Source organism: Glycine max, chromosome 14, assembly GCF_000004515.6.
Source record: "Glycine max cultivar Williams 82 chromosome 14, Glycine_max_v4.0, whole genome shotgun sequence".
Taxonomy (NCBI): Eukaryota; Viridiplantae; Streptophyta; class Magnoliopsida; order Fabales; family Fabaceae; genus Glycine; species Glycine max.
Genome location: NC_038250.2, coordinates 41155376 through 41227464, shown reverse-complemented (window position 1 = coordinate 41227464; position 72089 = coordinate 41155376). Strand labels below are relative to the sequence as shown.

General features: G+C 34.3%; 2 protein-coding genes and 2 pseudogenes across 2 annotated transcripts; 2 read left to right on the top strand and 2 right to left on the bottom strand.

The window, feature by feature from the left end:
• Positions 1-14382: 14382 nt before the first annotated feature.
• On the bottom strand, positions 14383-19904 carry LOC100783200 (pathogenesis-related thaumatin-like protein 3.5; annotated as a pseudogene).
• Positions 19905-31225: 11321 nt separating this feature from the next.
• LOC100782658 (pathogenesis-related thaumatin-like protein 3.5) lies at positions 31226-33563 on the bottom strand. Its single transcript, XM_003544100.4, has 3 exons — positions 33459-33563; positions 31904-32567; positions 31226-31614 (listed from the first exon to the last, which is right to left on the bottom strand). The coding sequence occupies exons 1-3, from the start codon at positions 33517-33519 to the stop codon at positions 31476-31478; spliced, it is 864 nt and encodes a 287-aa protein (XP_003544148.2). The 5' UTR covers positions 33520-33563; the 3' UTR covers positions 31226-31475.
• Positions 33564-34184: 621 nt separating this feature from the next.
• On the top strand, positions 34185-34892 carry LOC102669767 (uncharacterized). The gene has a single exon (XM_006596788.2). It carries the CDS (start codon positions 34185-34187, stop codon positions 34890-34892), a length of 708 nt encoding a protein of 235 aa, XP_006596851.2.
• Positions 34893-49197: 14305 nt separating this feature from the next.
• LOC102669642 (uncharacterized) lies at positions 49198-56894 on the top strand (annotated as a pseudogene).
• The last annotated feature ends 15195 nt before the right edge of the window (positions 56895-72089 follow it).

The following is a 72089-nucleotide window of genomic DNA, read 5'->3' as shown; positions in this document are numbered from 1 at the left end:
CAAACCCTGCTTTTCTCCTCACGCTCGTCGAAAACCCTTTCTCCTCGCGACTTTGTCTTCCTTGTGCTCCTTACCTCGCGACTTTGTCTTTCTTGCGCTCGTTACCTCACGACCACTGAAGATTGCCACCGTCGTGTCTGCCATCCCATCGTCGTGTCCGCCATCGTCGTCATTGTTTGTGACACAATGCAACCCTAAGGTAAATAATAAGTATTGTATGTTCACAGTTGTATCTTGAATATTGTATCTTCACTGCTATTAATATTTCAGGTGGGTTTGTGAGTTCGTTGTTTCTTAGTTTTTAGACGCACTCTTAGCTCCTAGTGTGGGTTTGTGAGTTCATTGTTCCATTGGACACTTTTGATTCTATAAGTTTTGAATCATTTTCTCTTCAAATTTATTGATTTTTCCCCGACAATGTAACATTGATTCTATAAGTTTTGGAACTCTATGGATAGCCTATATATATATATATATATATATATATATATATATATATATATATATATATATATATATATATACACACACACACACACACCTTGTGTACTGTTTATCTCTCTTAAACCTTTGCAGATACGTACATATTTATGTTTGACATACCTTGTAGCAGTCTAGCAGTCTGTTGTTAAGAACTAGATTGTGCATATTACTAAACATGAGAAATTGTTAGGCCACCAAGCATTAGAGATATTCCAATTTAGCAATCCAACAAAAAAAACTGCATTATGCTTTTGCATGACTATAACAAACATGAGAATAGTGCAAGGAATAACTAAAGTGGTCTTGGCTTAGATAGAAGCTACAAAACCATAATGTAGATAACTAAGAAATTATGGCAGAGCTTCCTTGATGTACACGACCTTGAGTATCAAGATTCAAAGTTAGGTAAGTCCTCTGTTAGAATATAAGAAAACATAGGACCTAAAAGGCAATGTACAAAAGGACTTGATCGTGTATTATTGTACTTGAGAGTAGTTTGGACATCCTTATCCCTTCTGCATTGCAGTTAACCTTATTGGATTACCTTATTGGGATTTTAATCTTAGCAATGACTTCTCCCATATTGACCTTAGCTTCAATACTATTCAGGGTCAAATACCCAAGACTTTGTTAAATCTTCAAAATCTTAAATATTTAGGATTGGATAACAATGAATTTATCGGACCTATTCCAGATTGGTTGGGGAACATCAACATCTGCAACATCTTGGTCTAACCAGGAACATATTTTCCGATTCCATTCCTTCAAGTCTAGGAAATCTCACGTCCTTGAACCAATTAACTGTTAGCTCCAATTTGTTGAGTGGAAATCTTCCAAACACCATTGGCCAAGTCTTTAACTTGAGGAGACTATACATTGGAGGTTCCTTGTCTGGTGTTCTATCTGAAAAGCATTTTTCCAAACTCTTCAATTTAGAATCACTTGTCTTGAATTCAGATTTTGCACTTGTTTAAACTTTGAACCTAAGAAGTAAAGGCATGGAGTGCAAATCCTTAAGCATTAAAGTGGTGAGGCATAGTTCAGGTATATATTTCTAAAGCCTTACAACTCTCACTATAGAGCTTTCTCTCTGCAGTGTGTGTTTTTGTTTTAGCTTCCACTTCTTCCATCCTTGAAACAAAAGCTTTCATTTATAAGTTCCACGTTCCTTAGGGTATAAACCAAGAAAAGCTTCCAAGTTCCAAAGTCATATATAAAGAGAGAAGGAGAGGATGGTGTTAGGAGAGAAAGAGAAGGATAAGAAGAAGAAGAAAGCTAAGGTTCAATAGTAACAAAAAGGGGTGGTGAGGGGGTGGTGTTTGGTCAAGTGATGCGCTCAAGAGTCTATGCATTACAACAGACCCTCACAGCTGAGGTTGCTTTAGTGTTGAAGCAGTCTCTGGGGTTGGATCGGAGGAGGGGCCATGCACAAGTCACTCCTCTGCATGTGGCTGCCACTTTGCTAAGCCTTAGAGGCAGTTCCTTGAGAAGGGCTTGCCTCAAGTCTCAGCCTCACCAAACTTCTCATCATCCTCTTCAATGTAAGGCCTTTGAGGTGCTTCAATGTTGCCCTCAATAGTCTCCAAACAACACCTTCTCCTTTGATCCACAGTCAGCCTTCTCTCTCCAATGCTCTCATTGCTGCATTGAAGAGGGCTTAGGCTCACCAGAGAAGGGGCTGCATTGAGCAACAACAGCAACAACCTTTGCTCACCATCAAGAAGGATAAAGGGATAAAGGGAGACCAAGAAGGATAGTTGAAGATATTATTAAAATGGATCTCGTGATGAAAAATATCCTTAAAAATTTGTCTTTAACATAGCCCAATGACATTGTGTAATCCATGTAGCCAACCTCCCTAACAAGATAAGGCTATTGTTGTTGTGGTTTTCAAATAGGAAAGAAAATAGATGCTCCAATGTACTCTCCTAAGATGCATAACATGTAGAATATGTAGGTCAATAAATTCAATTAAGCATGTTAATGCCTCAAAAGCACTCCATGATGAATATTATTGAGCATACTTCTTTTGTACCTTGGCCAATTCTTATAAGCTTCCTCAACCCATGGGCATATCGCCTGACTGTAGGTCGATGTCCTTCAAGATTGATCCTTCCATAACGTAAAGAGTGATGATATATATTAATTTGTGTCAAATCATCTAATACAAGGACAACCTCTAAGACATAACAGAACACCTAATGGTGATTCCAACAACAATTGTGCAGGTATGTTGCTGTTATAAGCAGTATGTCTTGAAAGTATTTAAAAGTAAAATATTCTTCTTCTTGGATTTTATAAGAAAAAAAATAATGGGAAAAAAGAAGAAAAAGATAGATGATTTGAAGGACCAAAAGCATTGGAATCCCCTACTAATATGTATAATACAACACAACTAATCAGTATGGCCAACAAGACTATTCAAATAATGTTATTCAATCAGACTTTAATGTACATGTGCGTTAATTAAGTACTAGTATTATAAAACTATGGCTCCTTTCAATTTCTTTTGACTTTTTAACTGCAACTATGGTTCCATCTGGTAACATTCCTTTATACACTGTGCCATAGCCACCTTGACCAAGAAACCTGCTCCTATTGTAGTTTTTTTATTGCTCTTTGTAGCTCCTCAGCTGTAAAAAGCTTTGCCATTTCTCCATTTCCATAAGAAGAGAGCTTCTCCCGTAACAAGTAGGCACCATTTTGCCTAAATAACTTTTCCTTAAGGATACTTTCTCTCTTTTTTTGTATGTATTGATATGATTTATACCCCAAAAGAAAGAAGCACAAAAAGCCTGCACCAATTCCAACTCCTGCAAACTAAAAAAAAATTCAGGTGGAAGGGCTTGCAACAAACATCCTTGTATATTAGAGAAATTAGTAAATAACAAGTTGCAAGTTCAAGGTAATCCATCTATTTATTGAAAATTAAATCTTGCCATGATATTATGTTGATCATTTTGGGTTTACTTGATTTCCTCATCATTATTTGAATTTAAAAACTTTTTTCTAAAATATTTTCACACTACTTAGCTTTCAACTTCTCATACAGAAATACATTAAATTTTAAAAGTCATTTAAAAACTAAAAAATAGAAATAGTTGAATTTTTTTTCTCATTCTCTTCTGTTTTCTTTAAGTACTATGTTCAAGTGCTGATAGAAAAACTGTTAGAAAACAGAAATGTGCTAAGAGGACAAACACATTCAAATATGCTCAGGAACACAAATTTAAAAAAAGAAGCTATTTTCTAAAACTGGAAACAAACAACACCTTATTCTACTTTATTGTCTTCACTCTGCTATGGTGATACACAAAAACAACCAAACCATATCTCATTAGAGGTGTCATTTACAAACAAAAGCTATGCTATGTTAAAAATCAAAAACTAAAATTTCGGCCGGTCGAAACTAGTCTTGAAGCTTTCTTCATAAGCCAAACTTCAAAATTTGCGCAGAGCTTGCTTGAGTTCTTCATTAGTTGTTGCTTGTTTTCGACTGGCCTCTAAATTCATTGCTGATTGGGAGGGCCGACCTGACCTTTTTCGATGATTTGGATGACAACATCGTTAACCTGTTCGTCATCAGGATGTATCTCTTCTAGTTTGTCATGAACCTTGTAGGATCCCTTCTCTGCCTCTTCCTCATTGCAACCACCAACTTTAGTTTCTTCTACTGCAAGCTTAAGGTCTTCCTTCCCATTACCAATGCCTACAACTTCCACAAGAGCACTAAGTCCAACACTAGACTTCAAAGAAGAGACATATTCTTCTAGAGAAATTCTCACCTTCTAATACGACTTGGAAACCTGATTATAGACAGGAGAAAAGTAAGGAGGACTGAAGGGAATAAGAATTCATTGACAATAAAGGTCTAAATAATATCATTGGCCAATCATTAGAACAAAAATAACTGGTAATCAAATATTTTTCCCTTAATAACCATTGTATCTAACATACAAAGCATGTAATAATAAGTAAATAAAATCCTTGGTAACTTCGTGAAGTTTTTAAGTAATAATGATTAATCAGATTAGGGAAATTCAAACTAGATAACCCATATTAAAAGAATCAATTTGATGCCTAATGCATACCTATGATGATGAGGTTAAGAACTGATGTTCTTCCTGATCATGTCATACACATGTGAGCGCGTATATATACATTCATTTTATCCTTCAGTACACTCTTTATAAGAGTATCAATAGGATAACAAACATATAGGGGCCTGCAAAAGAGCCTTCCTCTCTTCTTTGCATTGGCCCACAACTACATACAAGAGCTTATGTCCAATCATCTTTCCATTCATTTCATTCAACTGAACAAACATAACAATAGCTCAAGTTGGATAACAAAATAAGGATATATTTAACTCAGCCAAGGCTTCTATTTTATGAACAAAAGAACTAAAGACTTATTGCTTTATTTCCTTCCTCGGGAGTAGAAAAGGCAACAAAACCATAGCCCTTTCTATGCCCATTTGATTCAAGCATCACCTAGAGAAGAAAAGCTAACAACAAATGTAACAAAGACTATCATTTATTAAAATAAAAAGGAAGTCATGTATGACATCAATACATAATCATGATAGTTAGTTCACATGCAAAATACCTAAGAAGCAAAGAAAGACAAAAAGACAAACAAGGAGAATATTTTAAAGCAGTAACCTTTCAATGGCAGCAACTGCTAAATCTGGACTTTCAAAATGCACAAAACCAAAACATGTAGACTTCCCATCTGTGTCATTCATGCTTAAGATCTTCATCAGTATATGTTTCAAAAAAGTTTTTCACATCTTTTAAACCTATTTATATATAACAGTGGCTTATAAGTTGATGATAGCAGGGGTCATTGACAACAACATAAGCCTTGGCAATTAGCCAAATTGTGCTTTCAACACCTTGGTCTGTGGGCAAGATGACTCTACTAATGGCACCAAACTCATTTCCCCTAGGATATGGCAGACTTAATTCAATGGCCAAGGGTAACATAAATTATACACTCATGCCCAAGTAGTCATCTCTACACATAGTGTTGTCATTTTACACTTTGTCTTCATTATCTCTACACATAGTGGTCCATTGCCAGTTTCATCATACTACCCAGTTTATGCCCCACCACAACCACAACAACTTCACCCTCCAATTGGTCAACAATAATACCCAATTTATGTGATGCCTGTTGGACCTACACAAGTAACATAACCCTACAACATGGCATAGTATCCCAATATAGCTGACCCTAATGTGGTAGCTTCAAGTAGGCCATTAATGCCATAAAGTATTGTTACATCAGCAGCATACAAAGATGGTAGTCCACCTATTTACCCCACCAAGTTAGTTAGCTCTACTATGGCATCAAATTCTGGATATGCTCCAATACCTACCAACCAATTTCAACCATAGTATGTGGGTTTACATCAGGTCCATCATCCACCACAGTCCATTGTTGTGGCTCCTTCTAGTACTACTATTAATAATAATTATGGTTATGAATATGGTGTCCATGTGCAAGACCAAGCTTACTACACTCAACAACAAACCACCACTGCTCCATTGCTTCCTCAGTACCAATCCATGACCCCAACTGCAATTGCTACAACATTATCAGATGCTTCAAAATAGTTTCCTGCAGACAACATTCAGCAGCCAACTAGAGCATCACAACCAATATGAATCAAAAAGTGGAGAAAAATGAATGAATGAAGGAATGAATGAGTTTGGTGGAGGCATGTTGGGGAAGGGTGGGGTGAGGGGTAATTAGACTTTACTTTCCTTTTTATGTATATGGAAATGAATGACATGTAAGAACATATTTTGCAAACTTAGATTTTTCTGGTCGTCACAATTTACTTAGTTGAATAAAGCAAGTTGTTGCCATTAGCTTTATTGAGGGACCTTTTTTTTTTTTTTGCTTTTCTATCCAAATGTTAATTTATTACTCTGTTGAATAAATTCTGCATTCTGACTGTCCATTATTTTATGAACCTTGATATTATTATTGGTAAATGCATGATTATCTAATATCTTAATATGCACAAAGGCATTAGTGTATCCTAACCCCAAAACCTTAAGGACTGAAAATCATGAGAAATACATTACCTTAAGGAAGTTGCTTAGAAAATTAAAGCAATAGACTAGTGAAATACAATGAAAAAAGTATACCTTAACTTTGAGTAGCTTGCAGCAATTCCATTGGTGTTACATGATGATTTAGCTACTTATTTTTCAGAGGAGCTGAACCAAAGCACTTGGCTTTGTCTGCTACTCTTGGTGTTACATTGGGACTATTTCAAAAGTCATAGTTTTATATATATGATGTAATTTTACTTGATATATCGAAGTTTGTGTTATATCTCACTTAGCATTGAAATATTTAAATTGTAGGCACTATTTCTCTAGTTGTTTGCATTGTGATCACGACATTCGTTGTTGGACACTATACTGATCAACATCACAGGTATGAAAGTTTTTCATAAACTTTTGATGCTTAATTTTGTTACGATTGTTTTTGTACGTTGTTGTATGTCGTTAATGTACTTTGCTTTAGATACAACTTTTGTTCATAATGAGTGAACCTTAGATTCCCGTTTGAGATTGAATACAATGATTCTTGCGGACAGTTTGCATTAATCATTGTATTGAATCTTGAATTGTCCACTTGGATAGTTTGGGGAGACTCATTTTTATGGTAGATTCATGCGTTAAGGTTAAGCTTATTTTGTTTAATTTGATAAAATTTCGGTACAATGCATTTTTAGTTGTTCTCTGAGTGCATACTTGATTATCGGGGAATTAATGTCACCGATTTCATGTCGTGTACTTTGAGACCAATGTGAAATGCTGCCAAAATTTCGTCAAATTTAACAAAATAAGATTAACCTTGACGCATGAATCTACCATAAAATATGTCTTCCTGAATGGGATATGGCCACACCTTAAATGAAAAAGTGAAATTTCATGCATTCAATGAGTTTCAGAGTATCATCGAGTTATTATTTAGATGGATCGAAGTTGGATGAATGAAAGTTGCTTGAGCGTTGTCTATGAGGAAGGCGTGGAATAGTTCCTACAATTTGCTTCAGAAAGAAGTCGACCGGATGAAAACGGGAAATTTTTTTATCTGTGCATAAATTGTTTGAACGGGAGCATCTGTTGTGTGATGGAATTAAGAAGAATTATACAATCTGGATATGGCATGGTGAATTGACAGACATGCAGAGTGGGTCCCAATCTGAACTGTTTGATGTAGAAATGAGAGATCGCTTGGAGGATATGATTCGAGACCTTGGACAAGAGTCTTTTTAGCAAGCACATGCCCCTATGTATGATACATTGCAAACTGATTCAAAGAAAGCTTTGTATCTGAGGTGCAAGAATTCCTTGACGTTGTTGTCAACGGTGTTAAGTCTGATTAATGTGAAGGCCAGATATGGGTGAAGTGACAAAAGTTTTAGTTCACTGCTTCAAGTAGTGCACGATATGCTTCCAGAGGAAAATATGTTGCCTAAAAGTTACTATCAGACAAAGCAGATACTGTGTCCGATGGGTATGGCGTATCAGAAGATTCATGCTTGCCCAAATGATTGCATATTGTACAGACATGAATTTCAAGAAATGTCGTGCCCTAGGTGTGGGGTATCACGGTTCAAAGTCAAGGATGATGAGGAGTGTAGTAGTGATGAAAACTCAAAGAAGGGCCCCCCAACGAAGGTGTTGTGGTATCTTCTGATCATTCCAAGGTTTAAGCGTTTGTTTGCTAATGGAGACGATGCAAAAGACCTTACATGACATGCAAATGGGAGAAACTATGATGGAATACTCCGTCATCCGACTGATTCCTCCCAGTGCAAGAAGATAGATCGTTTGTATCCGGATTTCGGCAAAGAGGCAAGAAATCTTAGGCTTGGACTAGCCATTGATGGAATGAATCCATATGGCAGTTTAAGCACTCAACAAAATTCATGGCCAGTTTTGCTAGTGATTTACAATTTGCCTCCTTGGTTGTGCATGAAGCAAAAATACATGATGTTGTCTATGATGATATTAGGCCCAAGACAGTCAGGAAATGACATCGATGTTTATCTCAGTCCCTTGATTGAATACTTGACAAAGTTGTATGACGAAGGGGGTTTTAGTGTTTGATGGGTTTCGAAATGAGACTTTTCATTTGCGTGCAATGCTTTTTTTTTTTTTACCATTAATGACTTTCCTGCATATGGAAATTTGAGCGGTTACAATGTTAAGGGCCATCGTGCATGTCCCATCTGTGAAGAAGACACAAGCTACATACAACTGAAACATGGTAGAAAAATAGTGTACACTAGGCATCAACGTTTTCTAAAACCTCATCACCCTTACCGGCGATTGAAAAAAGCATTTAATGGAAGTCAAGAGCATGAAAATGCACCGATACCGTTGACTGGTCACCAGGTCTTCCAGCGAGTTCAACACCTGAATACTATATTTGGAAAGGCCCAAAAGAAGGAAAAAAATAAGACTTGCATATGGAAGAAAAAGTCGATTTTGTTTGATCTTCTGTACTGGGCTGATCTAGATGTTAGACATTGTATTGATATTATGCATGTGGAGAGAAATGTATGTGATAGTGTCATTGAGAAGCTCCTTAACATTCAAGGAAAGACGAAAGATGGTTTGAATACTCGTCAAGATCTAGCTGAGATGGGTATACGAGCGTCATTACATCCAAGGTCTGATGGTAAAAAAATATACTTGCCTCCAGCTTGTCATACTTTGTCTAGAAAGGAGAAGATAAGTTTTTGTCAGTGTCTGCGTCGGGTCAAAGTCCCATAAGGATAGTCTTCAAATATAAAGAGCCTTGTGCACTTGAAGGATCTTAAGTTGGTAGGCTTAAAGTCTCACGATTGTCACGTCTTGATGCAACAATTGTTATCCGTGGCCATACGAGACATTTTGCCTAACAAAGTCAGGCTTACCATAACTCGGCTGTGCTTTGTCTTCAATGCCATATGTAGCAAAGTCCTTGATCCTATGAAGTTAGACGAGCTGGAAAACGAGGCTGCTATTATATTGTGTCAGTTGGAGATGTATTTTCCTCCTACTTTCTTTGACATCATGGTTCACTTAATTGTTCATCTGGTCAGAGAAATCAAATGTTGTGGTCTTGTTTATTTGCGGTGGATGTACCCGATTGAGTGATACATGAAGATCTTAAAAAGGTATACCAAGAATCTACACCGTCCAGAAGCATCTATTGTTGAAAGGTACATTGCAGAAGAAGCCATTGAATTTTGTTTAGAGTACATTGAAAAAGATAAACCTGTTGGGCTTCTCAAGTCTCGACATGACGAAAGAGTGGAAGGTAAGAGTTCAAGAGGACTGCATGTTATAACTCCAACTGTAGAAGATTTGCAACAAGCTCATTTGTATGTGTTGAATAACAGTAATGAAGTTTTGCCATACATACTTCGCCATGAAGGTTTAGTGAAAGAAAGTAATCCAAAAATGTCAAAGAACTGGGTCTTGAAAAAGCATAACAAGACTTTCCTAGATTGGTTTAAAGATACAATCTTTGCTGATGATAATGCTTCTGAAATGTTAAGAAAGGTAGCAGATGGGCCTAAAAGAAATGTTATAACTTGGCAAAGATATGATATAAAAAAGTATTTCTTCTATACAAAAGCACAAGACAACAAAAGTACAATGCAAAACAGTGGGGTTACCCTAAGGGCTGAATCTCAACACTTCGCTAGTGTGCATGATGACAATCCCTATGTAGTTTTCATCCCTTACTTTGGTTTCATTGAAGAAATTTGGGAGCTTAACTACGTCAAATTCACTGTCTGTGTTTTCAAATGTAAGTGGGTTGACAATAATACCGGTGTGTGGACTGATGATGTAGGATTTACGTTGGTGGATCATAAGAAACTCGCTTACCAGAATGATCCTTTCATCATGGCAGAACAAGTGAAACAAGTATTTTATGTTGAAGACCCTTGTGATGAAAGGTGGTCAGTGGTTCTACACGGGAAAACAATAAGTGTCAATGTTGAAGATGATGATTTATACATTGATACTTATGTTAGTCCTTTGTCCATACAAATGCCGCCTAATGTCGTCGGAGAAGAAGAAGCTGACGACGTTCATGCTAATCATAATGATCATGATGAAGGAGAATTAATTAACATTGTCTAATGTAATTTTTTAGTTTGTACTTAATTTCAGTCCATTGAATTACATTGATACTCATTTTTTGTTGATAACATCCTAAATTAATGTTTTTTTTTACAGGCAAATAGCTACACCGCCCAACTCTCCTCCTCCTCCCCCTCCTCCTCGTCCTACTGGTGCAGCATCGCATTCGCCATCTACATTGAAGCGGACAAGAAAGACCACATGCCTAAGATCATTGACGACTAGACTAGTTGGGGCAGAGAGACCCGTGGTCCATGTGGATCCTGTTACCGGGAAAGCGGACAGTCCCCACAGAAAGAAGTTAAGAACATATTTGGGGATCATTGTTCGTGATAAGGTGGATGCCACATACGAGAATTGGAAGCAAGTCCCTACTTCTCAGAAGGATTTGATAAGCGAGGATATTCAGGTATCATGGAGTATTTCATGTTGCATATTGTTTATTAGCCAAAAATTTGAATTTCGTAACAATAAAACCTAATTTTTTGTTTGTCAGACTGAGTTTGATATCCCTGAAGCATCTAATGTAAGGACAAAAAAGAAAATACTTCAGACTGTGGGGGAGCGGTGGAGACAGTTTAAGTCTGATTTGATGTCCAAATGGGAACTTGCAGCCGACAAGGACAATGTCGATGACACTGTATGCGAAAAGTACAACATTAGCAATGAGAAATGGGCCCAATTTTGTCAAAGCTGCAGAGACCCTTTGTGGGAGGTAAGTAATTTGTGATTTTCATTGTTTTCAACTTTAAATTCACTTATTATAATACATTGAAATCATGAAATTCATTAATGTTGAATTTTTGCAGGATGTGCGAAAAAAGGCGCAAGCCATCCAGAAGCAAAACACTGTCTCTCATGTGTTGTCTTGTGGGGGTTATGAATATTTAGAAAATAAGTTGATGGATGAGAAGAGAAAGAAAAAATTGGAGGAAGCTGCTCAATCTGGAAGCACTGACACCGTGATTGATCCTCCCTCTCCCATCAGACGACACGTGAAGTGAAAGATGGCCTGCACCAAGAAAACTGGCCAGATGACGTTTGAGGTGACAAAGGAAATTGCTGAGAAGATTGTAAGTCACTTTCAATTAATAATTGTAATTATTTATGTTTTTTTGTGTGATTGAGTAAACCAATAAATGTGTTCTTTACAGGATTCGTTGGAGGAGCAGGTGTCACAGGGTTCCTTTGTCGCCCATGGACGTCAGGATGTACTGACTGCTGCCATTGGGCTACCAGAACACCTTGGTCGTGTGCGTGCTGCTAGAGCTGGTGTGATGATCAAGCAATACTTTGGACCGGCTCCAAGGACCTCCCGCACGTCTTCCTCCATGGCTCCCGAAGACCTGGAGCAGCTGACGCAACAAATCAGGGACCAGCTGGAGGAGTTGATCATAGAAAAAGTGACTCGACAGCTAATGTTATCTTTCAGCTAGATGCAGTCCCAGTTTCAGTCGTAGATGCAATCACAGGGACTAGCACTGCCTCGTGAGCCTGAGGTTGGCCCTTCAGCTGCTCGTGTCACCACAAAGGAGAGTTGTGTTGATCCCTCATGGAACGATCCAGACGCGGGTGACTCAGACAAATGTGGGTTGTACATCGAAGAAAATCCTCCCCACCTGGTTGCTCGAAGAAGAGTTTATGAGGGATCCATAATTGTTCATAACATTCCTTTGTTTCATGATCAAGTTAAGGTTGGTGTTGAGGAGGTTAGAGATGCAATTGCTCCCATTCCTGTATCCACTAAAGAGGTTAAGTTAGTGGGGCAGACACTTAACACCTTCCTTGCTTGGCTGACACATCTTGTCAAGCGTTTATCAGAACAGGTATTTCAGTGTCATTAAATGATTCTTTTTTCAATTAAAGTGTTTACTGTAATTAAATTATGTTAATTAACTATGTTGGATAAATAGGGAGCTATTGGACCGGCAAAACCTGCAAATAGGTCAGATCATGATGTCGATGATCCCCTATATCTGATGACATTGACCATCCCATCGCTTTTTCTGAAGCCATTGCAGGTTATGTGGGATGCTACCGTGTTCGGGGTGTTTAATGAAGATTTCCCCTTGTACATAAAGCATGAAGATTTGTCTAAAATAGCACACGGTGGTCAATGTCTTAGCATCTCTGTTATACAGTATTGGATTCTGTAAGTCAATTTAGATTATTGTTAATTACCTAACTTATTGTTTTAAATTCATACGTAATTTACTTTGGGTTAACAACAATAGGCATATGACTGAAACAAGTATGCGAGCGGGGAATGCCGATGTGTATGGATTCCTCGAGCCACAGTCCATCCAAAGATCTCGGCAATCGCAATTTGAATCAGAAAGTTACATTAAGAACTGCATGCAGAATTCAAAACGGGGTGTGTACCTAGGAGCCTACCTGAATGGGTAAGTTAATCTGAACAAATGAATTTAAATAATGTATAATAGTATAATAGTATAATAACCTATATTTGTCTCCATTGCAGTGCATATTGGCAAATGGTTGTCATTTTGCCTAAGAAAAATGTTGTCATCTGGTTTTGTTCGTTGCATAATAGGCCAAACAACTACCTCAAAGGAATAATTAATAGGTCCGTGTTGTTTTTCAATACATTTGCATTAGCAGTAGTTGGGAACATCAATATTTTAATTGTACAATAAGCATCCATGTTTGTATTCAACAGTGCTTTGAAAGGACTTGATGATACTCCACAAAGTAAATCCAATGTTGGTACTAGGTGGATTGTTGTTAAAGTAAGTGATTTAAACAATGCTTCTACTTATATTTTAATATTGTGTAGACTAATTTGTAGTTAACGTTGAATATCTAAATTTCATAATGTATTTAGTGTAATAGAAAAAAGGAAGCACTGAGTATGAGTATTACGTCATACACTGGATGTCAACTATAATCTTTGGAAGTTTCAAGAATAATTGGGAAACGGTAATTGTTTAATTCAAACAAATTTGATTTTGTTATGATTGGTATTATATTATTAACTTATGTTTTATTTTATCATGCAGTATTTCAATGATGCTACACCATTGGAACAAGAGAGATTGAAGGCGCTTTGCATCCAGTGGGCAAAGTATTATTTGAAAGTTAGAAATGAAACTTAGGATGTTTAGACAATTTTGTAATTGAAGTATACTTGCTTTACATTTTTTACAATTCATGTCTCCTTAACATTAAATATTCTTTTAATTAATAGTTATTAATAAATTTCTCATGGAATTTTTCTGGTAAAAACTATTTCAAAAAAAAATGAAAATTATTTATGTTGTGTGGTCTGATTTAAAATTTGTAGGTTAATTTTTATGTTTATTGAAAAAATAGACAGTATATTAAAAAAAATTCCTAAAAACAACATCGGTTTTTTAAAAAAACCGATGTTAACTTCCACTAACAACATCGGTTTTTTAAAGAACTGATGTTGTTAATGGCAGTTAACATTGGTTTTTTAAAGCTTTTTTAAAAAACTGATGTCAACTGCCAACATTGGTATGAACATATATACCTTTTTTTGTGCAATTCTTATTATATAACATCTGTTATTTAAATAACCGATGTTGTAATTTTACGTTAGCATTGATTTTCAAAAACCGATGTTAATGATAATACTTTCAATGTCGTACTTTCAACATCGGTTAGTAACCGATGTTGAAAGTCCTAAATAACCGATGTTAAAAGCTTATTTTCTAGTAGTGTTTGGAGGCTAAAAGAAAAAAAAGAAAAGAAAAAAAAAGCTGGTTCCATTTACACAAACTCATAATCAAATTCATTAAACTTAAAATAAATTGGACTCTTCGTGGAATAAACATCGATCATGGTCTAGACTAGCTAGAATCCAATCCACAAACTATGCACTGAAAACACAGTTATCATCAAGATCCACCACCTTCCAGACAACGATTTCAACCCTTGTGATCCACTACAATGAAGCTTGTTATTATGATAAGAGCATACATGTTGTTTCCTGAAGTCCAAAAATACAAGACTTTTTGTCAATACTATTACCAAAAACTATCAAATTAACAAAATCATAACCTCCAAGGCTACCATAAATCATTGCATAAATTCACACCACCCCATGTTTATGATCTCGACTAGTCTCTACATAACACTTAGAGTGTGTTTATATAGAGAATTTTAACTGAGGAAAGTAATTTATCAGAGAATTTAAATTTTTGTAATCTAAATTTCATTGTTTGAATGGTTTTTATGAAGAATTTAAGTTTTTGGAATTTTAAAACACAATTTTAAACAACTAAAAATGTGAAATTTAATTTTCTTCTAAAAGGTGAGAAATTGAAATTCTCTTCTTTATAGAAAAATCTTTTAAAACGTTCGTGTATTTCCTTTATAACCTTCTCCTCTCTTCCTCTCGAAAGTTCCTGAAATCCTGTTCTCGAACTCGCGACTCTTCCCTCTTACTGAGTGTGGGCGTAGGGGGACATGTAGAACTGTATCCGCCAGTCAAGGGAGCAGTCTTTGCTATCCATCACGCGATGAAGGTGCTCACCGGCACAGAGGACCTGTGTCATGCCTTGCGCCATTGACTGAATGTTGTGGTGGAGTGTGGTGGTGTACGTCGTCGTGTCTCGGTTCCCCTGCGACTTCCCATGCTGCATCAATATTCTTCTCTTTAGGAGCACACCAACCATATTTCTTTCACCCTCATAATTTTTTTTATCCTAACACAATTTTGAAAATAAAAGAATTTCAATTGAAGTATTTAAAATTCTTAGAATTTAAAATTTCTCAGAATTTTAAATTCCCTCATCCAAGCACACTCTTAGTGGTTTTGATTTATAAAAAAGAACTAATACATTAATCATGTTGAGATTGGTTGAAACCATTATAATCTTATATCATATATATGTTTTAAGGAATCATCCCTAACCATGTAATAATTTTTGGTAAGATTTCAATGTATAACAAACCTGGAGGAGCAGAAGGCTACGACATAATCTGTCCCTGAACAAGTGAAAATACCGATTGGATCATCATAAGCATAGCTATAAGAAGTTGGGCACGCCTCTTTAAACTTCTTGGAATAAAACATGGGTTTTCAAATAGAGGGGTTCCCAAAATTCCCTCTGCAGCAATACTCATTAGTGTTGAACACATCACAGGCACTACAGCACCCAACGGTCTTGCCGCTAGCCTTAACGACAAGTTCTTTTGGGCAAGTGGCTTTGACGTTAGAGTCACACCCAACGGTGCTGCAGTTTCCCTTTCTTTTTATGGGCTTAACGACCATCAGCATGTTGAAGCCGTCAATGAGGCTAACATCATAGAAGTTTAGTGGCGCCAGTGTGAATTCTGCTAGTGATGCTGGCATTTTCCTTGAGGCTGAACATTTTAACGTTGTGCCGTATGATTAGGTTTGGCAATTTCCATTTTGTTTTGGTCGAACTTGCAACTGGTTCGGGCCCATATGCGGCCGCTCCAGCTGACCGAGAGGTGAACATGGCAGATTGGCCCAGTTTTAGGACGAAGCCACCGTCATTGAAGTTTTCTCCCAGTGTCACTGTGAATGCATGTATACATGATTTTGATGATGTCAAAAGAAGAATCAAACAAAGTTGCTTCAAAAGATAAGCATGGCTTCAAGATTAATACAAGATTGCTTCAACAAACAAAGCCTTGCTTCAAGATTAACTCAAGATCAAGCCTTGCATTAAAACGAAGTGTTTTCAAGACATGCAAGGCTCTGGTAATCGATTACCAGGCAGTGTAATCGATTACCAGAAGACAGGGTTGAGAAATAGCTGTTGAAAAAGGTTTTGAATTTGAATTTTCAACATATAATCGATTACCATATGTCTGTAATCGATTACCAGCAACGAAACTCCTGAAATTCAAATTCAAAAGTCATGACCCTTCAAATTATAACTGTGTAATCAATTACACAAACATTGTAATCGTTTACCAGTGGAGAATTTTCAAAAAATCTGCCAGCAGTCACATCTTTTCATTGGATTTATGAATGGCCATCAAAGGCCTATAAATAGGTGACTTGGGCACGAATTTTAACAGAGAGTTTTGCTTGGCAAAAATGTCTTATCCTCTCAAAAGACAATGAGAGAGATTCCAAAAGAACTTTATTGGCAAATGCCCTCTCAAAAGAAATCCTTGGCCAAACACTTGCAAAATCTATAAGGATTTTTACATGATCTTCATTGTAATATTCTTCTCTTGAAGAGAGAATTCTTCTTCCATCCTTGTTATTCAATGAGATTGGCTAAAAGACTGTGAGTCTCTTGTTGTAAAGCATCTGAACACAAGGGATGGGTTGTCCCTGTGTGGTTCAGACTTTGTAAAGGATTTTACAAAGATAGTGGAAATCTCAAGTGGGCTGCTTGAGTACTAGACGTAGGCACGGAATTTGCCGAACCAGTATAAAATCACGTTTGCATTCTCTCTTCACTTATCTTATTTATTTTGTTGCAATCAATTGTGTCTTGCATGTTTAAAGAACATTGTTAAATTGATTGTTGTTGCTTCTTCTGCATTTTAAGCCTATCCCTCTTAATATTATTGAGGCCACAAGGTCCAACAGTCACTGCCGCCACAATGTCTTCTTGCAAAAGTTTACTATGGTGAAAACTCTAGCACAATCACATGTTCTTTGCCCTGTGTCCTCACCAACAAAATTTAACGTTTTTTAGTGTTAGAAGGAAAATGACTTTTATTTTACTTTCTTTAAAAAGAACATAATACAAGTTTTAAAGAATTAGTCTTCAAGTATGTGTATCCTTCTATATATATATATATAGATAGGAGAGATCAAGTTATACTTATTTCTTTTACTTTACTTTTCCTTAAAAGAATAAGAGAGTGCATGCTTTTAAAGAATGATTTGAAATTGAGCATGTCAAAGAATGTAGAATACAATTAACATTTGAGGGTGAAAGGAGACATAAGGCTGGTCTAATGATTAAGGAATAATAAAGAGAGAAGAGAGAGGGGAGAAGTTGTGTGTTTGAATTCCCTAACATTTCTAACCAAGATTAATAAATTTTTAGCATTTGCTAATAAAAAAAATTGGGTAAAAGAAAGAATGTAGAACACAATTTAATGAATGGGCTCCAGAAATAAGGCTAGTGAAGATTTTGCTTGGTATTTTTATGAAAAAAATGACTATGTAAAGCTATTGTTACCTGATAAAATTATTGCTAAAACCAAAGTGAATGGTAAGATCGTTTGAGATGCAATGCCATCTTTGTGTGTGTTTTTCTCGGTCAAGGGATTAAGATATGTGAAGAAGGATGTGATAGCAGCTGTGAATATAAAAGAAGGCTAAAAAAGAATATGCGCGGGAAGGTGAATCAAAGCAACAAAAGGTATGCATCTAGTGAAAAGAATCGATATTATTCTTTTCCAAATACATAGCTGCAAGTTTGTGCTGAATTACATGGCCGCGCAAGACACTAACGACATCATTAACCATAAGTTACACTCATACTAACAATTTAATATTTTTTGTTTACCCTTTATCATAATTTGATAAGTACTTTTCCTTTGTTAAGATTATTTCTTCCTCCATTGAAAATTGATATTTTCTATCTGAGACGAGGAATGTTTTGCAAGCTCTACGCATCTCATGGTATCTTGCCCTCCTTATTATTGCTATGATGTTGTTCTCAAGTCTAATGTAAAGTAATGTTTGCTCCATTATATCAAATGAGGGGTTCATCACTTGATGCCACATTTCAACTGCTCTTAAGTATGTAATTGGTTTGGAATTGATCACTTGCAAAATGCCCATAAAAAATGCAACAATGATTTATAACAGTGACAATAAAAATGTATAACAAATCATAACCTGTCATTTCATTTGTTGTCATTTGGTGTTATAATCATAACCATCATAATTCATGCTTTCACCAAAAATATGAAATATGAATAAACTACAATAAAATAGACCTGCAATGAACTACAATAGGACATTACATAACCAACAAATTTATGCTATAACTATTTTTAGTAGCGATTGAGTATGTTCATAAGCTTTTTGTCTATTAAACTCACTAAATAGATTAATCACTCAAGACCAAACAAATTTTTTATATTAATCATTCATTAATCGAATTAGCCACCCCCACAAATATATTGAGCTTTCATGATTTATAATTTATTTGTCTTTAAATAAATCATGAGCGAAAATAATCCTATCCCAAGGATTATGGTTTACGCAAAAGTCACTCAGGGCTTAGAGGTTACCTTTACCTTTGTAGCATGCTTTTAAACCATGAGATTCCTTTTGCTAGCTTAGGATTTGGGATTTAGAGAGAGCTTATATCACTAATGTATTTTCACACTTCGTGTTTTTTAAGGTATGCACCTTTTTATATAGAAAACATGAGTTCTATCTTAATCATAGAATATATGATTAGATCCAATCTAATATAGTATTATATCAATCAATTAGATTATATCTAATCAATTATCTTCTAATTAAATCAAATCTTAACTTATCAAATCAAATTATATTGATCAATTATAATAATGATTAAATCATATTTAATCATTTATTTCTTATCAATTAATCAAATCATATATGATCAATTAAAATATTGATTAAATCTTATATAATCGAATATTTTTTTAGTCAATTAAATCATATTGTCTTATAGCTTGAGTTCAGATCAAATTAGATTGGTAAAAGTTATATAGTTTGGATTTTGGGTCAAATTTGACCCGACTGACATAGCTCGGGACTCTCCTAGGTTGAACCTATGGTGTGTTGGATTGCCTCATGGATAAGTTTTTTTTTTAAATGCAACTTACTCTACTCTAATCATGATAAAGGATAATAGATACTAGCTTATATATATAAATAAATTAAAATGTGAATATGTCATTCCAAATTATTAATATATATAAGTTGTAGGGAAAATATGATAAACCTGTTGGTGTTCTACTTTTCATTTAGCAACTAAATTTTTTTACTCACCTCGATTTTATTTAGTATTATTTTACTTATATATTCCTTCTTTTTTAAAAAAAATTAGGTGAGTAAAGTCATATAATCCACCAAACCATGGTGAGTTAAGTTGGATTGACCATTTTTTTTAACTCAATCGAATTGGGTTAACTAACTTTTTGACCAACTCTTAGTGGGCTAACCCAAATGAACTAGATTAGTTCACTTTGACAAGCCAGAACTTTGCAAGGAACGAAGTCCAACTCCACTGCCCAGTAGTTCATAGAGGTAACTCTCGATATTCTTGACGATGACACCATTGTTCTTTGGAATAGGTGATGCAAAACTCCTTTATAAACATCGACAATAGCTGATGCACACCATTGTTCTTTGGAATAGGTGTTGACAATCTGACGAACCTCGTCGAGAGGATTATGATCATTCTTGCATGAGCTGAACGCCAATGCAGTTGAGATTTGAGAAAGCTAGGCAGTTCTCGAATGAGCTTAAATAGGAGTTATGGATTTTCTTGTGAAGCTACAACCACACTTCATGCGCACTTTGTACCGAAAGTGCCACCACTAGTGATGAATTCGAAACGGGGTTTGTGGATTTGAAAGTGGCCTATGTTAGAGGAGGAATTGCATATAATATTTGGATGATGGAAGGAGTGGATTTATTTAAGTATATTTAATAATGATAAAAAGTAGAAAAAATGGTGCGTTTAACAAGGGAGGTATGTTTAAGCATTGTCATAATACGTTAATTAAGTGTGATAGTGATTTGAATCATACACTCTCATATGTGCATCCTACACTTCCCAATTTTGTGTACAAAGACTAAACTACCCTTAATAAAATAGTTACACCTTTCCCAACCCTAACACTTCCCTCCTTCAAAAAAACATTGAACCATAACGCCCCTTTCCCCATGATGAAAACCCCCATCAAAGGCTATAGGGATAATAAATTTAATTTATGAAGTGTAATTTTTGAAGTTTTTCCGTTCATACATTTCACATGTTTGATATTTGACAAGAGAAAATATCAAAGTATTTATGGTCAAGAAATATGCCTGAAAGAGATTGGTATAGAAGGTTAGAAATATGCATGATAGACGCATTATCACCATGTCTAGGCTGTTGAGCAAGTGCTGATCAAGTAGAGGTTGTGGACCAACAAGTTCCAGAACCAACTGTTGTCTTTCCTAGTGGCCTTAAGGACTTGTCACTGTTGACCTCATACGCTGATCATGGGGCTTGGGAAGTATGGGGTGGCATGGTAGATTACTAACAAACTTATTTAGAATTTATTTAAGTATTGAAAGGTTTATTTTTATTTTGGAAGTTATTTAGTAATTATCTATGTTCTTGTAGGAACGTGGTGATATAAAGTTAGTATCACATGGGAGAAAGTTGCAGTCAAATATTGTCCTCCATGACCAGATATTGGATGTGGTCAAGGGGTCTGATTTATTTATGTTGACTACATGTAGTTATCAAACAATAGACAAGAGACTTTTGTTTGCTTTTATAGAGAGATGGCACAAAGAAAGAAACATTTCATTTGCCCGTGAGAGAGATGTCAATAACACTAGATGATGTGGCATCGTTACTTGACATTCCCATCACTGACGCTTTTTATGATTTTGAACATATGGATAAGGAAGCGGCAAATCCTTTGCTTGTTGACTTACTTGTTGTTGAATACAAGGAGGCATTTAATGAGACCAAGATAACAAGAGGTGGACTAGTCCATTTAAGTTGACTGCAGGATGTGTATCATCAGATGTGTTAGGAAGAGAGATGGGATGAAGCAGCAAGGGCCTATTTATTTCATCTAGTTAGTTGCACCTTATTTGCTAACAAGAGTGCATCCTATGTGGAGGTGAAATTCTTAGACATTTTTTGTGACCTCAAAGGATGTGAGAGGTATTCATGGAGGCAACTGCCTTGACATATCTTTATGAGCGTACTAATGCTAGTTTTGTTGGCACAAAGCAGATTGGTGGCTATGCCACTATTCTTCAGGTAATTAGGTGTTAGGTCAATTGTTTGTTATATTATTAACAATGTCATTGATGAAATAACTATATACTTTTCTTGGAGACACAGGGATGAATTTATGAGCATTTTGTAACCATTGGTGCTAGGGACAATGTCTTTGGATATGAAGAAACCTCTCCATGTGTCAGCCGATGGACAAATAAGTCGTCTTTATCAGTAATTCATTACAAGAAACTAATTGATGAATTAACCATCAAGGGAGTGAGGTAGACTCCATATGAGAAGCATTATACTCATCGTCTATTTGAGAATATATCCTTATTCTCTGGATATATTTGTTTGGGCCTAGATGTGCACCTTCATTTGCCAGAAAAGGTTTTACGCCAGTATAGGTATCGACAAAATATTCCCCAACACCCTTTTGTGTTCACTGTTGAGATTCCCACCCCACAACAGGTTGACGATAGGTGGTTGCATTCACAGAATCACTTGATCCAGCCCACAATGCATATAGTTCAACCGACAAATTGTGATACAAGGTACTATGCATGGTTCTATAGAGTCTCGCATCCTTTTGTATAATCTAGATATTCTACTCCACCCCTTGATGCAAATATGGATATGGCACATCCTGTGGTTGTAAGTGCATATGAATTTTCTTGTATAATGTGTGTACTGGTCTAACATTTACTTGCTTAATGTGTATACTATTTTGACATTTACTTACTTCTTTGTTGTATCTATGACAGGAAACATGTTGTAGGATTGACTGACTATTGCAGCGTATGATTGATCATAGTTTGGTTGCACAAGGCACTGATGCATATTCTGTGATTGAAAAGATATTAACATTAGTGTGTGGAGTAATTGGTGATGGTCCTGTCAACACTAGTAGGGCATCGAGTGGCATCAGAGGTGGGCATGATAGAGAAGGACGTTGATAGTTATTGTAATGTATTAATGCATAGATTTTCTGTTCACTTGTTCACTTCATGTTTATGTTGAGATTGATCAGTTGTAATAATTGACTTTTATGATATTATTGTCTTTTATCATTAGTGATTGTATGAACTTATTGTACTTATCATTGGTGAATGTACGAATTTATTATTTTTATCTTTAGTGAATGTATGTATTTATTATATTTAACAGGTTATGCATATATGAATTTTGTAGGACAAGTTATGTCAATTTTTTGATAGAAATAAGTAACTACATAAAAATGGTACGTAACTAAATGAAAAAAATGAGTGCCCAATAAACATACATAACAAAAAACATAACCGATTGCAATAGAAGTAACCAAAATGTTACGTAAATCAATCATCTCCAAGGTTAACATAATCATGCCTAACAACTATTAATTGTGAAAATTGTTGTAGCCGACCAACATAAGGGGTGACCCATTGTTTTTCTGGTGGACCACAACACATTAGGCCCTAATATTGGACAATGATAAGTCAAATGTACCTACATAACATAAACATAGTCACAATTTGAAAGTATACTTTATAATATGTCGTAACTTTTAGCATAACAAATGGTTTACCCGAACAAAATGATTTTCATTAACATGACCTATGTATATGATACGATGCACGAAGCTATCTTTATGAGGTTGAGTTCTGAGAGGGAAATGATTTCCATTAACACAATGTGAAAGCTAAATTAAAAATGTTATATCTCTACATAATAAAACACTATTAAGGCATGATCAACAAGTAAAGATTACTTTTTTTGCATACTCGTCATACCATTTCCCCAACTCTTTATGCAAATCATTATGGACCAGAGGCCAAAAATCTTCACCCATACCAAGTGAAGTTGCAACTGTCTGATAGCAACAATGACCATGTGATCTTACATCAACAATGTTTGAAATGTATGGATGAAAATTTACATGGAATTGATCTAAGGTTGGTATCTTTCTCATGCATGCTGGTTGCTGGGATAATGTACTGGGTGACCTCCATGTGGATGAACTGTCATCCACAAAATGTAATGCATCGACATGTTCAAAGAAAGAAGGAAGGCTCTTCGTTGATTGTTCAAATTTACCTGCATAACCCTTTTGTGAACCTTTAGTTTTGACCTTGTCAATCGGTGGACACATAGAAGTCATATAAGGGAATACAATTTCATGAAGTTTATTTCTTTTATCACAATCTTGCTAGCTATGTCAATGTCTTTCAGACGTTGAGTTATAGCATCAAATTCTTGCTGAACAAAGAACTCTTTACTTTCATTATAGGCCCTATGTTATTGAAACTTAGTTTGATCTAGTACAAATGATCTGATTTGAAGTGGTATGCACCTAAAGCATGCCTTGCTAGTTCACTGGCACATGGCAAACCATGGGTAGATCTTAAAACACATCCATAATGAGACATGTCTACATGAACAAACTTCATTCTATCAACCTCATTTGCAATATGATTCAATGCAAACCTTGAAAAATCCACCCAGTCTCTTGTACATTTGAACATTAAATGTGTGACTGACAACATGAATGTTATGCTCAAATGAGGATCTAATTTCATTATGCTGGATAATGATCATGTTGTTCATTGCATCCCAAATTTACACAAGTTTTCCATGCTAGTCTGGAGCAACATCTTTAAGGCCCAATGGACAAACTCAACCCTACAATTAAATTTTGACACAAATGTCTGAATAAAATGAAGATTGTATACAAACGCTTATTTAATATATTAAGGGTCTCTAAGGTTAAATACTTGTTGTTGTTGTTGTGTTCCCCAAGTGTATGACTTTATTTGTCCATGCCTTTATAAATATTTCCCTGTAAGATATCAACTAAGTATCTTTCACAAACGTAACCAACTTATGCCATGGTTCACAAACAACTTCAAACTTTGTTAGGCGGTCTTCATTGTCAAACTCTGTAAGAAAATCCATAATAGTACCCTAAGCCTCCATTACTTGATCCTATGGCTTTGTGGGAGTTACATATTGTTTGCACTTTGCTTTCACATTCTTATCAATATGAAATTGTCACAATTGATTATGGGACTCAGGAAACACGATTTTTATTACATTCATCAAGGCTAGATTTCTTTCAATAACAATAACTTTTAGCAATAGATCAAATATGTGAAAAAGGCCTTTGAACCTTTCAAGTACCAAAACAAAATTATTTTCATGTTCAATTTCCAAGTAAGAAAAAGCAGAAGAAAATGTCAGCCTAGTATATGTAACACCAACAATCAAGGTTATCAAACTTGAGAGTTTATGCAGACTCGTGAGAGTTCCATAGACTCGACTCGTGGACTCAACTCGTAGACTCGTAAGAGTCTACTTCATATAAAAATAATAACAAAGTATCTATAAATAACATACTAATTAAATATTTTAACAATATAATAAAACAAAAACAATAAATCATAAAGTTCAGAATATTTAAACCAAGTCTAGTAGTAATACATTACTACTAGATAATAACTTGCAGACGTTATAGTAGTGGTAGATCATTCTCATCGAGGATTTGATGTTATTAGAGAATAAGAGTTTGATATTATTAAAGGTGAAAATTTTGTATTTGAGAATAATACACTAAATGAAGGTATGTTGAATGCTAAATAGACAACAAACAATAAAAATGACTTACATTTTGGTCTAATTTTTTTAACTTGCTAACTCGTTGAGTCGGTGATAAACTCGAGAGTCTACCAAGTTTATAGAGTTTGCTCAGAGTCTAATAAAAAAAGAGTTTACTCAAGAATCAACTGATAGAGGACAAGTGGACTCGTAAACTCGTAAAAATTAGCAAGTTAACTCGAGAGTTCGATAACCATGCAAACAATCTCAACCAACGGTAACCTATACGTGTTAGTTTTGTATGTACTTCCATCAAGAATACTATGTTAAATGCATTCAACAATTTTACTGCATCATGAAGTGTCCAACAAATGTGACGCACAACTTCTTCATCATTCATCACATGCCAATGAATATATATATCATGCTCTAAAAATTCATTAAATGTTGCATTTTTGTTCTAGGGATGAGACCTCCGATATGTAGTTCTAGCAGTATACATTTGTCTGATGGTTGTGACATTTTTTTTCATTGTACTCTTTCAATGTTAGAAGAATATTTTTAGGCTTCACCATACTTTTTGTTATACCAACAAGCATTGTCTTCTCATTAGTCGTTAATTGATCAACATATGGATGGATGACCAATGTCTTAGCAACATCATGATTATGAAACCCACACAACACCCTGACTACTTATCGTTCACCATTCTTTAGTGGTCTTCCTCTCAACCTAAAGGGACAATCACATTTTTTAGTCCCAGTAACCATCTTTTGTATCCTTTTTGTATTGTCTATATTTGTCACCTCTCTCACAACCCAAGACAACAAATTCTTCCTTCTAGGTTGTCCATTTGTTGTGTCTGACCTCAAAATGATGATAACAAAACCCAACTCAAATGCAACCACCCAAGGCCATTTTAATAACTCATATCGAGAATCAAAAACCTATACAAATAACATAAAACATATTTTAGACAAAGTTCACCTTTCAAGCATTTGTTAAACAAGTGGCCTCAATAACTTAAGAGGGGGGGGGGGTGAATTAAGTTTCAAAATTTCCCACTAACAAACTTTTAACTCCCTTCTAAATGATAGGCTCAGAATGCTAAAGAAGAAGCAAAAATGAATTTAATAATGTTCTTTAAACATGCAAGACAAAATTGATTGAAATAACATAAATGGGAAAATGGAAGAGAGAAATGCAAACTCGATTTATACTGGTTCGGTCACTTCCCGTGCAAACTCGATTTTCTACTATCTCTGTAAATCCTTCACAGACTTACCTTGGGATCCCTCACCCTTGTGTTCAAAGATTCTCCAAGAGACAACCCGTCTCTTGATTACAACTGACTTTCTGATATGAACAGAAAGATTTCTCTCCTTTAGAGTGGATGATACAAATTGAAGTTCCTAGAGGAATTTCTCTCTTTTAGAGATGATAATACAATTTGAAGTTCGTAGAAGAATTCTCAATAGATTTGCAAGTGTTTGCCCAAGAGTTGTTGAGAGAGCATTTGACAATTAAGTTCTCTTAGAATATCTCTCTCTTGCTTTTCGAATTCAGACACACATATATATAGGCCCTTCGTGCCTTTTCAAAATGGTTTGAAGAGATGTGCCTTTTCAAAAATCTTTTTCTAAAATTCTTCACCGGTAATCGATTGCAGGTTTCTAGTAATCGATTACACAGTTATATTTTGAAGGGACATGACTTTTCAAATTGAATTTCAAGAGTTCCGTTGCCGGTAATCGATTACAGCTTTTAAATTTAAATTTCAAAACCCTTCTAAAAGCTGATTTTTCAAAATTGTCTTCTAGTAATCGATTACATTGCCTGGTAATCAATTACCAGAGCCTTGGATATCTTGGAAACACTTTGTTTTGAGGAAAAAACTTGATCTTGAATTAATATATCTTTTGGTAATCGATTACACTGCCTAGTAATCGATTACCAGAGCTTTGATCTCTTGGAAACACTTTGTTTTGAGGCAAAAGCTTGATCTTGAATTAATCTTGAAGCAATGCTTGTTTGTTGAAGCAACCATGTATTAATTTTGAAGCAATGCTTAAGCTTTTAATGTTTGTTGAAGTAACCTTGAAAGCAACCTTGTTTGATTATTCTTTAGCATCATCAAAACTATGTATTCATACATTCACATTCTCCCCATTTTTGATGATGACAATCATTATCAAGTGAATTCTTTTCGACATCATCAAAACCTGCATGATTCATATTCTCCTCCTTTTTTATGATGACAATCATTATCAAGCAAATTCTATTTGACATCATCAAAACCTGCATGATTCACATTCTCCCCCTTTTTGATGACGATAATCATTTGTAGGTTAGGAGTAACAAAAAATATCTATCTGTATAGTTTACTCCCCCTTGATTTTGCAATGATTGCTTATATGAAACAGTTGAAGATTGCATATATTTCATATATAAAAAGTTGTCTCATAAACCATTACTATCTTATCTTTTATCTATCTCTCCCCCTTTGTCAACATCAAAAATAAATCAAGAGCAGATAGGAGAAAAACATTTAGCAATTTATAATGAATTAAAAGAGTAGAGAATGCCATACCGTTCAAGTATCATTTCATGGCCTAAAAGAAAATGTTACCACTTGTTGGAATATATGAGAATCAAATGATACCAAAAGGCCTTTTTCACATAATTGATAAATACGTAATAAATTATGCTTAAGACCATCAATAAGTAAAACATTTTCTGTGGTGGTAGAGGGATTCATACCTATTTTTCTAACTCCAACAATTTTACCTTTGTTGTTGTCTCCATAGATCACATGTTCACTATTTTTAGGAGAAATATGAATAAACTTTGATGTATCTCCCGCCATGTGTTTGGAGCAGCCATTATCAATGTATCAATTTTGCTTCAAGGAGTCCATCATTCATATAATCATATTTTGACTTTGGTACCCAAATTTCCTTGGGTCCTTGTATGTTAGTTTTGAGTAAGGATCCTTTTGGAACCCATACCATTTTTCCAATGGTACTACCATTCTTTCTAATATAACATGTTGATGCACTATGATCATTCTTACCATAGTAAAAGCATGTTAACAAGCGAGAACTAGCCTTTTGAATGGAGGCAAATAAATTTTTATGCATCTTTTGTTGATTTTTAGGATTATATCCTAATCCAGCTTCATCAAAAACACATCGTTGTTTGCCAAATATAATATCTAAATTATTTTTACGAAGAGTAAATTTGGCAAGAGAAATTTTTAAATCTTCAATTTCTTCTTTGAATTTATCACAACATTTACATGAATGAAATGCTTTATTGTTTTCTTGTATTAAGCATTTTGTAGAAAATTGATTTCTATCTATTGATTTTAAAATTTTAACTTCAAATTTAAAATTTTTTAACTCTAAATTTAATTTCAAAATTTAATTTTCTAAACTTGAAATAGTTTTCTTAGAATATGAAACTAATTTGGAAAGTTTGACAGATTCTTTATGCAAATCATTGAATGCATCTTCAAGTTCATAAAAAGAAATAGATAAGTCATAGTTAGAAGACATTACCTCTTCTCCACTTTCATAGTCTTTCGCCATGAGACCTAGATTTATGATTTCATTTTCTGAATCACTTGAAGAATCCATGTCATTATCTTCCCAATTAATGTATGCTTTCTTTTCTTTTTTTTTCATTGAAATTCCTCTTGTCGGATTTTTCCCTTTTTCTTTTAAAGACAGGACAATCGAATCTAATGTGCCCAGGTTGATCGCATTCATAGCATTTTGGGGCTAAGGAGGAATCTTCTCCTTTCTTCTTTGGATTGATGTTTGATTTCCTTTGATTTCTTTTGTTTCTCATAAACTTATTGAATCTCTTCACAAAAAATCTAAAATCATTATCTTCTTCTATTTCATTCAAGTCCTCTTTGTCACTTTCTTCTTGAATAGAAGATGATGAGGTTCTGAGTGTAATTCCTTTATTCTTTTTGTCATTCTTTTCATGTTGATGGAGTCTCATAAATTCCATTTCATGTTCCTGAAGCTTTCCAAAAAGAGTTGCAAGAGACATGTTAGTAAGATCTCTTGATTCTGCAATTGCTGTTACTTTTGGTTGTTATTGCCTGCTTAAACATCTCAGCACTTTGTTAATGAGATCTTCATTAGGAAATATTTTCCCAATGATGTAAGATGATTAACTATATGAGTAAATCTCTTTTGCATATCTTGTATGGTCTCATATTCATTCATTCTAAACAATTCATATTCATGTGTGAGAGTGTCTATTCTAGATCTCTTGACATCAGTTGTTCCTTCATGGGTTACTTGTAATGTATCTCACATTTCTTTTGCATTTTTACAATTTGAGACTCTAAAATATTCATCCATGTCTAATGCAGACGTGATTATATTTTTTGCTTTTAAATTATATTGAACCTTTCTTCTTTCATTTTCATCTCATTCTTCTCTAGATTTTTCTATAGTTGCATTTCCCACTACCATTATAAGAATAAAGAGACCAATTTCAATGACTTCCCATATATTTAAATCTATGACTTTTATAAAGATGTGCATGCGGATTTTCCAATAGTGATAACCCTCACCATTGAAAACAAGAGGCCTATAAATAGAATTTCCCTTAGGAAACAAAAAGTTAGATGAAAGCATAATTATTCTTGAATTTTTTAAACTTTAGACAAGAATCTCGGTCGCTCTAATACCACTTATTAATGCTTAAACTTTGAATGTTTGTTGAAGTAATCTTGAAAGCAATCTTGTTTGATCATTCTTTGGCATCATCAAAATCATGTATTCATACATTCACATTCTCTCCCTTTTTGATGATGACAATCATTATCAAGCGAATTCTTTTTTATATCATTAAAACCTGCATGATTCACAGCATTAAATAATTCAACAATTAAATTAAACACAAAATAATACAATAAAATTACCTCCATAATTGTGAAGAATTTGCTACAACCTTCATTTTCAACTATATCATCCATACTCATGTCAACTTCATCACACATCTTGCGAGAGTTATTGTCCTCCATACAAACTAAAATTGTTAAGGAAAAAAGACTAATAAGTTTCAATTGGCTTCCAAAAAGGAAACTCCAAAAGATTTCCGAAATAAAGAATTCTAAAGTGTAAATAATAGTTATGGAACAACCATTTTGGAACAATATTAGCTTTCTGGAAAAGGCAGTTTGGAAACTAAAAATTATGTTTACGGAACACCTGTCTTGTAAGACAAAATTGATTTCCAGAATAGGCTTTCTGAAAACCAATTATTATACTTCCTGATTGAGGATTCCATTTAACGCTTTTAGTGTTTCAGATCACACACTACGGATTAAATACATGCGTTTTCGAAACAGGCTTTCTAGAAGCATATTTTATTAGTTCCGAATTGGTTACTCTGGAAGCCCCATTTAGTTTCTTAAATGACCATTCTGTAACTACAAATTGGGCTTCTGGATATGTATTTTGGATGTAATGTCCAATAATTCTCTTCCGGGATAGGTGGTCCATAAATTATAAAACTTCACAAAATTAGGGGAGAAGACAACATACCTGGGCATGGACGTGGATGACGTGCCTCACCGAAGTTGTACAACTGCACGTGGATGACATTTTTACTCGTGGAAGAGAATCGCTGCGTGCGGCTGAAATATGCTTGTGAAGTTGAATGCAATTGAATGCAGATGAGGAAGACCTCGTGGAATTGACAACTGAGTTGGTGGTGGCATCTCGTGGTTGCGCGACAGAAGTTCCTTGTTGGTGTAGTGGTTGCTAGAGGAGGAAGGGGAAGATATAATTTGAAAAGGGTAGCTTGCAGTTATTTTAAAATTGGAAGGTGCAGGACTTTTAAAGGGAGGTGTAGGATATAATTACCCAAAGGCAGCTGAACAAGAAGATTATTTTAAAAGCTCATATTTTTGGGTGCAAAATATTCTTTTCCTCTTTCTTTCAACGGAATGGATCTATTTCCTTCAACTCAATGAACTCTATCATTTTTTTCCAATGTTCTACTTAAAACAAAACAAATGTATAATATTTTTGCTAGCATGTAGATGCGTGTATCGACAAGAATAACCTCAAGTGCACATCACTGTTATCCTTAAAGAAAAATATGAACAGCTTCCCATATACAGTATATTACCGTGGTTACAAAGAAATTACACTAAAAATAAACACGTACATAGAGCCTTCGTAAGTAACATCCTCATAAAAAAAGAGATAAAAACGGGTTCCATTTACACAAACTCATCAAATTGATTAAACTTAATGAATCGGGCTCTTATAGTGGAATCAACTTTGATCATGGTCTAGACCTAGAATCCAATCCACAAACTAAGCACCGAAAACACTGTTATCATCATCACGATCCACCACCTTCCAGTTAGCGATTTCAACCCTAGTGATCCACTGCAGTGAAGCTTGTTACTATGATAAGAGCATACCTGTTGTTTCCTGAAGTCCAAGTACAAGACTTTTTGTCAATAATATCACCAAAAACTATCACATTAACAAAATCACAGCCTCTAAGATTTCGACAAATTATTAGGTAGCCTTGAAGCATTATGTTTTTATGATTCTAATCTACCATTCTCTTTATATATAATACATAACTATATTTTTTAATTTGTAATTTATTTATAATATTCAATTATGTTATGTAAAAAAATAGTTAAAATAATTAACATTATAATGATTTTAGACTATCTAATAATTTCTAGTAAGATTTTAATGTATAACAAACCTGGAAGCACAGAAGGCTACCACATAATCCGTCCCAGAACAAGTGAAAATACTAGTTGGATCATCATAAGCATAGCTGTAAGAAGTTGGACATGCCTCCTTAAACTTCTTCGAATAAAACGTGGGATTGCATGTAGAGGGATTCCCATAATTCCCTCTGCAGCAATACTCATCAGTGTTATACACATCACAAGCACTACGACACCCGACGGTTTTGCCGTTAACTTTAACAGCAAGCTCGTTGGGGCAAGTGGCTCTGAGGTCAGAGTCACACCCAGCAGTGGTGCAGTTTCCCTTTCCGTTAATGGGCTTAACGAAAAGGGGCACATTGAAGCCATCAACGAGGCTAACGTCGTAGTAGTCAACTTGTGCTAAAGTGAATTCCGCTAGTGATGCTGGCGTTTTCCCCGAGGCTGAGCATTTTAGGGTTGTGCCGCATGAACCGGTTTGGCAGTTTCCATTTCCGTTTTGGTTGAACTTGCAACCGGTTCGAGCCCAAATGCGGCCGCTCCAGCTGACCGGGGCGGTGAACACGGTGGATTGGCCCGGCTTTAGGACGAAGCCGCCGCCATTGAAGTTTTCTCCCGGTGTCACTGCCGGCCACAGGGTCTCCTTGCAGTAGTTTACTATGGTGAAAACTCTGGCGCACTCGCATGTTCTTTGCCCTGAGTCCTCGTCCACAAAATAAAATGTGTTCTTAATTAGACATGTCACGGTGGTATTGGGAGAAGGAACCATGAGTTTTGTTTTGCTTTTTGAAAAAGAATAAACGTTGGTTCGATTCTATGCAATGTAAAAAGACTTTATGCTCAATATATTAGAAATTATAATAGATATGAATTTTAATGTAATTTTTGTAAAAGTAAGTAAATTATTTTAACACTTTTTGACTATTGTATTATGCCTTTTATATATGTTTTGTTTTGTTTTGTTTTGTTTTCATTTTGGAGTGGATTGGGATCCAAATAAGAGAAAAGAATAACATAAGAAAAGATACATAGGAAGTAATGAATGTGATAAATAATAAGATGAAAAATAAAGGCAAAAACATGAAAAAAATGAAATAAACATGAGATGGAAAAAATATATGGAATAATTATGATTATATTCTTTAGCTTTTTACATCATATCAAACATTATCATTCCTTTTATATCTCTATCTTATTTTCACTAAAAATTATACAAGAGTATAATTTTGTGGATACTTCAATAGTCTTTCTCTATCATTTTTTTTTTCCTATCATGTCATATTTACACTTCTTTTCTTCTCTCTCTTTTCTCATTAGGTGTTAACTACCATGGTAGTATCCATACATTATTTTGCAATTATACAAATACAATCAAAGAGAACAGAATGTGACCACTGGCCAAAAAGAAAATGCAAGAAATAATTGAACATGTAAAGGAGTGAAAAATGCTTTTACGGAATAATTTGAATTTGAGCATGTTATAGAATTTAGAAAACAATTTAATGAATGGGCTCCGACAAACAAGGCCAGTGCAGATTTTGCTATGTATGTATATTTAAAAATGACTATGCAAAAACTATTTGTTACCTGATAAAATTATTGCTAGAACCAAAGTGAATGGTAAGATCGTTTGAAGATGCAATGCCATCTTTGTGTGTGTTTTTCTCGGTCAAGGGATTAAGATACGCGAGGAAGGATGTAATAGCAGCTTTGAATATAAAAGAAGGCTCAAAAAAGAATACGTGCGGGAAGAAAGAATGTGAATCAAATTAAGCAACAAAAGGTATGCATCTTGTGAAAAGAATGGATTATTCTTTTCCAAATACATAGCTGCAAGTTTTTGGTGAATTACATGACGGCAAGTTTATCTAGGTTTTATTCTTCCTACACTTCCACGTATTACAACGGGCCTAAAGCCCAGAGCTATGGTGTGACACGTGGCAACAACTTTCACTTGAATAATATATAAAACTTACTCAAGATTTCATTCGTTTGATATTCATGTAAAACATATGATTACGATTCGCTCTAATTATTATGTGACTGAAAATTTCAACTGTACCCAATCCAGTTCCTCACCTGTTCATAATTGTGATTATCTCTACTATTTTTTTTAATGGTATTTTTTTTTGACAATTTTTGTTAAAATATATGTGAATATATTTTGTTATTGTATTTTAGGTAAGCATATATTTAGTTTGTTAAGCATATACTAGTTTCCGAAATATATGCCTTATATTATTAGTTTTTGAGTTTAATTTCCTAGTTTCCTAAGATTACGTATGGTACATTGTATATATTTCAAGTCAGTAAATGAAATCACTTGAGAAAAATATTCTTTTATGGTATCAGATTTACGATCCTTCTTCTTCATTCCGCAAGCTAAATCGCAGTTCCCCTTCATCTCTCTTATTTCTTCTTCTTCTTCTCACCGCCATGACGGACAACAAGAGTTCTTTTCATCCAGCTCTTGCGGTTTCCAATATACGGAACCATATCTTCATCACTCTTGAAATGGAGAATGTCCAGTACTCTACATGGGCGGAGCTTTTAAAAATTACTGCACATTCTCATAAGGTTCTTCATCACATTATTTCTCCTACCAACGACAAAGCGAAGGTACCTGCGATTGAGGATGAAAAGGAATTATGGTCAACTCTTGATGCTACGGTTCTTTCTTGGCTTTATGCAACCATCTCCAATGACTTGTTGCATACAATTATTGAACCCGATGCCACGGCCATGGATGCTTGGAATAAGTTGAGAGATATTTTCCAAGACAACAAACATTCCCATGAGGTAACTCTTGAGGCCGAATTCTCCAATACTAAGATGGAGAATTTTCCAAATACTTCGGCATATTGTCAACGTCTCAAGTCCCTTGCTGATCAGTTGAAAAATGTTGGAGCACCGGTGTCTGAGAGCCGCCTTGTCATTCAACTTGTTTCGGGTCTCACAAGTGCATATCGAGGTGTAGGGACTTTAATTCGGCAATGTGATCCTCTACCTCCATTTTATTAGGCTCGGTCGATGCTCACACTTGAGGAAGCCGGATTGGCAAAGGAGGCTGCCACGGGTTCAGAGTCGGCAATGGTGGCTTCCTCACAATCCGTTTATGACTCAAATTCCTTACATTCGGACCAGTAGCACCGTGGGAAGCCGTCTGGATATCGCAAGAATTTTGGAAAAAAATCCGGTGGCGGTGGTCATGGGTTTGGCGGTGGAAAATCCAACAGTGCAGGGGGCGACAATGGTGGATGCCTTCACCTTGGCCGAATTACCCACCTTGGGGTTGGATGCCTCAGTGGGCTCCTCCATGCCCATATCCAAACCAAGGATGGGCCCGGGGTCCAGCACCACAGAGACAACAACAACAGCCCGACATTCTTGGGCCACGACCACAACAGGCTTACATGGCCTCTCAAAATGGGCAGTCTGCTCCTTATGTTCCTACAAATATTGAAGCAGCGATGCATACTATGTCTCTGAGTCCCCCGGATCCATCATGGTACATGGACACCGGAGCTACCTCTTATATGACATCTTCTAATGGTAATTTCTCGTCTTATTTTAATTTGAGCAATCATCATGGTATTATTGTTGGTAGTGGTCATAATATCCCGATTCATGGCTATGGTCATACTTGCTTGCCTTCCCCTATCTCCCACAAATGTTCTACATGCTCCTAAAATTATCAAAAATCTTATTTCGGTTAGAAAATTCACTATTGATAACTCTGTGATTGTGGAATTTGATCCTTTTGGTTTTTCTGTGAAGGATTTTTAGACGAGGATGCCACTAATGAGATGTGATAGCCAACGTGATCTTTACCCTCTTACTACTCCTATCAAACATCAAGCTCTTCCTTCAACCTTTGCCGCCATCTCTCCTAAGCTTTGGCATGATCGTTTGGGTCATCCGGGTGCTCCTATTTTAGATGTTCTTAGAAAAAATAAAAGTATTGATTGTAATCGTCTTTCTAGTTCTAGTCTTTGTCAATCTTGTGTTTTTGGAAAACATATTAAGTTGCCATTTGTTTCCTCTTCTACGAGTACGTCTATGCCTTTTGATATTATTCATAGTGATATTTGGACATCTCCTATTTTGAGTTCAGTGGGACATCAATATTATGCTTTATTTTTGGATGATTATTCTAATTATTTGTAGACTTTTCTGTTGGCTAGAAAGTCTGATGTATTTGAGAAATTCTTAGCTTTTCGAGCCAACATTCTCACTCAATTTGAACGTAATATAAAAACTTTCCAATGTGATAATGGGAGGGAGTTTGACAATGGACCTTTATGGGATTTGTGTAAAACTAATGGTATGTCTTTCCGTCTTTCTTGCCCCCATACCTCACCTCGAAATGGGAAAGCTGAACGAAATATTTGGGCTATCAATAATATGTCTCGTACTCTTCTTGCTCATGCCTCTCTTCCTCCTTCCTTTTGGCATCATGCATTACAAATGGCTACATATCTTCTTAATATACTTCCAAGTAAGGTTTTGGGAAACACTTCTCCTCTTCAAATTCTATACCAACGGGATCCCTCGTATTCTCACATTAGGGTGTTTGGGTGTCTATGTTATCCTCTCTTTCCATCCACCACAATCAATAAATTACAACCTCGATCTACCCCATGTGTGTTTTTGGGTTATCCTTCGCATCATCATGGCTACAAGTGTTATGATTTATCTTCTAGTAAAATTATAATTTGTTGTCATTTGATGAGCATGTTTTCCCATTTCAGAAATTGCATTCCCCTTCTTCTACTGCTTATGATTTCTTGAGTAATGAGTGCCTATACAATGCATCACCTTCACAATCAATCTCCAAATGCTTCTGCTCCTCACATGGGCCAACCTGAAACACAAGCCCACCCCTCTACTGGCCCAGATCCCGTGAACCCAGACACTACCAGCCCATATTTCCCTTCAAGCCCACTCGCCTCTCCTTCTCTTAGCCCATCCTTTACTCCTATCTCCACACCAGCGGTCCAAATAGTAACTTCCCCTCCTATTCCCATCCAACAGCCTCGTATGGTCACCAGAAGCCAAATGGGCATTTTTAAGCCAAACAATAAATATGATGATGAGTATGGCTTAGCCACTTTAGTTACTCGGTCTCCATTACCTCGTAACCCGGTTGCGGCTCTTGATGACCCAAATTGGAAAATAGCCATGGATGATGAATATGATGCTCTTATTAAAAATAAGACATGGGAGTTGGTGCCCTGTCCACCTAATGTTAATGTTATTCGATCTATGTGGGTTTTTGCTCATAAAGAAAAATCTAACGGTGTGTTTGAGAGGCATAAAGCCCGTCTTGTAGGTAATGGGAAAAATCAGCAGGTTGGCATTGATTGTGGCGAAACTTTTAGCCCAGTAGTGAAATCGGATACGATTCGCACCGTTCTTTCTCTTTCTCTTTCAAAGGCATGGCCCATTCAATAGTTGGATGTCAAAAATTCTATTATTGTGTATTGTGACAATGTTAGTGCTATCTATTTGTCGAGCAACCCGGTGCAACATCAACATACCAAACATATTGAGATGAACATACATTTTGTACGGGAAAAGATTGCACGTGGTCAAGTTTGAGTTCTTCATGTGCCTTCACGATATCAAATTGCAGACATATTTACTAAGGGTCTTCCGCATGTGTTGTTTGATGATTTTAGAGATAGTCTTAGTGTCCGTCATTCTCCTGCTTTGACTGTTGGATCAAGTGGCCTCAGAATAATTAAGAAGGGGGGTTGAATTAATTATTAATGTGCCTTGACTAATTAAAATTTATCCTTCTTAATGTTACTAGATTCAAATAGGCTTTTACTACTAAGTTAAGAAAGTAATGAACAATAACTTAACCAAAAGTAAAGCGGCAATTAAAAGTACACAACGGAAATTAAAGAGTGTAGGGAAGAAGAAGACAAACACAAAATTTATACTAGTTCGACAACAACCCGTGCCTACATCCAGTCCCCAAGCAACCAACGGTTCTTGAGATTTCTTTCAACCTTGTAAAATCCTTTACAAGCCAAAGATCCACAAGGGATGTACCCTCCCTTGTTCTCTTTGAACAACCAAGCGGATGTACCATCCATTTGAACTGATCCACAAGAGATGTGCTCTCTCTTGTTCTCAATACAACAACCCAAGTAGATGTACTGATGTGCCATCATTTTCTTCTATTTTCTAAACCCTTTTTGCACCATTTTAATTACTGATTGGTCTTAATTGTCAATTAATCAGACAGTTTTATTATTTGGGCTCATTTAGCTAATTTGATGTTTTTAATCTAATTTCAGGAATTAATGAAACATTGGGCTTAATCCGGATTTTGGTTATGGACTTGAAGAGGGCAAATAAAGCAGCGCTTATCTTAGTTCATTTCTAATTAGGAAATTTCGCAATTTTATTTTATGTTGTTCAGTGTTTATTTCGTTTTGGGCCAGAGTATTGTAATAGGGCCCAGTGACTTTGAGTGACTCTTTTCAAATAGCAGCCTTGGGATTCGTGCAAGGGCATTCTGTTATGCTATTTTCATTATTCAGAGCTTTGGTTTTAGGTTTTCACGTTTTTCTGTTCCCTTGTTACGGTTTTCGTTCTTAATGCAAATTTCCGTTTTCTGCTTCTAATTACGAGTTCATTCTTGCTTCTTCTTCTACTTTCATTTACGTTTCTGTTCATTTACATTTCTGTTCATTTACGTTTCTGCTTCATGTTTCATTTGCGTTTTCTGTTTGAATCCATGGAAGGCTAGATTTTCTAGTGTTGTTTCCTTTTGAGGACGAAGCCCAACTCTCTTTGAGGTTTCGCTTGTAATGTGGTTTCCTGACAGTTTTCCCTTCACAAGTTATCCCAATTTCGTGAATATTAATCAGTGCACGCTTCGTGTTCGATTAATTGCCTCTGAGCCTAACTTGCGTTCATGCTTAATGGACGAAGGGCTAACTGGTGTATGTGGTGCCTAATCACGTATTGAAAATCCTAAGTTGATTTTCGCTTAGTAAATTGAAATAGGGTTGGATTAAGTGGTTGACTGTTAGGGACGAATTCTCCATAACCCAGGATAAGAGAATGGCTTCTGAATCAGAGGAAACAACCCATTTTTAATATTAGTAGTTTCGTATTCCAGTTTACTTGTTTTGCTCTTTAATTACCAAACAACCAACCCCCCCCCCCCCCAATCGTTACTGTTACTGCAAGTATATTATGAACATTTGGTTTGTCACTGCTCGTTGGGAAACGACCTAGGATCACTTCCTAGTTACTGCATTTTCATGTTTATTTGATTCGGGTACGGCCTCGATCATGTACCCTCTACTTGTGCCACAAAAGATATACCCTCCAATGTGTTAAGACAAAGAATTTTCAGGCGGTTAGTCCTTTGAATCTTTGTAAGGGGAAACAAAAGATATCTCAGGCGGTTAGTCCTTTGAATTCTCTTGGAAAGAGAGAAGGGAGACACAAAAGAATTCAGACGGTTAGTCCTTCTATTCTTTTGGCAAAGGAAGAAGTGAATGAAGAAGAATAATAGCACAAGTTTTTGAACAATGAACTTTTCTTGGAGGAGAAGGTATTGAACAAAAAACTCGTAGAAGGAAGTTGAGAAATGAATCAGAAATTTCTGTAAAAAAAAAACTTGTTTTAAAATTCATGCCATGGTCACATATTTATAATCATTTGATGACTCAAGTTAAAGTTTGTGACTCTTGGCAATTTCTTTAAAACTAGTCACCTTTTAAAAATTATGACTCTTTTGAAAACTAGTTGTTAGTGCTTAGCTCTAATGAGTGTTTAAAAGATTGGCTAAGATTTTGTTAAAACATAAGCACTTAGACATTGAAGGAAAGCTGGAGTTGCTGCACATGATGTCCAACGTTATGTCAAGGAATCAGATCGGGCTGCACAATGCACAAGGCAAGATAAAATGTCAAATGAAGAATTGAAGCTGCAGGATCCACGATGTCGGATACGATGTCCTGACATCCGGCTCGAAAATACTGGACACATAAATCTGTTATATCTTTAACAGAGTGTGCAGGATCCACGATGTCGGACACGATGTCCTGACATCCGGCCCGAAAATACTGGACACATAAATCTGTTATATCTTTAACAGATTAATGTGCAGTTAGCAACAGATTTGGCGATCTATCTTTAGGAACGAATTAAAAGATAATTAAAGTTCGAATTACAAACTTGAATAGTTCGTTCAGGGATTAAAGATTAAAGATAAAAACTAAAAGATCAAACTGTATCTTTTAGATCTTTAAGTGCAGATTTTCAGGAAAATGATAGATCTCATCCAGCGCAAGCCGTTGCAGCCCAGAAACGCACACTGCTATATAAACATGAAGGCTGCACGAGTTCTGTACCAAGTCCGGGATTGAAGAGTTATTTTGTGAGTTTTGGGACTTGAGTGTTTTGTGAGCCACCTTGATGTCACCCTAACATCAAGTGTTGGACCTGAGTGTGTAGAGTTGATCTCTATAGTGTGTGGAGTTGATTTCTATTGTTCAGAGAGCAATCTCTGGTGTGTATTTGATTTAATTGTAAACACGGGAGAGTGATTGAGAGGGAGTGAGAGGGGTTCTCATATCTAAGAGTGGCTCTTAGGTAGAGATTGCACGGGTAGTGGTTAGGTGAGAAGGTTGTAAACAGTGGCTGTTAGATCTTCGAACTAACACTATTTTAGTGAATTTCCTCCCTGGCTTGGTAGCCCCCAGATGTAGGTGAGGTTGCACCGAACTGGGTTAACAATTCTCTTGTGTTATTTACTTGTTTAATCTGTTCATACAGTCAACTATAATCTCCATGTTCTGAAGCGTGATGTCATGACATCCGGTACGACATCTGTCCCCAGTATCAGAATTTCACTAGTCACTTAAAAAGTTGTGACTTTTGAAAATATCTTTAGAAACAAGTCACTTTAAGAATTGTGACTTTTGGAAATTTATTTTTTGAAATCAGTCACTCGTAATCGATTACCATCAAGGTGTAATCGATTACACATCAACATATGTGACTCTTCATATTTAAATTTTGAAAATCAAAACGTTTAGAAACTCTGGTAATCGATTACAAGTATTGTGTAATCAATTACACAAGTTTAAAATGATTTGAAAATGTTTTATCACTAGTTGTGACTCTTGAAATTTGAAATCTAACGTTTTAAAACATTGGTAATCGATTACATGATTATGGTAATCGATTACAACTTTGTAAATTAGTTTTGAAAACAATGTTGGCTACTGGTAATCGATTACTAGAGAGTAAAACTCTTTGGTAAAAGATTTTGTGAAAAATTCTTGTGCTACTCAATGTTTTGAAAAACTTTTTTAGTACTTATCTTGATTGAGTCTTCTCTTGATTCTTGAATCTTGAGTCTTGAATCTTGATCTTGATTATTCTTGAATCTTGATTCTTGAAACTTGATTGAATCTTGAAACTTGATTATTCTTGAATCTTGATTCTTTGAAACTTGATTCTTGAAACTTTTTGACTCCTGATTCTTTGGGACTTGCTTAAATCTTGATTCTTTCGCATCATCAAAATAATCTTGGAAGGCATTGCTTCCACAATCTCCCCCTTTTTTATGATGACAATCCTGAAATCAAGAGAGTACATACAAGTTTTGTTCTACCATTTACTCATCCCTTTCTCTCCTTTTCTTTTTGAATTTATGCTTAATTTTAAAGCTTTGAAAAAATATAATATCTTGATTTCTAAAATACCCATTTTCTCTCCCCCTTTGACAACATCAAAAAGGCCAAAGTGCGTAAAACATAAATAATTTAAAACATACACAAAGCATAATTTGTAAAACAAACATAAAAGATTCTAAACCATACATAAAGCAAAACATGAATAAAATGAAATTGAAATGCAAACCACATAGTCATGTATCACAACCCATAAATATTTAGTCATACTAAGAAAATATTAAAAGAAATACTAAGTGTTCAAATGTCATAATAATATAGCCAAATACACGGCTAGAAATCAAAATACTAATAATAATAATGTCTAAACTGATGGTGGTGGAGGTAAATCAAGGCAGTCACGAATGATGGTGACATCTTCTTCAACCTTTGCAATCCTTGAGTTCATCTCCTCGAATCGTGTGTCCACTTGACGTTCCAAAGAGTCAAACCTCTCACCAACATAGGTTTGAAGTCCATCAAACCTTTCAAGAATGTTGTGCATAAGAGATGAAAAGTCATCTCTCTGAGAATGTGGTGATGGAGAGCGGTCTTCAATGGCCTGTAATGGAGCATCCTTCTTTACCCAAGAGCCATCCCTCTCTTTGAGGTAACCAAAGGAAGAGACTACATTGGCACCTATAGAGAAGGATCTCTTGACTTTGACAAAGGGCTCAGAGTCAAGAGGGACATTAAAATGTTGTAGAAACAAAGTAATCAGATGGGGATATGGGAGTGGAGCATTTGATCGCAATGCCTTATGCATGCGATATCTCACAAGATGGGCCTAGTCGATTTGACGACCGGTTAAGAAAACCCACATGATTATCAAATCTTCCTCAGAAACCTGTGCAAGGTTGGAAGATCTAGGGAGTAGGATGCGCACAATCAAGTAGTGCATGATGTGGCATTCGAATGCCAATGAACCGACAAGAAGCCTTCCGGTCATATCCGCTTGGTTGGTGCAAACCATCCGGCGGGCATCAAACACAGAAAAATCAAAACTTCCACTCATCATCAAGTGAACCCTCAAATGGTACACTATCACTTGATAATTGAGTGAGATCAAAGAAAAGGGACTGGTTTATGACCATCTTAATCCCATAAACTTTGGAAATCAAGGAATCTTCTTGAATTTCCAAGTTTGAATAAAAAGTTTAACCAATTCAGGGTCAAAAGGAAGTTTCATGGAGATAAACTGAATTAAACCAGAATTTTGAAATGCTTGAAAGCAATCAAACACTTCATCAATCAAAGAAAACTAAGTCTACGAACTTAGGGTAGATAATGGAACGAGAAGAGAAAAGAGAATTGTACCAGATATGCTGTTCTTCTGAGGAAAACAACGTAGGAGATGATATGGAGGGAGGAATTTGAGATGTTTGTGCCTTGGATGTTTTGTGGCTTCCTGTTCCAGTGAGTGAGGATGAAGTCGCAACCCCCTTTTGCTTCTTCGATGGTTCTACCATTTGGAGGTTTTTTTGGAAGTTTTAATCGGTGGAGATGAAAGAGAATTAAAAATGATGAATTTTGGGCTTTGTGGGACGTGATTTGGTTGAGAATTGAGGGAGAAATCAAGTTTTGAAGATTTAGGGATTTTGGGTTTGAGTCACTGCAGAAATCGCGTTCTCGCGATTTTTGAAATTTTGAATTTATAGACACAGACGCTCTGTAATTGATTACAGGAATTTGTAATTGATTACGTAATCAATTATAGAAATGTTGTAATCGATTACACTTAGTCTAATTGCCTGTAATCGATTACATGAGAAGGTAATCGATTACCATACACTTCTTCTAAAACAATAATAAAAAAATCAACACTTACCAAGATGAACATAGAAAGTTTTAATATATTAAAAAAATTATTTAATATAAACGGTTTTGAAAAAACATGAGCAATCAATCAAATACTTCTAAACATATCATACAAGTAATCATACAACAATTTAAAGATATAGATCATGGCATCATCAACCATTTAGATTTATTTTAATGATAAGCTTCATATTTTGAGAAAGGAAGATAACTCAACTAAACATATGAGCACAAACTCATTATAGCAATCAAACAAGACAAACAAATAAAATTTTGTTAGTCATCATATAAACAAGTTAAATAAAAGAGAAATTTCAACCAACTTAATTTTAAAAGATAATGGTTTTGATGTTACCTTTTTCATGATTCAAGTGCTTAGATCTTTAAAGATGGAAGTCAGACTTTTGTTTTTCTTACTTAAACGTCTTGAGAGATGTTCTCATCACTTTCATAGTCCTTGGATAAAAGGTTGATCTCTTTCTCCAAACCATCGGATGAGTCATTGTCATCCCAAGCAATATATGCCTTCTTGGATCTTCTTTCTTTATAACTTTTCTTCTCATTCTTCTCGGGCCATGACTCATTTGAGGTGCAGTTTGCCTTTATGTGACCGGGTTGATTACACTTATAGCATTTAAGTGTAGGAGAAACTTCTGGGGATCTCTTCCCATTGTTGAAGTTATGGCTTCTCTCCATTCTTCTATTTTTGACGAATTTATGAAACTTTTTCACAAAGAGTGAGAAGTCCTCTTCATCATCAGTTTCTTCTTCTTCTTCTTCTTCTTCTTCTTGCATTGAGGAGGAGGCTTTGAGTGCTATGCTTCTTTTCCTTTTATTGGTCTCTTCATTTTGGTTGAGACGTTGAAGTTCCATTTCATGTTCCTACAGTTTGCCAAAAAGAGTGGCAAGAGACATAGAGGAAAGATCTTTACTTTCAGAAATGGCAGTTCCATTGGGCTGCTATTCCCTACTTAAGCATCTTAAAACTTTATTAATTAAATCTTCATTAGGGAAGGTTTTTCCTAAGGAGGCAAAATGATTGACTATGTGTGTGAATCTTTTCTGCATACTTTGGATGTTCTCATTAGGGTTCATCCTAAATAATTCATATTCATGTGTAAGGGTATTGACTCTAGATCTTTTCACATCAGTGGTTCCTTCATGTGTAAGTTGGAGAGTATCCCATATCTCTTTTGCATTGGAATAGTTAGACACTCTAAAATATTCATCTATTCCTAGGGCAGAAGTGATGATATTTTTGGCTTTAAGATTATATTGGATTCTTCTTCTATCCTCTTCAGTCCATTTATCTCTAGGTTTTTTTGTTGTTGTGCTTGTGCTTGCATCTACTATGGTGGGTATGTAAGGTCCTATTTCTATTGCTTCCCAAATGTTTAAATCTATGGCTTCAATAAAGATTTGTATTCGGGTTTTCCAATAGTGGTAACCCTCACCATTAAAGATAAGTGGCCTATGGATGGAGTTTCCTTTAGGAAATAGAGAATTTGAGGAGGCCAAGAATCTTGAAGTTGTAAAACTTTTCTCAAGATACCTACTCTGATACCACTTGTTGGATCAAGTGGCCTTGGAATAATTAAGAAGGGGGGGGGGGGTGAATTAATTATTAATGTGCCTTGACTAATTAAAATTTATCCTTCTTAATGTTACTAGATTCAAATAGGCTTTTACTACTAAGTTAAGAAAGTAAAGAACAATAACTTAACCAAAAGTAAAGCAACAATTAAAAGTACACAGCAGAAATTAAAGAGTGTAGGGAAGAAGAAGACACACAAAATTTATACTGGTTCGGCAACAACCCGTGCCTACATCCAGTCCCCAAGCAATCAACGGTTCTTGAGATTTCTTTCAACCTTGTAAAATCCTTTACAAGCCAAAGATCTACAAGGGATGTACCCTCCCTTGTGTTAAGACAAAGAATTCTCAGGCGATTAGTCCTTTGAATCTTTGTAAGGGGAAACAAAAGATATCTCAGGCGGTTAGTCCTTTGAAATCTTTTGTTTAAGGGGAAGGGAAGAATCAAAAGAATTCTCAGGCGGTTAGTCCTTTGAATTCTCTTGGAAAGAGAGAAGGGAGACACAAAAGAATTCAAGCAGTTAGTCCTTCTATTCTTTTGGCAAAGGGAGAAGTGAATGAAGAAGAAGAATAACACAAATTTTTGAACAATGAACTTTTCTTGGAAGAGAAGGTATTGAACAAAAAAACTCTTAGAAAGAAGTTGAGAAATGAATCAGAAATTTCTGTAAAAAACTTGTTTTAAAATTCATGCCATGGTCACATATTTATAATCATTTGATGACTCAAGTTAAAGTTTATGACTCTTGGCAATTTCTTTAAAACTAGTCACCTTTTAAAAATTATGATTCTTTTGAAAACTAGTCAGTAAATGAAATCACTTGAGAAAAATATTCTTAACTTGAGGAAATTTATTTTTTCAAAATTATGACTCTTTTAAGAATATTTAGCTTGCGAAAATTTATTTTTTCAAAATCAGTCACTGGTAATCGATTACCATCAAGGTGTAATCGATTACACATCAACAAATGTGACTCTTCATGTTTAAATTTTGAAAATCAAAACGTTTATAAACTCTGGTAATCGATTATAAGTATTGTGTAATCGATTACACAAGTTTAAAATGATTTGAAAATGTTTTATCACTAGTTGTGACTCTTGAAATTTGAAATCTAACGTTTTAAAACATTGATAATTGATTACATGATTATGGTAATCGATTACATCTTTTTAAATCAGTTTTGAAAACAATGCTGACTACTAGTAATCGATTACTACCTTCTAGTAATCGATTACCAGAGAGTAAAATTCTTTGGTAAAAGATTTTGTGAAAAATTCTTGTGCTATTCAATGTTTTGAAAAACTTTTTTAGTACTTATCTTGATTGAGTCTTCTCTTGATTCTTGAATCTTGATCTTGATTATTCTTGAATCTTGATTCTTGAAACTTGATTGAATCTTGAAACTTGATTATTCTTTAATCTTGATTCTTTGAAACTTGATTCTTGAAACTTTTTGACTCTTGATTCTTTGGGACTTGCTTAACTCTTGATTCTTTGGTATCATCAAAATAATCTTGGAAGGCATTGCTTTCACATCGACTGCGAGGGTGTGTTAAGATATATGTGAATATATTTTATTATAGGTAAGCGTATATTTAGTTTGTTAAACATATAATTAGTTTCCGAAATATATGCCTTATATTATTAGTTTTCGATTTTTCTAGTTTCCTAAGATTATGCCGGGTATATTATATATATTTCAAGTCAGTGAATGAAATCACTTGAGGAAAATATTCTTTTATTTAATGGTAATCTTTGTAATACTAATCATCACTTATGAAAAAATAATACTTTTTTTTAGAGTAATGACTTTAAAAAGTATTCCCATAATTAAGTAGTAATACTATTTTAGAGTAATGACTAAGATACTCATAGTTAATACTGCTGCTGGTAAATCATAAGTTTTAAGTATATTGTATAATTTATCCTTGATGTCACAATTCACGTTCGACAATGCACTTGTTTAACTTTTTAAAAAACTACTGTTGGTTTAAAACTATCAAAAACAAAAAAATTTTACGAAATCACAATTCCACAAAATTGTGATCTTTATATATTCTAGTGATTTTAAATTGTTAGAAATTATATATTTATAAAAAATAAATTTTAACCGTAAAAAATTGAAACAAATTATGACACTATTAACCTAATGAAAAAGAGATTACAAATAATTTAAAAAAAATTAAGAGATTAATAAGAATAATTATTTTAAGGATTAAAAAATAGTTATTCGAATTTGAGGGAATAATAACGTGATTATTTTGACATTATGAGTTTTTAATGGGATGATTAATTAGTATGTGAATCATCAAATCTTGATGAATAGTTTTCTCAAAGTGGATTAGTTGACTATCAGTCATCGTAATTGTCAAATAATTTTTAATTTTATTCTAGGTGATAAGACAGAAACAGGTGATTGATTGATGATAATCATATTAGAGTTTTCTTACCCTTGGAAGGAAAATGGATTTTATTTTGCTTTCAAAACAGATTAAATAGATAAATAAATACATAGATAAATAAATTTAGAATTGTATGCTCAGATATGTGTTTTTTATTAACAAAATTTTTCTTTGTTTGTGCGAAGAATCTATGCATATTCATAATAAGATAAATCTTTATTATTAATCTTATGATAAGTGGAGAGCAGACATTTTTCAACTAAATTCTTTTTTCAACCAAACTCTTGTTGATCTTTTTTAGATTGTGTTTGATGTAGTTTATTCTTAGATATAGGCTTATATTTATATAGTATTAAAGATATATGAATTTAGATTTTTTAGAAGAAAAATTTAATTTAAAATAATATTATTTTTTATTTTAAAAACTTCGTGATTTGTTCAAATAATCATATGACTATTGAATTATGATAACTAATTATGATAATCAATGTCTTAATTATATCATAGAGTTTAAATTTATTATTAAAAATTAATATATTTCTTTTTTATTTATTATTAATTCTATTAGTATTTAAAAATATTCATTGCCCATTCAATTTGTGTCCTAAGTATTGTGTACCTGAAATTAAAATATAATAAATAACTTATTAATTATTATGATAATCTCAAATTAAAGAAAATTATTATATTTTCAAATAATATTAAGTAGTACAAATTTTCAAGTAAGTTAATTTAATGATGACGTCGACATATGCATTAAAATTATAAAAGGCTTATTTTTCATTGTTACAATCGGTTTTTTTCCTTGAATATACTATCTCTTTCCTGTTTTTTTCCATCCAATGTACACCACTTTGCAATTTAATTCCCAATCTACACTACTTTGGACTTTGTGTTTTGATTCACACCACTTTACAAATGAACGTGGTTAAAGAGATCAACTGCAAACTTAAATGAACATAAATACACTCTCTCTCTCTCTCTCCTTTTTATTTTTATTAATTTAAAATATTATTAAATATAAATATTATATTATATATTTTTTTAAAATTACTTGTTTATTAAATTAAATTTTATAATTTTGTTTTTTTATTTTTTTTAAAGAAAAATAAAAAAATTGGATAAAATTAGAGTACAATTTTTTAGTTACGTTGTATGTAATTTTGTAGTTAAATTCATGTGTTGTTGATGTTTTTTTAGTTACATCTTGGAAATATCCGTGTGAATAAGTCAAGTGCAACTGAATGGTTTGATCAATTACCCAAACAAAATTGGGTACAATGCTTCTGTAAGGGGAAACGTTGGGGACATATGACTACCAATTTGTCTGAGTCTGTTAATTCCATGTTAAAAAACACAAGACATTTGTCGGTGTCATCGTTGGTTGAGGAGACGTATTTTAAGATCGCAAAGCTTTTTGCTATTAGAGGTCGACAAACTCAGGCAATGATCAACTTCGGCTCACAATATTCTAAAGTCGTCTCTGATGCAATGAATAGCGATCAACAAGAATCTAATACACACATTATAATTGAATTCGACATACACAATCACACTTTTATTATAATAGAGACTCAATCCCAATTTCAAACACCCAGACTTCCTGGAAGGTTTAGAGTAATGTTACAATCCCAAAAGTGTGATTATGGTGAATATCAGGCTAAACACTTACTGTGTTCTCAAGTCATGGCTGCCTGTAAATCTGTCAATGTTGATCCCATGAACTATGTGCCGAATGCCGATGCTATTCACTTTACAACACCTTTTGCACGTCTACCAGAACTCCTTTGGTGCCACACGAATCAATGCGGCAAGAATATGAACGAGATCAGTGGGGTCCTGATCCAAGGAGAAAGAGGACCGCAAAGGGTCGTCTCGTTTCAACTCGCATTCCTACTGACATGGACAAAGACAAAGAAGAAAATGAATGGGAAAGTAGAAAAAAATATGGAATTTGCTGGCAACATGATCATAACTGAAACAATTGTCCTAACGTATCTCCATCTTAAGTTTTTCCTTAGTTTTGGCTCCAAAGTTTGGCTCCACAAATTCAATTTCAAATTCCTTAGTTTTGGCTCCAAAGTTTGGCTCCACATGCATGAGAAATTACAAAACTACCCCTAATACAAAAATTAGTTTAGGTGCCCTAAAACACAAGGGCTGAAAAATCCTATATTTCTTGGGTATCCTACCTACATTATGGAGCCTTAAATATAAGGACCAAATATAATGACATCCTAGTCTAATATGTACAAAGATAAGTGGGCTCATACTTAGCCCATGGACCCGAAATCTACCCTAAGGCTCATGAGAACCCTAGGGTCTTCTCTTGCATCTCTGGCCCAATCTATTTGGAGTCTTCTATCCAATGCCCTTGCGGGGTAGGATTGCATCATTAAGTGTAATTGTTTAAGTATTTTATTGATAATGCAATATAATGTTCTTCTATAAATAAATTGTTAAACAAAAAGTCTTATCATTTTTAATTAAATCTAATGACATAAACAAACTAATTATATTTAGTAATATAATTTTATTAAAAATAATTATATTAGAAAATTTAGATTTTAAATAGAAATATTCACCTAAAAAATATGTTAAGTAAATTAAATAATAAAACAAAAATAATTATATTTAATAATATCATTTTCTTTAAAAAAATAAAAAACAAAAATTATAAAATTTAATTTAACAAATAAGTAATTTTAAAACCAATTAAAAAAATTATATAATATAATATTTATATTTTATAATATTTTAAATTAAAAAAAACAGAAAGGAGAGAGAGTGTATTCACGTTCAGAGTTTGCAGCTGTCGGATCTCTTTGACCACGTTTATGTAGTGTGAATCAAAACACAAAGTAATGTATATTGAAAAAAAAAACAAGAGGAAGAGTATATTCACGAGAAAAAATCGTTACAATCTCTATCAAGTTAACAATAATTTTCTATTTTTGATTCAGAACTTCTCAAATTAACAATTCAACCAAACAATAGATATGATAATAGAATAGATAACAATTCTTTATTAAAATTAAAAATTGATAACATGATTATAGGCATTTATGCAACTGTGATCGCATGAATCACTTTGCATTCACATGGAGCACATGAGCCGTGTTGGTTCTCCTCTCAGAAGGTGTTCATTGAGCTCGTAAGTCATATAAGCATTCAGGTGGATAATGATTATCTTAAGAGTGTCTCAGAGGCTGGAGACATTGGTTCAGCGAGAGAAGCTGTTTCAACTTGTCATTTAACCAAAGGTCGGAGAATGGAGCTGTGGTTAGGCCTTTTCCACTTGAACTCATCCCCTCTTCCAACCGATGCCATAGGGGGTTCTGGAGACACAAAGCATGTTATAGCTAAGCTCTCTTCAACATTTTTTTATATGGTCAATGTGTTTGTTAATTGATCATATGTGGTGGGTAATTCAGATTGTTTAAATTTCATCATGCTCATATAATGCTAGTTCATACAATTATGCTCTGTTTCTACTTTTAGGAACAAGGTAGGTTTGCCTGTGTTACTGCCTTACTGCACTACGCTTCAAGTCTGGTTCAACTATCAGTTTTTGGAATTCTTAGGGTAATATTCTAACCTTTTATTGCATCAACATTAGCATTCTTCTAGTGAATTGCTAACAGTATATAATTGTTCGATCAAGGGCATTTTGTAGTTGAACTTTTTTTTGAGAAATTTGACACAATAAAATTAAACAAAGTCTAAACCATTCAGGAAATTGCTTATGCATGTGACATGTAATAAACTTCAGATTAAACCAAGTTTTTACCTGGATTTTTTCATGAATTCTCAAACGCACCTGCATTCTGGCTGCTCCATATAGATTTATAGGAAGTTAATGCCTTTTCAGTCTGCACAATTGGATACTTCATTTATCATTTCCAAGTTGGTGTAATAAACAACTATAGAAAAGGAAAGAAAAAGGCTCAGTGACTTGATTGCTGCAAATTGATAAATCAATTTATATGGTTTGTACTTTGTTCAAGGAAACCAATAATATTCTTGAATGAAGTGCCATATACGTATGAGGCGTGAGATATATTGTTAAGAAATGTCGAAAAGGGTTATTTATTTCTTATTCTGCCTTTAGATAAATAGTTTTTTTTAGTAATATGTCATTTATTTTTTATTTCATGCAATCTCTCAGAATTGACTATTGAGTAACACCTAAGTACTGAAAGGTCTTGTTGCTTTTGACAAGCAGATCAAGGGTTTTCTTCTTGAAGTAATAGTTGATACTTGATATTGACATGGCTTAAACTAAAATGACGATTTATTAGCATATTTAGAAGCGATACTTTCTAAGTTGCAATATTGTATGTAGATAGCTGCCCTGACTGAATCTAAAGGAGTGAAAATCATAAAATGCACTTAGGAATCTATGATTGGTTAATAATATATGCTTGATTAAAGTTGACGCCATCTTATGCCATTGATATTTGCTTCTTTTCAACAAAGATGGAATGATACTTTGGGATATTATTACCACCTGCATTTCATTGTCAAGTCAAGGAAAGCTGCGGGGAAATGTTAGGAATACAATGTTTAACTGCACTGTACTAGGAGTAGAATGGATTAATATATTTACTTTTGACTTTATCCATGCCTTTTCTCCTTGTAATTGTTAGTTAGTTAAAACTATTTATCTACAATTAGCTCTATGATATCTTTATTGTCAAATTTCATGTTAGGATCAGCTGCTATCAGCTAGATTGTAATACACTACTTGTCAACTAATGCAGGTCTTAGCAAAAGTTATTTGGCCCAGGGGTTGCCAGTGTTACAAGTGACAAAACTATTCTTTACCTTGACCTTACTTCTAACTTGGTTCGTCCTTCCTTGTATCTAAATTAATGTTCTGCCTTGGTATACGTACTAGTAGGTTCAAAATTTTGTGACAAAGAATATAGCTCCAAAGAGATGCCATATAACTTTAATTTGTAGTCTTTTGCTAGGGATGAACAGAAGAATAGATCCATGGTGTCAAATGCCAATAAGATGCAATAATGACCAATTCTAGTGATATTATCACTCAATTAAGCACCGAATGGTGAGTTCTAGAATGTTTAGATCAGTGGCAAACATAACATGCAGTCATATTACCGTGATAGAATTCTTAGGAGTAAAATGTGTGCTAAATTATCCGTAAATATTGCATTTCTATCAAAAGAGAAAAATTCTGTTAAGATGGAGATAAGGTTGTGTATGAATTATTCTGATTTTAAAGAGTTCATGGGGTGGTTCATATAACTGGTTCTGAGCTTCCGTTTTAAGTCATTAATCTAGGCAGTTACACATTTTCACTTTAAGTTTAAGCATTTCTTTAAAATACTCAAAGCATCCATATCTCATGTGTCTGAGCATCTAGCCATTGCAATAACAACTGGTTACTTAGGAGTCTTACAACATTTAGCGGTTGGAATCAGAAAATGGTGGACCTCTGCATTTTTGGATACAGGCTCTTCTCTGTACTTGGTTTTCTAACAAGTAAATAAGTGCATTGGATAATACTATTTTACATGTATATGTCTAATTCAAAGCTTTTTCCATATTCATTTTGTTGCATTGTGTCTAAATATATCCCAAGTGGATAAGTTCAATAGCTTTTCTCTTTTTTTTTTCTTATCTCACCATGGTTCAATTGATATGACTTATCAAATGATTTCAGGCTTGTGTCTTGTTGCCTTTTCCATTATATTTGGGGTCAAGACAGCCAACGGTTTCAGGAGGCTTCTCACCAAGATTAATACAAGAGCATGAAGTGAAAGCTTTTGGAATATGGACAGATGTAGCTGGCGCTTGGCAGTTATGGTTGTGCTCTTGCTGCTGTTAGGCTTATTATGGGAATTCAGTGCAACTTTGGTAACAGCTAAGTTCAAGCATGGTGGTGGTGATGCTCAGTTATGGTTTGCTTGCATGGTGTCAATGATGCTCAGTTATGGTTTTCTTGCATGGTAGGACCTCTAGAGGTGTGGATTAGATGGTTTTTAGTATGGTTCAATGGATCTGGATCAGGAAGAACAGGATTGTTGAAGTGGATTCCATTTGGGACTCTAGCTGGCAATAAATCTGCTGCTAGTGTTATGGTTGCACTTGCTGGTGAGAATAAAGCAATAAGTTTCTAAAATTTCTCTCCCCTCACCTTTTGGCTGCCTTTTGAAATCTCTAGTAATTATAGGATCAGAGTTATATTTGAGAATGAGATTTACTTATATTGGGAAATAGGATTTCCCTTTCAGTTTCTATCTACTTATGTTGAATACAATACTATATCTTGATTCTTGCCCCATACTTGTTTATTCTTATTGAAGAGGATATGCATCACATTTGGGATGACATGATCAGAATTTCTTGTATGATGCAGATCAACACTAGAGATTGTGATACTGCTGTAGCAAGAATACAGTTTGGTCAGATTGGACTGTCTGAGTATTGTTTCTTCTTTTGCTGCAAAGTTCAATGCAACAAGAGAAAGCAAGAACCTTGCAGAGCATATGTCTATGCTTTGATTACAATGTGTCTCATTCTTTGCTGGAATCTTAATATAATGTGTTCCTGTTTGGACAAATAGATTTGAGAGGTAACAAGTGCAAGGGGGGCACAAAGGTAAATCATGTTTTGACAGTATCAGTTTGTAGTTCCTCCAAAATTTGTTTGAAAAGAGGGACTGACCAGTTCAGAAAAATAGTAATTTATTTATTGTTCTTATTAATAGGAGCTATCAAGAGTCCAATAGAGGTGTCAAAGGAGTTTTCTAATAGATCTTTAATCATTATTAATTCTCATGCAAGACTAATAACACAAACTGTGCCTGGTGCTCATTCGTATTCCCAAGGAAGACCCAACTGGGATAAATTATAATGAGTTAATTACAATAGTTTGGTTTCATTGATTTATAATTTATCTCCAAAACAAGGTAATGAAGTTGTGTTCTGCTTTATTACCAATCTTCCTCCTGTACCAACAATCAATGCTTGTTACAGGAAGATCTTCACTGTTAATTTTATACTGTTATACCTAAATTTATGCCAATGTTCTTTAAATGAAAGCTGAAACTTCCCTTCTCTATATGTTGATCTTCACTTGTTCCATTCTATTAACGGAATAACATTCAAAGAAAATCTAATTGTAAGAAGAAAAGTGTCCAGCACAAAGATCCAGAACCTCTTATTTGAAGAATCTTGGAGGAACTTCATTTTGGTTGCCTGCTAATATATAGAAGAACAAGCAAATCCCAGTTGGAATCATAGGGCTTGCATGTAACTCAATCAAGTTTAATGTCCCATGTGAACAATCACCGATGCTTTCTATATGTAGAGTTGTCCATGATGCAGGAGCTAAAAGCATGGTTATTCATACTGAACATATCATATTGTTAATTGATATTAACTTGAATACAATGCTTCGGACTTGTCTGGTTTTCATAATTTTTTTCTTGTGAGATATTGAATTTGATGTAGAATACATTTTGTGCCATGGATTTAATATCCAATTTATGTTGCTTTAATACATGTTTCAACATTTCATTCAAAACAGAACACTCTCTTCAATGACAACCAAGGCTATTCGCAGTGTGATGGTTCAAGATCATCATAAGACATAGAATATACAGCTAAAATATACTAAAGTGATATTGTTATCATAGTTAGATGTTAGTATTAACAATATATAATATCAAATCCAAACTCACCGGCACGACTACACAGAACCACAGTAAGAATACCAAATTAAAGAAGAGACAAAAAGAAAGGGGAAGCAGAAAACCACCTTAATGAATTTGCATATGTTTGATATAGATCACCAGAGATTGTTGCAAAGACAAGAAACATGAAGTATGAAAGATCACCAGAGTGTTAAAAAATGTTAGAAGAAGAATAAAAATTGCATAGAATAAAGAGCGGGAAATTTGAGTAAGGTTTATCATGTTATTACCTCTCTATCAATTTGTTTTTATTTTTTTTCAGCCAACAAATTTTTATTATAGGGCACTAGGGGTGCCAATCGAAACATAAATAAACACTGGTTGCTAGGATACCAGCATTGAAAATAAAAGTGAAAATCAGCCCAACAACCCCTAAAAATGTTAATGCCTACCCCATCCAAAACCTTTTAGGCTTATACAACATAAACCCCCAAGTAAATATAAGGTTGGTCTAATGATAAAGAGAAAAAAAAGAAAGATCACGGGTTCGAAACGCTAGCAAAATCTAACCATATTGACATCTATTTGCCGATGAAAAAAACATCAACCCCGCCCCGACCCTCTAAAATTACCCAACAGTTGTATTAGAAGGTGTACAGAACCCAATATCAGAACATAAGATCAAAATGTGCCTAAACAGAGAATTGGATTAGTGTACCACTCACAAAAGGAGGCTTTGAAATTAACCATTCTTGCCTTCAACCAAGACCATGAATATTGGATCAATTCGTTAGTGTATAATCCATTTACTCTGATTTGGTTAGGGACTGTGATGCACATTTTAAGGATATGCACCGTTTCCTTCTCCCAGACCAGAATTTAACAAAAAAACAAAACCCCATCGTTCCATTTCCATTAAAGAAAATCCAAGGAACTCAATTCACAATTATTTCAGTGTTTCTTCCTTAGGTTTCTCCCACAATGAAATAAACAACAGATTCGAGTTCTTGAGCACAATAAATGCATTAATTATGGCCAAGTTCTCACGTCGCGCTGTAAATCACAATTCCAAACATGGATCATTTCCCGATTCGGTCCCTCCCAACCCAATTCACGAAACATCGATCGATCTTCAGCACTCGTGGATCTACTATTCAATTACTTATAATTAAGCATACACATTATTATTACTACGTACATACACAAACAGAACTAACACGAAGGCATAAGAAATTGAAAACTGAAATAAACCATTGTTGATGTATATATCCTTCATTTATTATGTTGGAGGCAAAAAAAAAATTACATATGAATTACAATTACATCAAATCTGTTTCATATGTTTGGTCCCCGGGATTCAGATCTCAGATCGCAGATCGCAATAACTGTAATTGTTTTTATTTATTTATTATTATCCGTAGGAATCGAAGACAGGTACGAGAGTTTACAACAATAACCGTAACTGTTTGAACCTAGAACTGGTATGAATCGGTGTGGGTAAAGCTGGGAGTTACCGCAAAGAGCTTTTTCCGGACGAGACAATGGGGGCGATTGAGATAGATCGGGGGAGTGAAGCACGGAACCCCAATATCTTGGTTCAGTGGCTGATTCTGTTGGATAGGGGAAGAAGAGGGTGATAATAAGAGTTGAGAAAGAGAAGTTTGTGTTGTTATTCGATTGTTTATGTGTCTGGATGATGTGATTTTGGAGTCTCTGAGTTTGGCCAGTGCTCCTGGTTTGAGGTACTTGTGGAACAATCTTGGGCTTCTGTTTGGGTGTGGACTTGTGCTCATAGTCATGACTGGTTGTTTTGACAAGAAGGGTGAAGAAAGAGAATGAATGAATGAATGAATGGAGTGTAAGAAAAAATGGGTGAAAGGGATTTTTAAAGGGTGTGTTTGTGGCGGGAAACAACGTTCCTTCTGGCGTGAAAGCGAACCGAGGGGAGGATTCTATGCGGAGTGGCGCGGGAAGCAAATCTAGGGCAACTTCTTCAACTCCTCTTTGGCTTCGCTTATGACGCCCCCTTTCTGTTGGCGTGCTTGTCTTGTTGTTTATTAATTAATTATTTTATTTATTAATTTCTAGCAAATCCTATCTATGGCTACAGTTAATATTTTTTCATTTTATTATTTAATAAATAACTTTTTTTCCTAAGCTGTCTTTATAACTTGATAATGTTATGAATAAAAAGAATATTAAAAATACAACTTGAATGAGTAAAAAGTGTTTTGGGAATAGTTTTGAACTATTGTACATTAATTTTTTTTATTTATGAGGTCGGAGGGTACTCTCTGACATATTTTTTTAAATATATTATTTATTATTAGTTAAAATTTATTAAAAAAATGTCTATAATCATAAGTGAAAATGAGACTTGCACAAATTTGTAATTTCTAATACTGTTTATCGAGAAATTTAACTAATTATTTTTAATAAAATTCTCCTCTCCAATTATTTTTTTATGCCAGATAATTATTTAGACATGGTAGATAATTATTTCATGCCTCTGTTGCAGGAGACATTATTCTGCACTCTTGGCTGGATTATACGTTGTTACAAGGTGAAGATAGCCTTTGGTTGTAGAGATTAGAATCTAACAGTTAGGACACCCGTTTGTGTCCTCTCTTTTATATATATATATATATATACCTCTTGTGATTAATTAAAAAAACACTGAAAACAAGTTGTCCCTGCACAACGGCAACAAGAAGAAGGCGATCCTGGGAAATAGAAAACGGAAATTGAGTTTTGTATAAATAAAACAAAATAAAAATGAGATAAATGTCCTTTCATTTATGTTGATTTAATAGAAAGTAGAATGCTTTTTTTTTAAAATAAAATATATAATAAATAAATATTGAACTTTCACTTCTTCTTTTTTTTTACATGAGATAAACTTGAGTAATTTTGTAAGCGCACTTTCAACTCAAATGTTTTTCTTGTCTTGGGACATTATCCTTTCTTCCTAATTTATCTCTAAAATAAATCGTTTTTATAACACTGAATTTTAAGAATAAAATATCACTTTAAAGGGTTTTAACATTCAAAGTATACTCAAAAGTAAAAACCAAGTATATCATAAATTTTATATATAAGTTTCCGCAATATATAATCTATTAACAATAACAAGTTCACGTCATCTAAATAAATAAATAAAAGAATATACTATAAAAGACATTTCACGGTCATATTTTAAAAAATATATTTTTAATCCTTTAAATTTAAGTAATTACTTTTTTGTCTTTAAAAAAGTTATTTTTATTAGTCCCTCAGATTTTTAAAAAACTAATTTTTATTTTATTTTTTGGCGTTAATGATGTCATAATTTATGATAAAGGTGTGCTACTCGCTGGAACAAACATTTTCCAAATACACTTAGCCGCAAAACAATCCTGCATGGCATGACGAATAGACTCTGAGTGTGTTTGGCTAGAGGGCTCATCAGCAATACCCATATCCCACCTCCTAAGATTTGTCACGAGGCAACCTTTTCCCATCCTCCATAACAGGCTTTTCAACCTTTCAGGGCCTCTCCCGCTCTAAATACATTAGAACAGGGGGTTTTTGCAAAATTAGTGGGGAAAGCCTTAACCGAGTAAGCTGAGCTAGCAGAAAACTCACCATCATTTGTTTCCCTCTAAAGCACATTATCCCTTCCAGTATCCAGACTTGGCACCTCCAAGCTCTCAATCCTCTGTCTCACATCATTCGGGAGCATATGATGTAAATTTTAAAGATATAAAAGAACTATTGATAACATCAAACTACGAAACAAATATAAGATATATTTTTCTATTGATATAAGCCATAATTTATTGAAATGGTAATATGAAAATTTATGGCATATCTTGAAATTCATGAAAATGGTATAAAAATAATAAACTCAAACTTGTTCCATTGAGTCTAAACTGAAATGCATAAAAAATGATAATTCACCTTTTATATTTTGAAGCTACAAAGGCATTATAATTTAAAAATGTTTTATTTATATTTCTTTTCATTATGATATTTGTAAAAATAATCACAGAAACTAAATTTTTTAAATACCCAGTTTATTCTCAACTTTTGAAATCTTTTTAGTGCATTTCGAGCATGATTCACAAAATCAAATATTCTTTGTCTCGATTAATATGATTTTTGTCAACATCGAAGCATAACAGGTCTGTTCATAAAATTTTGATTAATAATTTTTTTAAAAAGATGAATGTTGTTCAAATATATGAAGTTAACTTGCAAACTTGAGTTGACTAATATAAATCTGATATGAACATGTGACCAGTCTATAGCATGTCATCTAACAAAGAAATAGTTGAATGCTTGGCCATTTCACTAACAACTTGAGTTAGTTGTGTTGGGTTTGCATTCATCCTGCTAACCTAAAAAATTATTTAGTAAGATAATTTAACTCTAAAACACTACTTAAGGTTGTGATTTAGCGACCGACATATTCCGTCTCTGAATTGTTAAATTTGGTCGCTAAAAGTGTTAGCCACCGAAATAGTGACCGAACTAATCACGTCGCAAAAACCCTAGTCGCTAAGTCTTTTATAATAGAATTTTTCTTTGGTCGCTAAATAGCGACCGATGTAATCACTCAAAAATAATAAATTCGGCCACCGCACATTTGGTTGCTATTTCACTTGACCAATTCAGCAACTGAATCGTTAGTCACTAATTTGGTCGCTAATAAATAATTAAATTTTAAATATAAAATGAAAACAAAGAATATTCGGTCACTATTTCAGTCACGATCGAATAATAAATTTTAAATATAAAATAAATTAAAGTGGTTTTCGGTAGTTATTTCGGTCGTTATTGAATAATTAATTTTAAAATTACTTTCAGTCGCTAATTTAGTGGCTAAATTTATAGTAAAATACATATATAGTTCGGTCACTAATTCGGTCGCCAGTAAATCATTAATTTCAGAATAGAAATGCATATTCGTTATTTAATTTTTAATTTTTAAATATAAAATTAATTAAAAATGCATTTCGATCACAAATTTGGTCGCTAAATGAAAATATGTTGTATGTTTTCTTTTTCCATTTGTTACATTTTGACCTGCTTAATAATTATCGACTGTAAACATAAATTTTAATTAAATTGTATAATCAAACTTATAAATAAAAGTGGACATTCATAATGAGTAAATATATCTAATAACAAAGTTCTATTTTAAAGATTGATAAAGTGCAAATTCAAAGTTTAATCAAATGCAATGTAAAAGTTTAATAAAGTTCAAATTCATAACTAACGTGACATAATCAAACTAAAATAAACAATAACCAAGAGTCAATGATCATTTCCCATGTCATGAGGACGATCAACCTGAGCATCATTAATATGGTGCTCAGTTCCATCTGTTATGGTAGTTGATAGACTAGGAGCTGGCATGATAGACTGAATATGCAAGTGTTGTAGTATACGCTACAGTTGCTCATTTTGTTGACGAATTTGCTCATTTTGTTCTTGCATCTGTTGTCGCATCTCCTGACTTTGGTGGTCATGATTCTCCATCAGCTGCAACATCTTTTCCTCAAGTGTCTTCTCCTTATTTGCCTTTGCCAAAAGCTCAGCATTCAATTTATTAATTGTCTCACACATTTCCTTTATTTGGTCTTCCACAGGAGCAATAGAAGTAGATGGAGCTGATTTTGAACAACTAAACCGTTTGCTCAAAGTACCTAGCCCATACATGTTCCCCTTGTAATTTGGAGCTCCAACAACATTCAGATATATTTCATTATCATTAACAGAAGTAGCAGTGTAAAGGGAATCCTGTGTAGATGTTCCTTCCTCTGTCGAATGTTGTAAGATTTCATATTGACAATGTTGATATTTCTCCTTCAATATAAAGTGAGGTATGAATATAAATTGTTAAATGTGTAGACATATAAGAATTAATATTCAAGAAAATCACCACTAATACAAGAAAAAAATTGACTTTAATCTACTATAGTAGGCTTCAAAGTTTATACTAGTCAATCACAAACATTTAACACTAGCTAAAGAAAAACAAATCAAGATGTGTAAATAAGTTCAAGAGATATTAACCAAAGGCAAGAGTTCATTTATAATATCAGTCACTATATATCAAATAAAGTGATAGGATTAGAAAAAAACAACTTACAGCAAATTCGCGGGACTTGTCATTGACCCATTTTCCCGACTTCAATTTCTTAGTTTTCTCCATCCTCCCAAGTAGTTGGTGGTCTTTGAAACTCCTTTGACTACATAAATTTAAAAAGTTAAAACTGTAATACATTTAATTAATTACATTGAATTGAAAATCAATGAGGTATACATATATATACATATATATATATATATATATATATATATATATATATATATATATATATATATATATATATATATATAAAGTGAAATTACCAGCTTTTCAAGTGTGTTCACAATTTGGATCTGATGGGTACTCAAGTGTAAGAGAATCATCTGGTGCTGAAGGTGAAGCATCTCTAACAGGGGTAATGGGAATTGACTCCCTTACAAAGGTAGGATTTGGTTGGTCTTGAGCTGTAGGAAGTGTGTTTGGAGTCGGTGCAATGACATGAATCATTGACTTTGAGGTTGATACGTGAATGGATGAGGTGGAAGGGTTGGTGGTAATTGGAGCTCCCAAACTAAGACCACGTCTTCTACCACGATTAAATGTTCTACAACCACCACCTCTACCTTTGTCTACCATCTACATGTTTGATTTTGCTACACATGTAGACACACACACACGCACGCACGCACGCACGCACGCTCGCACACACACACACACACACACACACACACACACACACACACACACACACACACACACATATATGATATTTAAGAACAAACAAATAAAAAATGAAGTACCACAAACAATACACTTTAGTAAACAAATATATCCAACTTGTTAATGAAAACTTACATAAACAAGTTTTCTACACCAAAATAGACCAGTTATTTTCTCTTTCATATTTACTACAAGAGTAAAAGTAATAATTATTACAAATCATAGTCATACAAATGTAAATATATATATATATATACACACACACACACACACACAATGAACATAAGGCATGCAATATATTTAAAAACAAATACATAAAAAGTGAAGTACCACAAGCAATACACTTTAGTAAACAAATAAATCCAACTTGTTAATGAAAACTCACATAAAAATATTTTCTACACCAAAATAGGTCACTTATCTTCTCTTTCATATTCGCTACAAGAGTAAAAGTAATAATTATTACAAACCACAGTCATACAAATGTAAAAATACACACACATACACATATACACAATGAACATAAGACATGCAATCAACTTTAATGTATGAATTACCTAAGAAGTATCTGTATCATCAAAATCACTCTCAATGTCATTCTCACTTAATATGCATTCATCCTCGTCTGGTTCAATCAAGTCTAGTTATTTGAGTAAATCTGCATCTATCTCTTCTCCACCTCCATCAACATCTGCAAGAGATTCATTAATGACATCAGGGTCAACTTCTAACACTTCTTGAAGCCCTACAAGCTCATCATCTTGGTATGGAGCCTCTTGCTCAGTTTCACTTACTATATTGTTAGTGATTCTTCTACGAGCTTTTATCTTTATTATGGCTAACCATCCTCGATGTTCCTCGGGATATGTTGTGTAATAAACTTGTTCTGCTTGTTGTGCAAATATGAATGGGTCATATGCTTTAGTATATCTTTTTTATTACCTTACATCAACAATCTCATACTTTTTATCTACTCGTGTCCCTATATAAGGAGTATTATCAAACCAATCACACTTGAATAGAACTAACTTCATCAATGGGATGCCAATATACTCCAATTGAATAATATCAAACAACATTCCATAAAAATCAAATTCTAGTTGACCATCAGTTCCCCGTACATAAATACCATAATTAGAAGAATTCATGCCTTCATTCCATCTAACTATTTGAAATTTGTATCCATTTATAATGTAGATAGGCCATGATTCAACTTTTCTCTTAGGTCCCCATGCCAAATTAACCAATATTGAATCTTGAATATTATTTTCTGGATTTAGAACCTAAAATATTTAACAATTAATGCCATATATACCACCATATCATTATGGAAGAAATGTTATTTGAATAATATATAAGGTGTTAACCTACATATTGCTTGAATCATGTAGGCAAGTTGGATGAAATGTCTTGGTTAAGTTGAGCATCCGAAGTAGCGGGATTCAACTCCCTCAAAAAATTCTCATAAATATTGGAAAGGAGAAAACAAATTACTCAAAGTACACAACATAACATCATTAAAATATTAATTAGAGTTATAAAAGTATTAAAATAATCTTACTCTAAATTTGGCTCAACCTTTGGACAATTTTGAATAACGTACAAGTGAGGAATATGAAGATCAACTTGGTCCAAAAAATATGTTTTGGATTTAGCACTCGCACTTCTTGGGTAATTGAAAATTGATATGGGAGGAGAAGATGAAGAACCTTCATCTGCATCAACATGTCGAGGCATCCTAGTCCTTCTCGTTGCAATTTGATCAGGATAGTAAAACGAGGCAAAGGTAGATGTCTCCTCCACTAAGTACGCTTCACAAATCGATCCCTCAACTCTAGCCTTATTCTTGACTTTATTTTTGAGGGAGTGTAAAAACCTAAAATTAATATGAATAAGTATTTTAAAAAAATTACTATATATATAATACAATGGTGTATAAATGATTACTTATTTTATAGCTCTCGAAAGGATACATCCAACGATATTGGACTGGACCACTAAGTCTTGCCTCATAAGCAAGATTATCAAAATCGAGAGTCTGCGTAGACTCGTGAGAGCTCCATCGACTCGTTGACTTGTAAGAGTCTACTTTGTAAAAAACATACCTATGGATAATAAGTAAATATATTCAAAATGCACCATTTTGCAAACAAATGACAATAAGCTCATAGTTCATACTATTAGTCTATTACAAAACATAAGTTCTCAAAATTAAAGCATTTAAGTAATTACAAAAACCACAAATGTCTTCAAAGAAGCATGTCCAATCCTCTAATAGGATCATCTCCATGAATATCATCACTTTCATCACCATCTCCATCATCATCAAGGTCTTCCTCAGATTGTGCATCATCATTAGGTTCCACCAAAATTAAATTACCTAGATCAAAAACATCTAGAACTAGATCATTTGAACTTCCTCCAACATCTCCCACTAATTCAACATTGCCACCATCACCTTCACCTTGAGGTTGCTCATCCTCATCATTATATCCCTCTTCAGTTATCCATTCATCGTCAGACTCAATCTCATCAAATGGAAGAGCAATACTTTTTCTATTTTGTTTACTTTTTTAACTTCAAGTTATACATCATATAAACCAAGTCATTCATTTTCTGTTGTTGTAAGGGATTTCTTCTCTTTGTATGAACCTATAATTAAAAATCAAATTTTAATTACTATCTAAACCAAATAAGTACAATTATTAAACAAATAAAATAAATTCATAAGGTTGAATTGAATTACCATTTCAAACGAGCTCTAATTATGCTCACACCCAGAAGAGCTACAAGTCCAGCTCAAAACATGAATAGCAAATCTCCTCAACTTTGAAGTTCCATCACCAAACATCTCCTACCATTCTACAGGTCGCATGACTTTTCTACTGTCCTTTGCCTCTTCCATAGAGAAAATCCCTCTAGCAAAATGAAACTCAACAAGTTGCAAATTAATTTTTTTCCTTTCTGCAACATCCTTGACCAATCTTCTTATCCACATGTGCAACCCTTCTTTCACCTGAGGGTCATCATGTCTAAAAGTAGGTTCATAATGCAGATGAGGATAAGATAATATGCAGCTACATGCAAAGGCATGTGAAGCTGATGATCCCACCTCTCATTAATAATTTTCCAAACAGGCTTATAGCTACATAGTACATAGATATCAAATATGCTATATTAGAAATAGTTAAAACTTCAAATAATACACAAGTAAATTTTCAATTGAGAAAGTTTAGAAATTTTACCTTTTCTTGATGTTATTAAAGTTTCATTTTATCTTCTCTTATATATTTTCCATCTCCTCATATATGAAACCCATGGCAGGTTTTACATTTGAATCCACCAATCGAAGGACCACCATAAGAAGGGCAGGAATTTTGAGGCACATGGTTATGTTCTTCCAAAATCAACTATCAAAAGCCACATTCTGTATTTTTCTCCCTTCTTGTGAACGTCTTCATGATGCTAATCAACATTGTTCTACCATAAATGTAGGTGGTGATCCTTCTTCCCTTCTTTATTGTAGTCTGATGAACCTTCAAATGTTTCTCAAAATCTTCAAATATCAAATCAAAGCAATGAACAACACATGAGGTCCAATACAAATGCTCTCGTTTCTGCATCAACAATTCTCTCGATGCTTTGTAATTTGTAGCATTATCAGTTATCACCTGGACTACATTCTCCTCTCTAACAAAATTCACTACATCATCCAACATCTTCAACACTTTGTTAGCTGTTTTTGAGATGTCTGAGGTATTCCATGAATAAAGAAATACAATCCCTTTTGGACTGTTCACCAAAAAATTACAAATTGAACGTCTTTTTTTATCTATCCACCCATCAGACATAATTGAGAAATCAGTTTTCTTCCATTCATTCCTAAATTCTTGAAGCATTACATCAGTTTTCTCCATTGCTCTTTTCAAAAGTTTCTCTCTGATATCATGATAAGATGGAGGTTTATAACCAACCCCATATCTCGCAACCATGTCACAAAATTTTGCAAAAGCTGGATTTTTAATAACATTGAATGGAATGACACTTGTGTACCAAAATTCAGCACATTGATCATCAACTTTATCTTTGTCACCTTTTTTATATAACTGATTTAAAGTTGCATGAAATCCCTCACCACTAGCTTGAACAAATTTTGCTTTTCCTCTTCCTTTGAAAGCTAGCATCTATTTCCCTTCTATTCCACTTTGGCTGGTATTTAACTCTACTCCCTCAGTATTTATACCTTCTTTATGAATACTGTTCAATTTTTTTCTCTTCTCTGATGCATTAGCATCCTCTGCAACAACTTTCATCATAAGCATCTTAACTTCTTCAAGCACTGAAGCACAAGGTTCAAAATCCCATCTAGTCCCAACAAGATAAGGCTTGAATCTAAAAATTCCCCCATTGTTGATCTTTGAGTAGTAGTTGCACTTAACTTTTTTACCATTCCCTAAAACATTTGTCCCATGTTTCCACCCAATATCAGTCCTATTTCCTGGAGCATTTTTGCTTCTGCTTACTGCACCTGTGGATGTGCCTGTATTGACATTTGATGAATTTGATCCATTCCCACTCCTAAACATACTAAAATGGAACACAAAATACCTCCAGGCTTCATTAGAAGAAAATAAATACCCACAACAACCAAAGATGAAAAAAAAGGTAGAAAGAAACCAACAAAAAGTGTCACAAGATTCTCTCCATTCACTTGTGTTTTAATCTCAATTTATTCAAAATCTAGTTTATTTAATTATATTGAAACTGGTATTTAGGTTGAACAACGAAGAGCCTATAATATATGTACAAACAAATGATAGGTAGTTTAGTTCCTCAAATGTTATCCTCTTATCATATTCATTATCATACATACTGAAACATAGGTCCTAGCATGATTGTACACAATCAAGCTAACTAGAAGCATAAACAGGAGTCAGTGAGCCACAAATGCTTGCCCAAGCTTCACGAAAATAAAGGTTCTAAAGTGAGTTATCTAAACTTTGGTCAGCATCAAACTGCTTGGGAAAGTAATGGTAAATAGTTTCTCTTTTCTAAAATTGATATACAATAGTGATTAACAGTTAAAATTTTACTTCAACCAATGTAAAGAAATCCAAAATCTAGATCATTCATCATCTCAATATATATTAGTTGGGTGATCTCTGACCAGACCAAAATTATCATGTCCTTCAGTTTGTGTTGTTTCAAATTTCTTGCTGACAAGTACAAAGACAAATTTCTTATCCAAGCTTTAGGAAAAGCCACTAAAGCAAATGCATCACAACAACAGAAAGAAGACTTAGAGCACTAAGCTAACCAATTGGCAGATAACACCATCAAAATTTCTAAAATTCTCACCTGGACTTGCGGCTTCTCTCAAGCTCGTCATGGACCTCGTGGGTCATGACTCGTGGTACTCGCGGATTCCAAGTTTCTCTCGAGCACATCATTGACACAAGCAGCAAGCTGCCAAGCTTCTCTTGAGCTTGTCGTGTTCGTGGGTGGGACTTGCGACTTCCAAAAGAACTAGGCAACCACCATACCGCACCGTCGTGTCGCATGTTATCTGGTCTCGCACTCTCAAACTCACCGTGAATGAAGAACAGGGACAAAAACAAAATCAAACAAGAAAAATCCCTGAACCAGAGTGGAGCAGTGGGCACAAAACGATGTCGTATTACGAAAAAAATTTCCAACTGAACTCATGTGACTTGGGCCAGACTCATGAGTTTACACGAGTCTGCTCCGTGTCTGCACAAAAATGAGTTTGCATCCAAGTTTACTCGCAGGGACCAAGTAAACTCTTAAACTCGTAAGAGTCTACGAGTTGACTCTAGAGTTTGACAACCATGCTCATGAGGTAAATGAACTGGAAGATGCTCCATTGAATCAAAGAAGCTTAGTGGGAATATTTGTTCTAACTTACACAACAACACAGGTATGTTATTTTCCATAACTCTTAGTTGTTCAACATTTGATGTTGTCGAAGTTAGTTCTTTGAAAAATTGGCTAAGTTCTACAAGTGGCTTCCAAATAGGTTTTGGTAATGAGTCAAATTCAATTAGAAGCAACCATTGCATGAAAACATGATGATCATGACTTTTCATTCTATGAATTTTCCCTTGTTAAGATCCACACACCGACCTAAATTGGAAGCATAGCCATCTGGTAACTTTAGTTCTTTGACCCATTTAAGAACAACGAGTCTCTCGGATTTGGTCATTGCATAAGCTGCCTTTGGTTTAAAGAACTTGCCACGACCAACATCTATCAACTCAAGCTCCTTCCGATACATATTTTTGCTAAATTTATTCGAGCATTGTGTGTATCCTTATTTTTGCCATTGATGTCCATCATAATGTTAAAGACATTCATAAAAACTTTTCTCTTTGTGTGCACGACATCAATGTTATGACACCAAAGCTGTGTTTTCCAATATGGTAACAACCAAAATATACTTTGTTTCTTCCAATTATGTTCAACACCATAACCAGGAAAATCTTTTTCTTCTTGCGACTTAAGGCAGAGCGATAAATGTGCAACTTTATTCCCAACATCAAGACTAGACAAACGTGGAGGAGAGGGTGAGGTCTCAACTCGACCCTTCTTGAATGACTTTTTACTCCTCCTATATGCATGATTAAGCAGAAGAAATTGGCGATGACAATCAAAATAAAAGACCTTGTTAAAATTTAGAGTTGTGAATGACTTTGATCGTTCCATACATATGGGACAACCAAGTTTGCCAACATTTGTCCAACCTGACAACATCCCATAATCCGGGAAGTCATTGATTGTCCATATCAAAGCAACTTTCATCAAAAAAATTTGCTTCAATGACACATTAAAAGTTGGTATGCCATCATTCCACAAGGTGCATAAGTCATCTATGAGTGGTTGCAAGTACACATCAATCTTGTGCCTTGGATCTGATGGACTTGGAATTAAGACAGTTAAAAACATAAATTCTCTCTTCATGCAAATGCCAGGAGGAAGATTATATGGAGTTAAGATAACTGGCCAACAAGAGTAAGTCTTCCCAAATTGACCAAAAGGACTAAACCTATCTGGCATAATCCCAATCTGACATTCCTAGGGTCTTGACTAAATTCTGGATGCATTCTATCAAAATGCTTCCACACTTCACCATCAGATGGATGACACATGACATTCGGGTCCCTCTGATTCTCACTAAGCCATCTCATGTGAGATGCAGTGGCCATTGAAGAAGAGTACAATCTTTTTAGTCTTGGAATGAGTGGAAAGTACCACATTTTTTAACAGGAAACTTCTTTTCAATCCCTCTCCTATTAACTGTCTAGTACCGATCACTTTTACAAAAAAAAATCAATTAGTTATACTCTTATTTGAATTTTCTTTGTAATACAACATGCATCCGTTTGGGCAACAATCAATTTTCAAACAACTGAGACCCAATTTATGCACTAACCTCTTAGGTTGATAAAAATTACTAACCATAGTATTGTTTTTTGGCATGGTGTCGCCCATAAGTTGAACCATATGATTAAAACACCCTTCTGACATATTATAATCAGATTTCAAGCTAAGATAGGCCAAAGAAGCTAACAATTCTGAATAATGCTCGCATCCTTCCTATAATGGTGCTTGCGCAGTTGCAAGCATATCAAATAACTTTTAAGCTTCAGGATTAGGATTTTCCTCCATGCATTTTGTCTCAATTACACACTCTTGTTCTATGTATTGGCCAATTGATGGTCCAACATGATCTATGATCATTTGCTCGTAAGGATTCAATTCTTTCCTTTGCCCACCACTTTCGTAGTATGAACCTTGAAACACTATTGGAGGAAATTGTGGTAACTCTTCACTGTGGTTTGTCCACCAATAATAATTTGGCATGAACCCTTCCTCATAAAGATCCCTCATCACATCATCCACAAACTAGAAAACTTTACATTTGCATTTCTTGCAGGGATACCTTGTTTGTTCTCCTTGCATTTGAAACATGTCCTGACTAGTAACAAACACATCAAGAAGTAAGAAAATATAATCATGAAATGAAATGATTTGGCACTATTCAATGGAGTGTGTTCATACAAACACACAAGAGACATACTATTACATCAATGAAGCCACCACTTATATAAGTGTGAGGCACATCAAAACCTTACATCAAGAAGATCTAACAAATTATCATTTTGATATCGAAGAAAAAATTATTCAAATTTTATAATAATAAAGTATTACAGTCCAACAAATTGAAGAAAAAAAAAAGTAATCCAACACATTGAAGCAAGTTAAACTCTAGTTGTAACCATAACTGGACAATTTAATAGTAGTAAATATAAGATATAATTTTGAAACCAAACGTTATGGTTGATGGAATTGAAACTTTTTCAGTCCTCAACTCGACCATAAAGCTAGTGTAGTTATTTTTTTTCATAAACTAAGAATTTCAATTGCTTATTATTTATCTAAGTTATTTTAAATTTTAATGGCATTGCCTTAGCCATCACACGATTGACTACAATGATATATGTAACAAAATTATCACTAGGAACAATAATTATGTACATACAATTTTATTATTAAATTTATGAAAATAATATTTATTTTAATAAATTTCATAAATTTTAACATTAATTATTACAGTATAGTGTTTGTACATTGGCCATGTGTAATTGATTACATGGTTTCTAAAACATTTAAAACATTTAAAAGCTTTTCAGAAGGCACATTGGCCACTGATAATTGATTACATCTTCTGGTAATCGATTACCAGAGAGTAAAACTCTTTTAGAAAACATTTTAACTTTAATTCGTTGGCCAAACCTTTTGTTGTTTCAACTTGGAACTTTCTTCCTAAGACTCTAGGAATTATCTTAATCATATTTCTTGATTTTTTTTGGATATCTTAGATTCTTGTCTTGAGTAAAACTTGAGAAGCGCGTTCCTTTGGCATCATCAAAACATCTTCTTGAAGCATTGCTTCTACAATCTCCCCCTTTTTTATGATGACAAATCCTGAAATCAAGATAGTATGTACAAGTTTTGATTGATCGTTCACTCATCCCATACTCCCCATTTCTTTTGGAGATTATGCCTAATTTTTCTGAATTTTATCTCTTGATTTCTAAGCCTGTTTCTTTCCCCCCTTTAGGAACATCAAAAAGCCAAAGTGCATGGAAATTTAAATATCAATCAAGGAATTTCTCCTAAAAAGTACCTATGTCTATGTCTGAAAAACATCATCAAAATCTATCAATCAGTCATACTAACAAGAATTTACTAGCAATCAAGAAAAATTAAGCACAATAACACATTTAATAAAAAACACAACCAATTTAAACTCACACAATAACATATCAACCAGAAAATCAAACACAATCAACCACAGTCAAACACTTTGCAATCAAATACAATCAAGCATAAACATTAAACTTAATCAAATACAATAATCAAACACAATCCACAATCAAACACTTTGCAATCAAATTCAATCAATCATTAAACACAAATGTTTCAATCAACCAATCAATCCTTATTTATCCAAATCACTAACATCTAAGAGGCCTAATTCTCTCCTAATGGCAAAGAATGTTTCCTTAGGGAGAGGTTTTGTAAAGATATCAACAAGTTGATTCTTTGTATCAACAAATTCTAGAACACAATCTCCCTTCAGAACATGATCTCTTAAGAAATGGTGCCTAATTTCTATATGCATGGTTCTAGAGTGTTGTACTGGATTTTTGGATAGATTGATTGCACTTGTATTATCACACCTAATGGGTATATGATCAAGAAGGATTCCATAGTCAGATAGTTGTTGCTTCATCCATAAAATTTGGGCATAACAACTGCCAGCAGAAATATATTCCGCTTCAGCAGTAGATAAAACAATGCTATTTTGTTTCTTATTATGTCATGATACAAGAGCATATCCAATAAATTGGCATGTCCCACTTGTGCTCTTTCTATCTGTTTTAGAACCGGCAAAATCAGAATTTGAGTATCCTTCTAAAGTGCATGTGGAATTTCTAGGATACCATAGACCTATATTTATTGTACCTAACAAATATCTTATAATCCTTTTAACTACACTTAGATGTGATTGTTTAGGATTGGACTGAAATCTAGCACACATGCATACACTAAACATGATATCAGGTCTGCTAGCAGAGAAATAAAGAAGTGATCTGATCATACCTCGATATTGCTTGATGTCTATAGATTAACCGGTTTCATCTTTATCTAAA

Coding starts and splice junctions, on each gene's coding strand:
- LOC100782658 (XM_003544100.4), bottom strand. CDS start 33,519: ATGGCATTGCATCTTCAAACGATCTTACCATTCACTTTGGTTCTAGCA. Junction 32,568..33,458: donor TCTAGCAATAATTTTATCAG/GTAACAAATAGT, acceptor ACGAGGACTCAG/GGCAAAGAACATGCGAGTGC. Junction 31,615..31,903: donor GTAGCCTTCTGTGCTTCCAG/GTTTGTTATACA, acceptor CTTGGACTTCAG/GAAACAACAGGTATGCTCTT.
- LOC102669767 (XM_006596788.2), top strand. CDS start 34,185: ATGAAATCACTTGAGAAAAATATTCTTTTATGGTATCAGATTTACGAT.